General features: G+C 42.9%; 6 protein-coding genes across 10 annotated transcripts; 1 reads left to right on the forward strand and 5 right to left on the reverse strand.

Annotated features, from left to right (window-relative positions):
• Positions 1 to 8,525: 8,525 nt before the first annotated feature.
• Positions 8,526 to 9,238, reverse strand: LOC127346701 (putative B3 domain-containing protein Os03g0621600). Its single transcript, XM_051372978.1, has 2 exons — positions 9,224 to 9,238; positions 8,526 to 8,846 (listed from the first exon to the last, which is right to left on the reverse strand). Exons 1-2 carry the CDS (start codon positions 9,236 to 9,238, stop codon positions 8,526 to 8,528), a joined length of 336 nt encoding a protein of 111 aa, XP_051228938.1.
• A 1,301-nt stretch (positions 9,239 to 10,539) lies between these two features.
• Positions 10,540 to 12,814, reverse strand: LOC127292227 (WUSCHEL-related homeobox 8-like). Its single transcript, XM_071818565.1, has 2 exons — positions 11,072 to 12,814; positions 10,540 to 10,989 (listed from the first exon to the last, which is right to left on the reverse strand). The coding sequence occupies exons 1-2, from the start codon at positions 11,274 to 11,276 to the stop codon at positions 10,658 to 10,660; spliced, it is 537 nt and encodes a 178-aa protein (XP_071674666.1). The 5' UTR covers positions 11,277 to 12,814; the 3' UTR covers positions 10,540 to 10,657.
• An 81-nt stretch (positions 12,815 to 12,895) lies between these two features.
• Positions 12,896 to 17,692, reverse strand: LOC127292226 (uncharacterized). Its single transcript, XM_051321579.2, has 5 exons — positions 17,501 to 17,692; positions 17,289 to 17,414; positions 17,099 to 17,167; positions 16,904 to 17,010; positions 12,896 to 13,703 (listed from the first exon to the last, which is right to left on the reverse strand). Exons 2-5 carry the CDS (start codon positions 17,395 to 17,397, stop codon positions 13,152 to 13,154), a joined length of 837 nt encoding a protein of 278 aa, XP_051177539.1. The 5' UTR covers positions 17,398 to 17,414; positions 17,501 to 17,692; the 3' UTR covers positions 12,896 to 13,151.
• A 6,947-nt stretch (positions 17,693 to 24,639) lies between these two features.
• Positions 24,640 to 28,064, forward strand: LOC127292229 (DNA-binding protein EMBP-1). Of its 3 annotated transcripts, XM_051321585.2 has the most exons (9): positions 24,646 to 25,003; positions 25,134 to 25,247; positions 25,365 to 25,465; positions 25,555 to 25,612; positions 25,705 to 25,756; positions 25,837 to 26,078; positions 26,441 to 26,518; positions 27,388 to 27,513; positions 27,646 to 28,064. In XM_051321585.2, exons 1-9 carry the CDS (start codon positions 24,830 to 24,832, stop codon positions 27,799 to 27,801), a joined length of 1,101 nt encoding a protein of 366 aa, XP_051177545.1. In that variant the 5' UTR covers positions 24,646 to 24,829; the 3' UTR covers positions 27,802 to 28,064. The 3 variants fall into 3 exon arrangements, with proteins under 3 accessions (XP_071674667.1, XP_051177545.1, XP_051177546.1); XM_071818566.1 differs by lacking the exon at positions 27,388 to 27,513 and having other exon boundaries at positions 24,640 to 25,003; XM_051321586.2 differs by lacking the exon at positions 25,134 to 25,247 and having other exon boundaries at positions 24,647 to 25,003.
• Positions 28,065 to 29,084: 1,020 nt separating this feature from the next.
• Positions 29,085 to 32,792, reverse strand: LOC127292228 (probable protein phosphatase 2C 80). 3 transcript variants are annotated; one of them, XM_051321584.2, is made up of 5 exons: positions 32,589 to 32,792; positions 31,705 to 32,420; positions 30,437 to 30,761; positions 29,880 to 30,029; positions 29,085 to 29,620 (listed from the first exon to the last, which is right to left on the reverse strand). In XM_051321584.2, exons 2-5 carry the CDS (start codon positions 32,382 to 32,384, stop codon positions 29,324 to 29,326), a joined length of 1,452 nt encoding a protein of 483 aa, XP_051177544.1. In that variant the 5' UTR covers positions 32,385 to 32,420; positions 32,589 to 32,792; the 3' UTR covers positions 29,085 to 29,323. The 3 variants fall into 3 exon arrangements, with proteins under 3 accessions (XP_051177544.1, XP_051177541.1, XP_051177543.1); XM_051321581.2 differs by having other exon boundaries at positions 31,705 to 32,423; XM_051321583.2 differs by having other exon boundaries at positions 31,705 to 32,446.
• A 263-nt stretch (positions 32,793 to 33,055) lies between these two features.
• Positions 33,056 to 37,936, reverse strand: LOC127292230 (uncharacterized). Its single transcript, XM_051321587.2, has 12 exons — positions 37,054 to 37,936; positions 36,884 to 36,938; positions 36,689 to 36,791; positions 36,465 to 36,600; positions 36,329 to 36,388; positions 36,187 to 36,243; positions 35,605 to 35,732; positions 34,540 to 35,149; positions 34,256 to 34,370; positions 34,118 to 34,167; positions 33,630 to 33,770; positions 33,056 to 33,513 (listed from the first exon to the last, which is right to left on the reverse strand). Exons 1-12 carry the CDS (start codon positions 37,831 to 37,833, stop codon positions 33,250 to 33,252), a joined length of 2,499 nt encoding a protein of 832 aa, XP_051177547.1. The 5' UTR covers positions 37,834 to 37,936; the 3' UTR covers positions 33,056 to 33,249.
• Between the last annotated feature and the right edge of the window lie 32,607 nt (positions 37,937 to 70,543).

The following is a 70,543-nucleotide window of genomic DNA, read 5'->3' on the forward strand; positions in this document are numbered from 1 at the left end:
ATCTTTTATCGTTTACCTACTCGAGGACGAGTAGAAACTAAGCTTGGGGATGCTGATACGTCTCCAACGTATCTATAATTTCTGATGTTCCATGCTTGTTTTATGACAATACCGACATGTTTTGTTCACACTTTATGTCATTATTATGCGTTTTCTGGAACTAACCTATTGACGAGATGCCGAAAGGCCAGTTGCTGTTTTCTGCTGTTTTTGGTTTCAGAAATCCTAGTAAGGAAATATTTTCGGAATCGGACGAAATCAACACCGAAAGTCTTAGAATTCCCGGAAGCTTCCAGAGCACCGGAGAAAGGCCAGTGCCAGGGGGGCCACCCCACAGGGCGGCGCGGCCCAAGGGGGGCGCGCCCCCTATCATCTGGGCACCCCGTGGCCCCTCCGACTCCAACTCTCCGCCTATATATTCGTCCCTGACCTAAAAACATCGACCAGTTCGACGAAACCAGAGAAAACCATCCAGAGCCGCCGCCATCGTGAAACTCCAATTCGGGGGACAGAACTCTCTGTTCCGGCACCCTGCCGGGACGGGGAATTGCCCCCGGAGCCATCTCCACCGCCGTCTCAACCGCCATCTTCACCGCCATCGCTGCCTCCATGATGAGGAGGGAGTAATTCACCCCCGGGGCTGAGGGCTCCGCTGTAGCTATGTGGTTCATCTCTCTCTCTTTGTGATCAAGTTGGATATCATCTATGTGCTACTCTAGTGATGTTATTAAAGTAGTCTATTCCTCCTCCGCGGTGTAATGGTGACAGTGTGTGCACCGCGTAGTACTTGGTTTATGCTATGATTGTGATCTCTTGTAGATTATGAAGTTAACTATTGCTATGATAGTATTGATGTGATCTATGCCTCCTTCATAGTGTGATGGTGACAGTGTGCATGTTATGTTAGTTCTCGGTGTAATTGTGTTGATCTATCTTACACTCTAAGGTTATTTAAATATGAACATTGAATATTGTGGAGCTTGTTAACTCCGGCTTTGAGGGTTCGTGTAATCACACAGTTAGTGGTGTTCATCATCCAACAAGAGGGTGTAGAGTAGTCCTATTATGTGATCTTTGTTGAGAGTGTCCACTAGTGAAAGCAGGATCCCTGGACCTTGCTTCCAAGCATCGAATCTCCGTTTGTTTACTGTTTTGTTGAATGTTTACTCGCTGCCATATTTTACTCGGATTGCTATTATCACTCATACTCATCCATATTATTTGTATCTCACTATCTCTTCGCCGAACTAGTGCACCTATTGTATTAGGTGTGTTGGGGACACAAGAGACTTCTTGCTTTGTGGCTGCAGGGTTGCTTGAGAGGGATATCTTTGACCTCTTCCTCCCTGAGATCGATAAACCTTGGGTGATCCACTTAAGGGAAACTTGCTGCTGTTCTACGAACCTCTGCTCTTGGAGGCCCAACACTGTCTACAAGAATAGAAGCTCCCGTTGACATCAACGCCGAGCCCTCCGACGGGTACACCGTCACGTATCCTAGTGCGTCTTCCAGCATGTACCAAGGACATGATCCTTCTTCATCTTACTACGGAGGTGCCACCTTATGGGCACCGTGGGATTGATCTCCACTTAGGCCAAAAGCCTAAGCTTGGGGGGAGGTATGCCGGCATCACTCATTCATTGCATATTACAATTGCCGGATATTTGTACATACTTGTTTCGCTTCTTATGGTTGCCTCTAATATGAGGAAGATGATATTTGGGGAAGTGCTGTCTAAAAACAGATTTTGGACTGATACTAAAAAAAATCCTAAAAATATCCAGAACATTATTTTGAGAAGCCAATTTTTGTGCGTGTCCCCCAGGTTATTATCTAACTTTCATTAGTTGAGCACTTTTCGAGTTGAAGAGCGGATGATTTTCGAAAAAAAATGATTATTGTACTGCTGTCAAGTTTGACGGATTTCTGCTACTTTGTGTTTATGTGACTCTTTTAGTTTTCATTCTCTTGTTTTTGCTTTGTTTCTTTCCTAAAACACAAAAATACCAAAAATATTTCTGTTGTTTCTCTTTACCATTTGTTTATTTGGTTTCTTGTTCCTATTTTGCTTTATTTACTATTGCTAGTTTGCTATGAGAAAATCCAAAAAGATTTTGCTTTGTTTGCCTGTTTCTTTTCGTTTTTGTTTCCAATTCAAAAACACCAAAAATATTTGTTGTTCTTCTTCGGTTTTGTAAAATTCACTATGGAGTTCAGCGACCTTCGGTGGTTGGAGCTTGGTTTTCATTTCATATTATTCAAGCTACACAAATGAACGGCAATAATGACAATCTACGACAACTCGACTGTGGTGAGAGGCTGGTATGAACTCTATTTGTTTTCAATTTTGTACATATACTCATCCATGTGAGCATGCTTAGTTGGTTCATGTGAGGTATATGTCATTTAATGAAAGTCTAGTAGTTCATGATCTCTCATGTTTAGCTTCAATTTATTAATATGAGTAGCATGTCATAAATATTTGATTGTATTGTTTTATTCATAGATAGGTATGATATTGTGGTGTCCTCCTCTGAATAATTCATTTGAATCGACTTGGCACATGCTCACGCATGCATATGACTAACAGAAGTCAATTAAGCCTCGATGATTTACTTTGCCTCAGAGTTCTTGTATCACTTTTATGCCTTAGTTAATTTATTTTGTCGCAAGCATGATTATGACAGTTATTGCTCTCTTGATTGTCGCTTCCCAGTCTATTGCTAGCCTTCACTTGTACTGAGCGGGAATGCTGCTCGTGCTTCCAAACCCCTGAAAACCAAGTTATTCCAAAGTGTCCACCATAAATACCTATGCATGGCATCTCAAACCATTCCAAGTAAATTTTCATGTGCTACCTTTAAAACCTTCAAAGTACTTCTCAATTTGTGTCAATGTTTTATAGCTCATGAGGAAGTATGTGGTGTTTTATCTTTCAACCTTGTCATTTACTCCTGACAGACTTTTACCAATGGACTAGTGGCACATCCGCTTATCCAATAATTTTGCAAAAAGAGCTGGCAACGGGGTTCCCAGCCCCAATTAATTAACTTTCATTAATAATTCTCTTCACATGTTTTTCCCTGATTTATCAGTAAGCAACTTAATTTGCAAATAGACACTCCTCAATGGTATGTGAATGTTGGAAGGCACCCGAGGATTCGGTTACCATGGCTTGTGTAAGCAAAGGTTGGGGGGAGTGTCATCCATAATGAGACTAAAATACATGTGTAAACAAAAGAGAAGAGGGATGATTTACCTATCTGGTAGAGATAACGTCCTTCATGGGAGCCGCTCTTAAAAGTCTGGTTGACAAGGTAGTTAGAGTGCCCACTACCATTCGTTGACAACAACAAACACCTCTCAAAACAATTTTACTTCTGTTTTAAAAATGAAAAGCTCTAGCACATGTTAATCCCTGCTTCCCTCTGCGAAGGGCCAATCTTTTACTTTTACGTTGAGTCACCATCCTTTCTTTGAGCACCTTCTTGAGAGCATAATTGTCATTCTTAGTATAATATGCTTGTCCCAGAATATAATTAACTGTGGTATAACTTTGATGCTTTTATCTTTGATAATCTTTACTTCTAGTCTTTCCATGAAATTCAGAGGTGCCTGGGCATTTATGTTTTGTTGTACAAATACGGGCAAGCGAGATACCACTTTATCATATATTTTATGAACATTGCAATCCTGCTGATAGATATGATTCATGATGCTTACTATTAGTTTGTTGGTATCTTTTTCATGATTGACATAACTTTTAGATGACTTTATTTGCATGTATCTTATTATGAATTGCCTAAGTACTCGTCCATATCATGAGAATATTTACATCATATGAACAAATGTGTTCGTGAAAGTTCTTTTATCGCACTCAGTTGTTAACTGAATTGCTTGAGGACAAGCGATAAACTAAGCTTGGGGGGAGTTGATACGTCCAAAACGTATCTACTTTCCCGAACACTTTTGCTATTGTTTTGCCCCTAATTTGTGTATTTTGGATACAACTAACACGGACTAACGCTGTTTTCAGCAGAATTGCCCTGGTGTCTTATTTTTGTGTAGAAAATCAACTTTCGGGAAAATCCCCGGAAATAATTGCAATGGGCCTATTTTCACAGAAGATTGACGGAGCCAGAAGACGAGACGGAGGGGGGCCATGAGGCGCCCACACCACCAGGCGGCGCGGTGGGCCCTAGGCCGCGCCGCCCTATGGTGGCGTCGCCTCGGCCAGCCCCCGGCGCTCCCCTCTGGACTGCTTAAGGCCCTTGACCTAAAAACGTACGGGGGTTCGACCAATTTACCAGAAGACATCCAGAACTCCGCCGCCATCGCGAAACTCCGTCTCAGGATCAGAAACTCCGTTCTGGCACCCTGCCGGGACGGGGAATTGGAGGAGATCATCGCCATCATCACCACCGATGCCTCTCCATCAACCATTCATGCTTCCCCCATCCATGTGTGAGTAATTCCCCCGCTATAGGCTGAAGGGGGTGGTAGGGATTGGATGAGATTGTTCATGTAATAGCCATAAGATTGTTAGGGCATAGTGCCTAGTATCCGTAGTTGGTACTTTTATGATATTGTTGCAACTTGTTATGCTTAATGCTTGTCACTAGGGCCCGAGTGGCATGATTTCAGATATGAACATGTTATTGATTCATGATGATATTCATTGTTTTATGATCTTACCTGCAAGTTGTATACACATATTGCTGTCCGGAACCCGGGGCTCCAATGTGACAGAAATTGGGACAACCGGAGGGGAAGGTTGTGATATGAGGATCACATGTGTTCACGGAGTGTTAATGCTTTGCTCTAGTGCTCTATTAAAAGGAGTACCTTAATTACCAGTAGATTACCTAGAGGCCCGGCTGCCACCGGCTGGTAGGACAATAAATGTTGTGCAAGTTTCTCATTGCGAGCACGTACGACTATATACGGAACACATGCCTATGGTTGTTTAGTACTTGGATAATGTTTTATTACTATCTGCAAATGCCCTGCCTTGATTATTACATGAGTTCTCTTATCCATGCAGCGCCCGTTCATTCATCCCTGTGCATACAGTATTTTAATCCTGCTGTTTACTATAATCACCACTGCTGTCTTTATTATACTGCTGCTTATATTTCACTATTGCTACTGCTATAAACTGTTGCTACTGATAAGCTATTGCGAGCAAGTCTATTTCCAGGTGCAGCTGAATTGACAACTCCGTTGTTAAGGCTTACAAATATTCTTTGGCTCCCCTTGTGTCTAACCAATCAATTGGGTTTTACTTCCCTCGAAGATTGTTGCGATCCCCTATACTTGTGGGTCATCATCCCCCGCCACGAGCGAACGGGAATGGATAAGAGGCTTGTGGGATTGACGTGATAGGGTAGGGTTGGCTATATTGCTGGTGGCGAACACCAGGCTAATAATCTAAAGCGGAGAGTCTCCGCCCTTCTTCCACTCCGTCCCGAAGACTAACTAAGACCAATTGAGTCACGTTTTCATGTTCTAATTGAATACTTTCCATTTATGATATGATTAAAGAAGAAGATTGTTCTTTTACCAAACATATGCGGATCAAATAATGTCTTATAATAAGAAGAAATATTTCTTGGTATCAATCCCCTTGCCCCTCATTCTTTGAGAATCAGAAGGATCCTTTTTGAGTTTCCATTTTTCATTTGGAATCTGGGCTCTTCTATCTTCGACTTATTTTTTTTGCTCTATTCTTTATTTATTTCATTTCGATTTTTCCCTCTTCCTCTATCCTCTAGGTACAACGTTTGCATCAATAGAGAACCTTTTCCTCTGTATGAATCTATATTATTCCATTCCAATTTCCTCCCGACACTTCCCAAGAAAAATCCCGAATTGGATCCAAAATTGACGGGTTAATGTGAGCTTATCCATGCGGTTAGGCGCTCTTCAAATAGGAATCCATTTTCTAACTGGCTTTCGTGCTTTGGTGAGTCATCCGAGATCTTTTCGATGACCTATGTTGTGTTGAAGGGATATCTATATGATCTGATCGATTGCATAAGACCCGCGGTAGCAATAGAACGGGGAAAGTATACACAAAAGACAGTTCTTTTCAATTTTGATTATCTATATATTAGTATTAGTTAGTAGTATTAGTTAGTAGTACTATTCTATTAGTTACCGAGGAGAAAGGGGGCTCAACAGGAAGAGGAACATCGTAAGATCCCAAGATGCACATGTGTGTACAATATGGTCACATTATCACAAACTATGCCGCGATTCTATCCATAACATTGGTCATTTGACCTAAATGTCATGAAACCTCGAACATGATAGCTCATTTTGTGAAGGATTTTTTATGATGTTTGCAATTTTCCAAATTTAATATTTTTTCCTTGCAACTATGACACATAATATGACACCACGCGAAGGTTTCACATTGTTTGGATCGTTTTTGAAATTTTTATGCCCGTTTCAAACTATATTCAAAACGGCGGGCAAGAAGATCCTTTGCCCGGGGCTGAGGCTCGGCAAACTTGCACTAGATCTCTGATGAAATGGCATGTTGTGAACCTAAAAATGATTTTTACAAAAAAATTGAGCATTATATCATGTACCTGTAGTTCAAATCTGGTCGGCCTCCTACCGATTCGGTAGGAATTTCTCTTTTTCATGAGGGGTGGACGGAAAGGTTCCAGATACACCGGTTAAGAAATTGTCCATCTTATGTGGTCTAGTATTTTTGAAAAATGTGTTGGTACCAATGTGAAACTTTAATTTGGTGGTTGCTTCACAAAACACCCCGTTTTCGACACCTCAAAAATGGAAAATGGTTTTTTCGTGCGATGAAATGGAAAACTTCCTCCTGCAACATCGTAAGACATCCCAAGATGGACATGTGTGCATATTATCACAAACTATGCCACGATTCTATCCATAACATTGGTTGTTATGTGTGAAAGCCATAAAACATTGGACATGATAGCTCATTTTTTTGAAGGTTTTTTTGAGATATTTGCAATATTCCGTGTTCGATATTTTTCCAAGATAGATCTTATTTTTCTGAAAAAATTGATATATTCTTTGTATTTTTCTGCATTATAATAATTTAGTTATGATTTTTCGAAGATTAAAGTGGTAAAATGAAAAATAGCTGAAATATGTGCCGTCGGCACAGGCCTGACACTGTTAGCTCGCCGTCACGGTGGAGACGCTGTGCCGACGGCCGAAACTGTGCCGATGGTTGCCGTCGGCACAGACCTTCATGTGCTGACGATTTACCTGTGTCGACGGCTGACCTACTGGCCTGGCCGGAACAGGTCATGTGCCGACGGCCCCGATATTTTGCCGTCAGCACAGGATCTAGCCATCGGGACCTCGGCGCGTCCCCGTAGTGTAGATTTCATGTGGTTCCGTCTAATTAGATTTTTCGTGGCCATTGATTAAATCAACCGATAATTCTGTTTAGCTATTACAAAGCTTCAACTGTACTTGCCAACGGTCAACAAAAAGATTCCATTGGTTTTGGAAGGAAATAACATGTGATTCCTTAGATTGTGTGTGGTTATGTGTATCTTAGTTATGCAGAGGCCATGTGTAATGCTTAAACCTTTTAATAATAAAATGCCCTTTATTAAAAAAATGATATCCTCTCTTACCCACGTCTATGAGACCAAACCCACATCTCCTCACATCCTCTCTCCTCCTAGGACTCCTCCACAGGCTCCTCTCCGATGAGCGACGCCACTGCCCCCGGCACCGCCCCTCCTGGTACCACCCCTCCCGGCGCCGCCGCCACCGCCGAGGAAACCCACGTCTCCTCTCGGACGAAATCCTCCCTAAAGTTTAAATCAGTATGTGTTTGCTGCCTAAAGTTGATAAATATGAACATGTACTTAATAAAATTTTAACTTATAAGTAGAAAGGGTGGGGATTAGTTGAAAAGCGAGCTGAATCGCAGAGTAAAACACTAAAACTACGGGCGCGTTTGGTAGCCTGCATCACTTTCCTGCACCACTGGCGCAGCGGGAAGGAGTCCCCTGTGCGTCGCAGATGGGCCATGGCCATAAAAGCCACGTTGTTTGGTGGCCTGCATAGAGTTTTTTCGGCCCCGTGTAGATTTGGGCTCTGCCCGTTTGGTAGGTCGGTTTTGAGGCCTCCTAGCAGCCCAGAACGGCGCCTATGTTATTTGGTTGCAACCCAGAAATTGTTTCTGCTTACCTCTTACCTTCGGTGGTGAGGTTACCAGCGATCAACAGCACAAGGAAGAACACAGTTCACAGTTCAGACAAACTTAGCAGTGATAATAGTTCAAACACGTTCATAGTTCAGGATACAGGACGATCATAGTTCAGGACACAAGACGAGCATAGTTCAGGACACACCATAGACGATCATAGTTCAACAAGACGACTGGAACAGCAAGTACACACAACCAGGAGCTTCAGTCATGACTTTGGAAGACGATACACCTGGTCGCGTCGTCATGGTAACGACACATGGTCATCACCTCTGTGCAGGTGTAGTCGAAGATGGCCACATTGTACTAGAAGGTGGACACCTTCTTGAAGACGAGGAACTGACCTATCTGCAACTGATGAGCGACGGCGAAGGCCGCCCACCCCTGGTCGATGTATGCGTCATTGCCTTCTCTCACTGTAGTCATCCTCCAGTAGCAGCCTGTGTTGGTGGTGACGTTGATGTTCGAAGGGATTTCTCCGAACCACCTGAGGAAATCATGAGGGATCCGTAGCCGGTTGAAGGTTGGCTTGAAGACGATACGCAGGAACTGGTCCGGCCCCACGTCCGACTGGAAGTGGCCGACGTTAGCCACCCTTCGCTTCTTGGACGGTCCCTCGTCGGGGGTCTAAGGTGACCCAAGCTTGAGCTTCTTAGTCTGCCACAAGAACACATGCCATTAGAGGTGTGCCTGCTCACAAGTATATAGATGAAAACGAACATTGGAAACATGTGATGCCTCAAACATTGGATCACACGGCAGCTCAATGGACTTCCCTCAAACTAAGTCTAGTGTGCAAGATATCACACACCAACGACTAAGTTTGAGGGCAGCACCTTGCCTTCCAGTGTGCCAGTGTTAAATCATTGGCCAATGCACTAGACAAACCAAAACGAGGCCTCATACATGTATGATCACACGGCAGGCAAAGGGACTGCCCGCAAACTAAGTCTAGTGTGCAAGTCATATGGCACACACGACTAAGTTTGAGGGTAGCACCTTGCCTTCCAGTGTGCCATTGTTGAATCATTGACCAATGCACTAGACAAACCAAAATGAGGTCTCATATATTGGATCACAAGGCAGGCAAAGGGACTGTCCGCAAACTAAGTCTAGTGTGCAAGTCATATGGCACACACGACTAAGTTTGACGGCAGCACCCTGCCTTCCGTTGTACCATAGTTAAATCATTGGCAATTGAACAACTGAAAAAGTACAAACATGGAAAGCAAGGTAGCATAGGCCTCATAGAATGAGCACATATGGAAGAGATGTTTGATCTGAACCAATGGCATGGTGATGTTCAGTCATGCCATAGGTTCAGATCAATCATCTCCTCACACAATGATTACCGGTTACAATCTTCAGCCTAGTTCAATCGGAAACTACAAATCTACAGCAAACTACCGCGACTCATTCCGCACAGCAATCTCAACATGCTAAACCCCAGCACAAAAAACCCTTCCCCTCTTCGCATGCACAGTAAGATATGCCAGTTTCAGCAATCCAAAGCACGATCTAGGAAGGATCTACCGCAATCTGACACTATAGTAACAGATCTAAGCAAATCGAAACCGTGAAATGCAAGAACTGGACAAGAACTGCAAGAAATGGGGACGAACACCTTGCAAAACGTCAATCCTACCGTTATCCTAACGAAAACCCTAGCAGATCTAATGTGCATGTCGTCGGAAATCCCCGAGAATGGCATGTTTGAACAGAACGAGTATGAAGGTGAGAAGGAGAGGTCGTTACCGCCATTCTTCCGACCGAGGACGAGCTCGAGGTCGCGGGAGAAGACGAGATGCCGATGAGTACTGCGGAGCAGATTGCGACCGATGTCGAGGTCCTGGTCACCGACGTCTCCTCCTCCGGTAGCGGTGCTCCTCCCTGCGTCGGTGCGGTGGATTGGTCGGCGGGAGGGGAACCGCCGGGTGATGTGACAGTTTGGGGGAGGTGAGAGTGCGGTCGTGACTGAGAGGAATGAGAGGGGAGCGGTGAGGCTAATTATGGCGCGTGTTCCCGAGGGAACGCGGTTCTCCGCCTGCCTTCTCCACGCGTGCAGGCTTCTGGCCGCAACGGCCCTGGTCCCGGAGAAACTGTCATTTCGGGCGTTCCTCTAGGGCCTGTCCCGGTTCATGCAACAACGCAGTGGGCTGCAGGCATCCAAACGGACCGAAAATTGCTGGCCCGATGCGAGCCAAGGGGGATGCAAGCTGCCAAAAGCGCCCTACATGAATGTGGTCAGAAGTTCAGAACCAACACCAAAAAAGTTGAAGCGGCACCATAAAAACATCAGACCTAAATATGCATGGCTAAATCCTTGATATTTCTCGGAACCTCTATCTTATATGACTAAATCCTGCGGTGAAGAACAAATAATCGGTTTATCCAAGTCTAAAATAGATGTCCCAGCAACATCCGTGCGCCATCATGGTCTAGTTAGAGGAGCTGCGTGCCTGAGCTTCAGATTCACCGTTATTTAGCGGCGATGCTGCCTGCTTGCGCTTCAGATTGCGCTTGGCACGCGCACGTCGGTTCTGAAACCAGTTGTAGACATTGGTCTCCGCGACCTGGCCGTGCTGCGAGAGCTCCGCCGTGATGTCTTGTATCTTCTGCCTGCCTGGTAGCGCCCCATTTCCTTGGCCGAAAATGCTCTCGAGGATATGCAGCTGCATCTGGGTCGGCTGCCATCGCTGCCTCGCGGTGAACTTCTTATCTCCATGAATCACCGGAGGATCACGGTACAGATTACCACCGGACCTCACGCCTGAAGAAAACGAAATCTCAATCAGCTGATCACGAGAGGAGGTACGTGTAGCGGTTGCTACACGTACGTGTAGTGCATGTACCTGCAATGGAGCCCTGGTGCGCGGTGAGCGCGTGGTGCATCTCGAGGAGCTGCTCGCAGATGGTTGCGTAGATTGAGATCTGCTTCCGGAGCACCTCCACCTGCTCGTCCGTCATCACCACGACGTACCCCGGCACCTCCCATGCGCCGCCGCTCACCTCCGCCGGCGTGGTGGAGGCGCAGGCCTTGCCCTTGTCCCGATTCATGGCTCCCTGCCGGTCGCTACAGGAGGCACACAGATTCTTCTCGTGAAAGGAGACAAAGAGGATGGACTTTGGAAGAAGAAAGTTTTGTCCCTGGTGCAATGAAAAACGGAAGGAAATCCGCCCGACAGATGCCAGAAGGCCATGCTAGGTAATTAATACAACAATCGTACCGTATTTGTTCCATTGCACCGACGCAAACAAGTACATTACAGTACAGGGGGTCGGGATGAGTTTTTTCTCATCAATCAATTGTCTCCGAGGATTCTCGGGGTGACCTCCTTTTTCTAGTTGTTGTAGTTTGTTGGTGTGTGTGTGTGTGTTTTCTCTTTTATCTCCTCCTGTACCCCCTGTAAACTCCGGTTCATTTGGACCCCTATCTTGTAGAGGCTGCAAAGCCTCATAGGCAACTATGAATGAAAAAATTCAGGTGGGGATTCGCTCCCCCCCGGTGACCATTCAAAAAAAAACATTACAGTACAAATAGTAATTCTAAAGCTGACAAAATCTAACATATTGTCATCCAGTGATAAATAATTTAAGATCAACCATGAAATTCTAACTGACAACAAACAACATATCATGATCTTTGAACATCCGAAGTGTAGAGCGGCAGCTAATAATATAGGACGGCAGCAATGGGTATTTGGCAATTGCAGCAGCAAGTTGACAGCAGCGGCGCAACAGATATAGCAAGTAGCAACAGAAGCAGCGGCTATCAACGGCGGCAGGAGGAAGAGAGGGGGAAGAAGGAGGCGATGTACCTGCTTGAGGTATGACAGAGTATGAGAAATGATGCAACGCGGTACGTGTCCATATTGAGCCTGTCGGTCAGTTTATAAAGTAGGAGACTTGGATGGTAAGAAGCCTGTCCTAGAAATAAGGCAGGAGATCATTACAGATCCAATACTGCCAAATATACATATGTCAAATATTCTCGATTTTTTTTACTCCGTATTAAATTTTTTTCGGAATTTCGCAAATATGATCGCAGGGAGGAAACCCACTTCTCGTTGGCTTGTGCAATGTAACCCTCTTCCCGTTGGCTCTTGTAAAAAGCGTATGAGTGTGCTACTTTTGAAATACCAGCTTATATTGTTACGTCAGTTAACCCTTATCTCACAATGACGAGGAAAACATTGGTATGGAAACCCAGAAAAGAACCCCCCCTTCAACTGAAGGACACAGCTGGTTGTAGTGTGGAAATAACTCTTTTAGGGAATTTCTGCAATGGTCAGCTGGTGTACTCGATTTGCGTTTCGGGATTTGATCCTGTACTTGCTCTGAAAGGTGGTAGTGTCAATGAATTCAACGGCAAAACTGTGGACACAATCAGCTAAGCTTGTTAAAAGTAAATCCAGACTTGCCTGACGCAGAAAAGCTGGTGCAGTTGTACATAACTGAAGGAGAATTTGTTGTTTGAATCTCCAGCATGCAAAGAACAATCGCCCTGGTCGCTCGCTCACACCACAGCATGCCATCTCTTCCAAACACCGAGCGAGCGCATGCTGGAATGACGGTCCAAATCGCTGCAAAGCAACCTTTAGAAACTCTCAAGGTGCAAGTGCACCTCAACTACTATCCATGAGCTATATATACCATGAAGTAAATCAAGCTGCTACTGAGAAAGCAAATTCCATGAATTCAATACAACTACGAGTCCAGGGTTCAACTTTGCATCATATTACGAGTCCAACACACACACATAACACAAGGCACGCATACAGAGAACGTAGCTAACAAGACAGAATCCAACTCATTCGCAAGCAGTATATTATTACTATCTTCATCCTGGGAAACTACCAAAATAAGGTGCTGGTCATGGAGAACAAATCCATGAAAATATTATTCAGATAGAGCTTCTTGCTGGACTCACATTCAGCTTCTCTTGTTCGCGTAGTCATCCTCAGCCACATCTTCAGCCTTGAAATCGTCATCAAGCAAGTCATCCTGGCCGTCACTGGTCTTCGCATCCACAGCAACATCCTCCTTGCCAGAAACATCGAATTTGAGATCACTTAGCAGGTCATCAAGCTTCCCAGCAGAGGCATCATTGTCTGCGCCGTAGTTTCCATCTCCAAATGCAGCAGCAGGTGCTCCACCCCCTTGATTCAGGCCATCACCGCCATAGTTGCCAGGAGCAGCATTGTATCCACCACCACCACCTGTGTAACCAGCATCGCCATAGCCACCTTGCCCACCTTGAGGGGGGCCATAGTTCCCACCATTGTATCCGCCGCCACCACCACTTGCATAGCCTCCTCCACCGTATCCACCACCTCCACTGTAGCCTCCTCCACCGTAACCACCACCGCCGCTGCCGCCATATCCACCACCGCCGCCGCCAAAGCCACCACCACCACCAAAGCCACCAGCACGACTACCACGGTCATGAGCATAGCTCACCCTCACTATCCGACCCTGCAGATCCTGGTGCAGCAGAAGAAACCATATTAGAAAACGAACTGACAATGAATGATTATAGAAGACAGATTGAGCTGCCAACAAGAAACAAGCAAATGTGATCACATAAGCTTCTGAATAGAAATGCAATTTTTGGTTTATAATTTTAAATAGTAGTGAAAAGGGAATAAATAGTGGACAAAGACTGATCCAGCTTGTACCATACCATAAATTAATCGGAATAGGATCACATATCAGCCTCAATGAGGAAAAAAGATAAATAACATAAATTGTCGATCACACGCAACACAGGTACAGAATAACAAATCAAACGAAACACCAATACACAATTGCACAACTATCACAAAAGCTGAAAAGTTCTAAACACGCAACCTCTATTGGACCAAAAAAAGTCACATGGGAACATTACCTAAAATGATATGTAAAATCCAAGCTTAAACTGATTTCAAGCAATAGCATATAATATAACAGAAGACAAGGAAGAAAACTACAATTCTGTTACAAAAATAGCATAGGATGACTGGCCATGCCCTAGACATTTTCATTACGTGTCCATTCTTTTGGATGAATAACAAGTTAGAACATTTGAAAACAAAAAATCCATTTAAGTTAGACAAAACAAGAGCAAAATGTTAGAAAAATCAATGTGGTCTCTTAAGATAGTCAATGGTTTCCTTCCCACCACTCTATGGAACAAAAATGGCTGACTCACAACCCTTTCCCATGCTCCATCCTCAACACTATCTGCTCCATGTGCAATCTACCTTAACAACATTCAGGACATAAGCCTATTAAGAATATGCAGTTTTGAGTTCATCGGATAAAAGTTTACCTGAATCTACCTTTGCTTATCTCAACATTACTAGCCAATGCCTCTCACCAACTTTAACACTTTCCTAATTGAAACCGCCTTGGTAATTATAAATACAGACAAAACCATGTTAACTTGAAATGTTAATGCTATATTAACACAGCTTGAGCTTCAAGGAAATACGATTGCAAAACTTTCTGCCAAGATCTCAATTGCAAGTGCTAGTTGCCAAGAGGACAAGACTGTCAGGCTGGCATAGTTCGGAAAGGGGAACATTGTTTGCTCCTCGGGGAGACAGAAGATTTTGCTCCATGAGTTAACAGCTACTAGCTACCTAACGGTTGAGATGACAGGATTATATATATCCCCAGATTGTGTTAGTCCTAGAGTATTTGTTGCTTTGCCTCCCTGTAACTGAAATCATCACTGCACAAGCTGAGATATTATGAAGCACTAAAAGGGATGCTGCCAATTAAAGAAATGTCGTTTACATACACCTTTTAGTCTCTAACTCATCGAAATATATTTGGCCCGGGGAGGAATGCCGTTCTGGTGAATGTGGAGTTGTGGACAAAAAGCAATACATTGAGTAATTAGGTTCCACAGCAATCAACCATGTAAATTTTCTCAAATAGCATAGTAGGTTACTGTACAGTTCAAAAAGATAAAAGCGTTCAGCTTCATTTTTTGGTACATGATACCTGAGATTTAGCAGGCCTACCATGTATAATTTCTAAAATCTCATAGTAGGTTACTGTACACTTGAAAAAGATAAAAGCGTTCAGCTTCATTTTTTGGTACATTATACCTGAGTTTTAGCAGGCCTATTTGGATGTCATCTGTCAACATTTTTTCAGAAAGTATTGGCACATGCTAAAATGATTAGAGCATCTTTGATACAAAGGACTTCCATAGTTTCGTATGAGTCTTGGAGGATTGTAATCCTTCAGAACATTTCCAAAGATTGTAATCCATACAAATTTTTTAATAAAAATTCCTGAGCACTACATTTTACACACACAAAAAAAAATCAATTTAATCTAAATGGATTCAAGAAAACATAACATTGCAGTTCTAAATTTGCCCATTGCCGTTTTTGTATCTGGATGCCGTTAGTAACATATGGTCCCTCATTTCATCCTTTTTTTTGGCACCAGCAGGCTAGACCGTTGGACCAAAACTTTCATTTAGCATCAATTTCCTGTATTTTTGCGACAAAGGACAATCTAGTCTTACATATCGGATAGCAGGATGTCATAGATGGAAAATGTAATGGTAGTGTTACTGTTATTCGGCAGCAAAGTGCTAGAAAACAAATTTCCCATTGAACCAATCATGTTTGATAATGGTACTGTCATTGTGGAATTCAAATTTATCATGAAATGACATTTGCTTGTTTTTTAGTTGACGCACCAAAATGCGGTCTTGTGTTTATCTTACACATAACAAGCTGCTGAATAATATTATGATACCAATTACTCATACCGACAGAGATGGAATTCCAATTTAGCATGACATATCTCACTTATAACATGAAACACAAAAAATAGATACTATTACAGAATGAAATGCACCTTCAGCATTCTGCAGTATATATAATAAATAATAATAACATCCAACAACACAAAGCATGTCCCTAAATTCACATGAGCCCTTCATTAGATTGTGCTGAATTGGATTCGCTTTCAATATTTAAAATGACAATGCAGGCCTGATTCCAGAGCATCGCTGACTATTTAGGTTAATGATGGTATCCACAACAAAACGAAACAACATAATACGTGTTCAATAAAAAAAAAACAAGGACATTGTGTTACCACTATGGGTTCCATCAATTATGCTGTTGTGGATACAAATCAGCAGTCACAAGGTTAGGGAACTCATCGTCGTCTAGCGTGACAGGGCTCCCTTCTCTAACAAGGTAGGGAGATCCTGACGCTTGGTTTAGCTTTGGGCTTTGACTATTTTATTGGCTTGAAGTGGTTCTTATGAAAGTAATCTCTAGGATAAAGGAAACTAACTTTATCATCTCAATCCTGCTAAATAAGATCATTTCATCTTTATTTGGTTGGATGAGATTAGAGCCAGCTGTGGTACATTGCCACAGCTATGTAACTCCGCAAATAACAATCTACATAGCACACGAAATCATTGTAATTGTAACATATAAAATGTTGTTGGTTCACCGAAACAATTTTTCAAAATAACCTAATAAACAACAAGCCCTTGTTAGCAATTACCAATTAGCGCAGCTTCTAAGCAATAACACCGCATACAACATACAAACACTTTTAATGAATATTAAACCATGAGAAGAATTATAGATAAGAAAAAACAACGCATAAGGTTCACAAGCATCTGACATTCGAAGTGCAAACAGTTTAACGTGACACACCTTCCCATCCATTCCAGTAATGGCAGCCCCGGCCTCCTCTGCCGAAGTGTAGGTCACAAAACCGAACCCCCTTGACCTTCCAGTTTCGCGGTCCATGATTACCTTGGCTGAACAAACGAGACAGGGTTATTGTCGACATATACAGGGGCACATGTTCTAATCCACGTGAAACTGAGAAACAAGAGAGAAACATGCCTTCAATGACTTGGCCGTAGCTAGAGAACGCCTCCCCGAGGCTCTGCTCATCCGTGCCGTACGAGATGCCTGCAGAGGCGGAACAGGTTGTTAGAACGACGATGAGGGGCGCTTCACTGAACAACAAAAATCTTCTCTCGGGGCACATGGAAACAGGTGAGCAGTACGGGGGAGAGAGATGTCTCCGAACCTCCGATGAAGACCTTGGAGGAGGACATGCAGCGGACGGCCTGGAGCAGCGACGAGCCGGAACCCGCGGATCGCTTGGCGATACTCCCGAGCTTCTGGAGGAACGCCATCTCTCGGGGGGGAATCCCTGCCAGACAGGGGCGAATTCAAGATGGTTTGCGGGTCAGCGGGGTTTAAGAAATCGCTAGATCTGGATGAAGGCAAGGGTCGTACCTCGAAATCCAATGGGCGGAGGTTGAGGGCGCGGCGGAGACGGCGGGAGCGCGGCGGAGCGGCGAGGGAGGACGGGAATGATGACGGCGGCGACGAGAGGCGGCGGGATTAGGGTTTGGAGGGAGCGGACGGCGGCGCCTGGTTAGCCTGTAGGGCTTCAGGGGCTGGGGTCTGGCGGCCGTGAATGGGGAGCAGATTGTTTTAAAATGTATTTTTCTTTTCTTTTTTGTGGAGAGAAAATTGATATTCTCCTTTTCTTTTTGCGCACGGCTGGGAACGGTGAATGGAGAGCAGATTGATTTGTATCCATAAATGCATAATTGATGGTGAAGGGACGGTCTACATCCTAAATTTGGAAGAAGGTTTTTTTTTGCACTATCCTCGTTTCAGTGGTGCGTCTAACGTTGGGTGAGGTTGTGTGGAATCATGTGTCCGGTGGATCTCTTAGGATCCGGTCGGTTTTCGTGTTCGTTAGTGTGGTTTTAGGTCAACGGCTATCATCATTAGAGATGGTTGATTGTCTGGTGTACCGGTCCTTTGAAGTTTTAGCACGACGACTTTCTCTCTATCTACTACAACAAACTCTACTACAACAAGTTTTGCCTGGCTCCGATGGTGGGGGGGGGGGGGGGGACGAGAAAGATGGCGCGCCTTCGACTCGTGCTAGTCTCTATAATCGTCTCTATGTGATCCAATAACCTATTTGTACTTTTATTCTTTTAGATTTTTTGTACTGTTGTTGATGATTATTAATAGATCAATGAAATTTTCGTCAAAAAAAGAACTACAAAGCATGTGTTCAGCAACTTAGCCGAAACAAAATTGACCTATAAATGATGCGCAAACGCAAAACAAAACTATGTTGCAAGAATTTTATGCATATTCTTTAGTACACCCTCCAGTATGTTTTAACTTTTTCTATATTTGAATGTATCTACATGTTAAATAAGGTTTATGTACATCTAAATTTAGATAAAGTTATAAGACATGTTTCATGTAACGAATGAAATATGGAATTCACACGCAACAAGCATTGATGGTCAAAATATTTTGCTAGAGTAATGTCAATCTTTAAAAATGCCATCGTCTTTTGTAGGCATTCATTTTTTATGAACAATACGGAGTAGTTCCACCATCTCACTTAGGGCTCCTTTGAATCATAGGATAGGAAAAAAACATAGAAATAGAAAAATCATAGGATTGGTATGTCATGTCCATTTAAATTCTATTGGAAGATGAAGTGTGTTTAATCGTTGCAAAGGAATTTTTCTATGAGGTATGACCTAATGTTTTTTTATAGGATTTACACTACAAGATTTCTACAGGATTAATTTCTATAGGATGTATTCATATGAATCAAACAACTTGTATAGGAAAATTTCTCATAGAATCTAAATCCTACACAATTCCTTGATAAATTGTAAAACCCCAGATATTTACTAAGCTAAGTAATCGAGACTTACATTTTTTAATCAACAATACGGGTTAGAAAATTTCGTATATATTTTACTAATGTTATATCTGCCTAGGTTTAACCATAATACTGGTGAGATCACGCTTGGCCGGGAAACATTGTAGATTGAACCATGTATGTTTGAACTATTGATTGACATGCATTACATACTTGCAATATAAATTTGAGATCAAGTAATTCCAAAACAATTGCAATAAGAAACTAATAAATAGGATACAATAGTAATAAGAAAATGCCAATAGTAAATTGAATTTGTCTGGTATGTGTGTCTCAATGTTTGAGTTATTTGAGGGGAGAAAACATGAGTTGACCATGATTGCGGAGTGTGCGATCGAGACCATGAGGCGCCGGAAATGTTATTTTTCATAGACTAATATTTCGAGAAAATATGTTTCCGATGTAAGTGATCCTGCCGGTAAAATTCTACCTAACTAGCAAAACTCGCTGCGAGGGAAAATATGTACTGAATGCGGAACCGAACTAATTGTTCTGAAGTATATATTTAAACTATTTTTATAAGAAATTGGCGGAACCCTCTAATAAAAATATTTTTTGTTACTCATGTACATTTAATTGTGAGATCAATATTAACACCATTGTTGGGTAAAGCTAGGAACTTAATTGTTGAGAACTAGTACACACTACTTTATACATAGAAATGTTCTTCCATTTGTTATCACACACTAGTAGCAGCAGTCAAATAGGTCATTCTTCCTTTGACCCAAACACCCGACGTATCTTGGACATAGCTAGTAGGAGCTGGCAAACAGGGGAGCAGCCAGCGATGATATATGGGCACGTCATGCTCTTGGTAGTAGTACAGGGGTGGGGAAAATAGGGTGAGACACTTCGTGGCATCCTTCCAAACCTCTTCCTCTCCTCTCTGTAGCATTTTCCCCACAAAGCACCAAAACCTAGAAGCCATGGACGGTGCTGAGATGGCCGACCAAGCACCAGGTAGCAGGATTAAGGAGAGATGGAGACCACTGCAGCCTAAGCAGAGGAAGCAGAGCGATTCTCTGGAGGGGAACCACTGCTCTCGGGTTCGCTGGTGGCCGATTCTGTGGACATCTGTCAGTGGCGGCAAGCGGAAAACACCGTGGTGGACAACCTGATAACCAAGAAACGCGTCCCTGGCGCTGCATCATCGCCATCGCCTCGCTGAGCCTGTCAGCACCCACTGTCCATACCAACGCTGGCGATGAGAAATTGCGTAGGAGACCAAGTCCATCCCCAACTAATTCGAGATGTTCTAAATCCCCGATCAGTCAGGTAATAACTTTACACTTTAGGGCACCAAGATTCTAAATAAAATTGATTTCCGGTTTGCTTGTGTGTTGATCTGCCTCATAGTTGCGAGAGTATAAAATATGGATATAGATATAAAAGGGGATCTTCAGTCTGGATTAATCATAGTGGTATAGGAGCTTTTTGTATGAATACGTTCATACTTAAAGTCTGACATCCTATAAATAAACATACATGTAAAGGCAAACACACTTCAGAGTTTTAGTACGACCAAATGACCATAAACAGGGGTTCTGTATATGTTTATGTAAATTATACGCTTATATATGATGAAACCTTAGATAAGATCCTTCGTTTCTATATTAAGAAAAGAACTAGAAGCTGATAAGAAGATCGTTATTAGAGGTGAAAAGGTAATACATAAATGAATGTCTAGCCATGTGAATTGGAGAATATTTTGATTGGAGAAAGGGATTGTACAACTTCTATTTTCGTTTGGTATTCATAAGACATTGTTAGAGATCTTCCCAGATTATATTTGGGCCTAGGAACGAACACACACACACACACATGCACTTCTGTTCTAGTCATGGCCAATAGTAGTAAATATGTATGCATCAGCTTGTTATGCCAATGAAAATAGGCTCAACACCTTGCTTATGTCACCTAGTACACATTCATTTTAGTGAGGAGATAACCAAGCTAGATCTGCATGTTAGATATGAAAGATCTGCAGGTTAGATATGAAAAAGTAAGTATACAGTGGCATGTTCTGAAACTAAACGAAATTGCTATTGTTCATCTCTGAAAATACATGAAATAATTTCTTCTATGAGTTTAGAACTGTTATGTTGATGTCTAGTAAACCAATGTTTGATTTAATGTTCAATTTAAAATTGTGAGTAGAACTAATGCTGAATCATATGGTCCGGTTTAGGTCATTCTATCCAGTAGACCATAACAGTACATTATGCAAATATTCCAGAAGAAATAAATTCACTTCCAAGTAGTACTACCTGCTAGCACCTACATTTGATTGTAGATTGTACAAGTTCACCTGCATAGCTCCGAATATTAAAGACCTTATTTCTGGAGCATAGAACTTATGTGGTGTTATTCTGTTTGTAAGTGCTTTGTTTGACTCAACCTGAGCATTACCATTTACCGTGACATATCTTTCAGATTTCCAGTAGAAGTAAACCCCATGCAACCATCAGGTTACACCTAAGAGAGATATTAAACAAGCTTGGCTGATGTTTGAGATTTGGTTATTATGATTCTATTGTGCGCTAGTAGTAGTTCTTCAAGAATCAAACTACTTTTGCCATATTGAATTTCGATGAGATCATTTTAGGTACCCAAAATGACCCAAATTAATTAGGGATCTCATTGTGCTACCTATAGTACCATGTATAAGGACCAAATTGTGGTAGGTGTCGCAGACCTTCAGTTAAGCGCTTCTGAACCAAGATAAACCTAATGTCTAGGCTGTAAGGCTTCCGATTATTTTTCTTTCATCACCAATAGGCATCGAGCTTACCTTTATCAAACATATGGCATCATGCCAACAGTATACCTTCACGTTCAATTAAGCAGAATTAGTTTCTATTATACAACTGCATGCTATACATCTGTAGCAATTCTCCTTGGACCAGGACCTTTGGGATTCAGTTGAGCATTTATCTACCAGGTTAATAATATAGCTCCAGCCTATCATTTAACATATATCCACGGGGTCAAATAAATATTGTTGCAGCACCAACTTCATAGGTTTTAACTAACCAACAATAAGATTAGTAGCTCTAGTTTACCAAGTCACATCATTGCGGAACTGGAACAGCAACTTAGTACCACATCATCATCACCACGACATATATATTGGCTTTGGAAACTAGAGTTAACTATCTGGTATAATTCCTTTTGGCCATAATTAGCATCTCCCGTGACCAAACAAATCCACTGCCATCTCAATTGAGTTTAGTTAGCTGGACCGGTAGAATAACCCTGTTATCTGTTATCCAATTATTTCAAATGAACCTAAGTCAAAACCTGAAACTCAACTTAGTATTACCTTTCTATCATGTGAATTAAAATCCGTTGGTGAACTGAATGTGTCTCATTTTGTTAGCATGTTTTACATGGATGTGTTCATTGCTTGGTATAATACACTATGCAAGATAATGAACAACCAAGACTAATATGTTAATCCTCAACGCTTCAGTATGGATAAGTGTACTTGTAACATACATCTGCATCACCTTTGTTGTGTGCACTTTGGTGTCATCTTGATTGGAACTAGTTGATACCCCGCACGTTGCCGCGGAACTTAAGATGATTTTTCTAGATGCAACAAATTATCATGAATTGGGTTGCATGCACTTTGCGAGAAAAACTAACTCTTGTATGCATGGTTCGTTATACGGATAATAGTGAATGTTTATGATGTGGTACACTTCACACAATAAAGTTGGACGCCCTTTGTTGCTAGAAGGAAAGTTTCTTGTATGTTTCCATACATTAAAAATACATGCATCTTTTTTATAGAAAAAACCCAGTTCATGCATGGTCATTCCGGGCAGTCCGTGAATGCTCTGCATATTAAGCTTAATCTGTAAATAATATAGATGATGCTGATACAAAGAACACCATGCAATAATCAAAAGGCAAACCACACCATACATAGTGATCAGTAAATGCATAATTTTGAAGTAATGATCTAAGGTTATATAACTACATTCTACAAACCTTGAAAGATATATTTTCCGGCGATGATACAAAATTGGACAAAAATAGCGGAAGCTAAAGCTTGGAAAGAAATGAAATCAAGGACAAATAGAAAATATCCACAATTGTGAAGCTGTAAAATAAAACTCTACAGTTCAATACCGATACTACAGATGACTTTCTCTTCTTGACCATGGTACACACTTCTCCCACGCGTGGAGAGAGGAGAGCACTTGATGAAAGAAAACTTTGAGAAATTTCCAGAGCTGGAATGGATGTGTATGAAATTTCTATCATTATCTAAACAAACTAAAGGCCTCTACTGAAGGCATTAAACTGATTGGACGGGTAGCTGGTTTTGCCAGCTACGATGTGAGATATGTCAAAGAAGATGGGTGAAAAAGCTTCGTGTCCACGGGTGTGTGAATGAGGCTAGCTACCTCGGAAACACAACGATGGATGTCTGTGGGTAAAGTAACGCACCTCTGCAGAGTGTATAAAATTGTGGCATTGTCACTCCCTGTTCCGGGAAGGAGCTGCGAACGTGGCGAGAAAGGAATCCACAGGGGATTCTAACAGCTCGTGAGGCAAGAAGATCATAGATTTCAGAATAAAATTTGAACTCTTTCGTCAGGAATGTTTTCGAAAATTTGTGAGTTGATGGACCATTGGTCCTAGTAGTAGATAGTGCATGAAAACTGTTTTGTTATATATCCTGGACTTGTTGAGTACTTCGTGTACTCATCCCCTCCTACAAAATCTCCCTTCTTAGATTGTGAACCAGTAGATCGGGAGTGGATTACCCAGATGTCCATGAGGAGTTCGAGAAGAAGGAAACCATCGAAGGAGAAGGAGTCAACTACTACATGTACTTCAATGAGCAGCCTAGTATTGATCCATAGAGTTAGTAGCGTAGATTGCAGGAAGGGAGTACTTGAGAGTCTATCGTTGTATTACAACCTCAGTTTAAGTTTTCCTTGTTCTTTTGGATTTTTGTTGTACTTGGTAGTGGAACCTTGTAATATGTTTCAGTTTGGATCTTCTACAAAACTTGTAATATAATTTCGTACAGTGGACGCTCCAATGCTTATGTTGTGCTACTCTGATCGGCATATTGTTTGAGATACTTCACTTCCCTTGCAATATATCGAAGACTTGCATGTTACTATTTTGTAATATGTCGGGTCGTTTCATAAATCCTATGAATCAAGGAAACCCTTAAGAGCCTCTTAGACCACCCACTATGTGGGTTCGGTTCAAGAAAAAATATGTTAGGGTTAGAAATCGATTTGGTTCATTTGCTATGTATTGAACCACAGGACAGAGGTTGTACATGGTAAGTAACTGTACATTTTTCGATTATTAAATATAAATTACACATAAAATTGACCGACCGAAGAAATCATTTTAAATTAAATCAGTTTTAAGTCGATCGAGAACTAGCCACGGTAGAATAATAGTCTTGCTCCGTAACTGTTTTAGGTTAGTTTTTGTAGCCCTTCGATCATGTGCTAGAATCTTCTAGCTGGCACCTTTTTTGGATAAAAATTCTGAATCAAATGTATCCACGGACCACGGCCACCGCCAACCGCGTCCGACCTTCACGGACACGTGGACACGCTGCGCGCGGCCGCGCACGTGTCGTCCCTCTGGCCCGGCCTGAAGCGGGGCCCACGCCAAGCGACGCGGTGCCACCCCACGCTTCCCCCGAAGCGACCAGAACGAACTAGAACCCGAGCCCAGCGGCGAGCCGGCGAGCCACCGCTTCCGCTTCCCCTCGCTCTCCCGGCGCGCGCGGCAGCCTCCCGTCCCCTCCCGCCCTCTCCGCCCGGGCTGCAGCTCTCTCTCTGCAGATCGATCCAATCGCGAGCGCGACGCGCGCCATGGCGTCGTCCTCCTCCGCGACGTCCGGCGGCGACCGGCCGCCGGCGCCGAGCGGTGGGAGCGCGACCCTTCCGCCGCCGGCACAGGCGCACGCGGAGTGGGCCGCCTCGATGCAGGCGTACTACGCCGCCGCCGCCGGCCACCCGTACGCGGCGTGGCCGTCTACGCAGCAGGTACGCGCTGGATTGATTCTCCTCTCTCTCTCTTTCTTTGAGCCGCTCTCGGCGACGGACGGACCGACGGTGCTGTTGATGGCGGGGCTCTGAGTTCTGATCATTTTTTTGCCCTCTTTCTCCGCGGCAGCACGGCCTGGTGGCGGCGGGGCCGGGAGCGGCGTACGGCGCGCCGGTGCCGTTCCCCGTGTACCACCACCCGGCGGCGGCGGCGGCGTACTACGCGCACGCGTCCATGGCCGCGGTGAATGCCGAGCACCCCCTCTCGTTCATACTTATTACTCTCAGTACTCCGGTTGGCTGTCGATTGCGTTGCTGCTGTATACTAATCAGCTGTATGAAACTGTTTGCTGCGTTCCAGGGAGTGCCTTACATGGCCGGTGAGGCGGCCTCGGCGGCGGCGAAAGGGAAGAGGAAGGCCCGACGTGTCCCTTCCGGCGAGGGCGCCTCCAGCTCTGCGAGGTAAGGTTTTGGTTCTGTGCTGCTTGTTGGTCAGTTAATTTCTGGGTAGATTGAGCTGGAATTAAATGTTATGCCCTGCCCCTGCACAGTGGTGATGCCGGGAGCCAGGGGTCATCGGAGAAGGGGAATGCTGCTGCTCATCAGAATGTGCGTCGTTGCTCATTACTGCCTGAATTATACCTCCTTTAAGCAGAACTTGGTGGTTTCACTTGATTCATATGTGCTTATGCATTGTCCAGGGCTCATCATCCACAAAGAGGATTAAGTCAGCAGGCGCTGGAGATAGAGAAGGTCTGTTGTAACAAATCATAATTTTTTTTCCATACGTATGAGCTTCAGTAACGTGCGTTTTCATAAATCATAATTTTCAGGAGAGCCACCACAGTCCGCCACGATGCAGAACCCGGTAACCGAGCCGCCTTCAATGGACAAGGGAAGGTCTGCGTCAAAGCTTTCGGTTTCGGCACCTGGGAGGGCGACACTCCAAAATGCAGCACCAACCTTGAATATTGGGATGGATCACTGGAGCCCTTCTCCATCTGTGGTGACGCCCTCGGGGCAGGGGGAGGTGAATGCGGCTTCTTCCCAGAGTAACGGCTCTTTGTCTCTGATGGTATGGTTTACCTATGCAGAATCAGTTAGTGGTAGTTGCTATTAATTTTTTTGAGGCCCTGATAGTTGTCATGAATGACCATCAGTCTACACCTCTCTTTAGGGAAAATGTGCATAGTTTATGTGCTCATGATTCAGTTTTGCTTGTTAAACTTACTGCTGACTAGGAATGGTAGTATCTTATTTTATTACGTCAGCTGTACCCTCGGTGAGCAATCAATCTAATACAGAGTATTAACAAAGTAACACCTGGGTCAGAAATATGCTTGTGCATATCATAATTGGTTATTACATGTTAATCTGTAGTTACATCTTTTGTCACCCATGACCGGCTGGATGCCTGAACTATCCTTGTTTTTATAGGACGAACGCGAATTGAAGAGGGAGAGAAGGAAACAATCCAATAGAGACTCTGCCAGGAGATCAAGATTACGCAAACAGGTACTGGTAATAAATTTCATGTGCGTATGTGGAGGGAATGACTTCACACAATGTGTTCTACTCTTATTTATTTCCTGGTGAGCTCATGAATGCTTATACAAGTGAACTTAGTAAAATGCTAAAATTAAATTATGAGTATTAAATGGACAATCTCTTCCACATCAAAATAAAAAATGTACGTTCAACTTTGGTATTTGATATGTAAGTTTCCCTATTAATTTAGGCCTGCATCAGGTTTCTCCACATGAGAATACTCCAGATGAGATTATGATGATCATAATATCTCAAACCGTCACTATCGGCCTAATGGACTGGGGGAAGACCTATTCTCTCAGTTTTCCCCCTAGTTCCCAATTATTTTCTGTTGTTTCATAGAAACATATACTATCTCCGAATATTGGCCAACAGAGATCATGTCAGGCATTGAAAATTGTAATTAGTCAAAAGTTTTACTGCTGCTTGAGCAATGCTGCCTGATATACTGGACTCCTTTGAACGAAATAATTTACCTGACAATCCTAGATTTTGAGGCTACCTGGCTCGTTTTCAGTACATGGCGTAGTGTTCATAGGTGCTTCATTATACGTAAATTCTGCATTCATGTCAAAATACATAACTTTATAAGTTATGGATGTAACGTGGTATAACTAGCAATCTAGCATAATAATCATGTAAATGTAATCATTGATACGAAGCTGAAACATATCCAGTTTGTGCAAGTTAAGACAAGAATGTACGCGATCCTCTAGGTAAGTGATATAAATTTCACCGTCGTACTTATCAGTGATCGGAAAAGTTAGTGCCCACAATGTGCTGATTTCTTCTGCAGCATACTGATTAATCTCTATATTATTTTTTGTACTAACCAGCAAGAATGTGAAGAGCTGGCCCAGAAGGTAAGTGACTTGACTGCGTGCAATGGCACACTCAGATCAGAACTTGACCAGCTTAAGAAGGACTGCAAATCCATGGAGGCAGAAAACAGACGACTAATGGTGAATACCGCACACCGCCTCTACTCACCTTTTTGCCCTCGGTGGACGCCTCAACAGAGGTTTAGTGTATCATATTTATCTTTATTATTCAATCTCAATTCTGACTGTACCAATGGTTTCCAACTGATGCAGGACGAAATGCTGAGGCGTGATGATAAACTGCTGCAGTCAGAGGGCCATAGTGTTGTAACTACTTTGAGCATCCAGGTTGAAGCGTCAAAGGCACATCATGGTGGGAATGTTGAACTTCAGAAGAACAACACTTCTAATAGTGACAGCAAGGGGTAGTGGTTGGAATTTCGATCAGAAGCTCAGAAATTGCTCATTTTGGAGCTCCATCAGCGTACCTGGTTCTAGTCTTAGTTATGGATAGTAGGTTTGTAAAACAAGGTGTAGATAAATATTACCTCCGTTCCAAAATATAAAACTTTTTAGAGGCTTATATTTCAGAACGGAGGTAGATGTATAAGAACTTTTTTTTAACAGTGTAAGAACTATTTAGATGACAGATTATCCTATTTACATGTATAAGAGAACTTATCAGAACCGTTTTGGTGGTCTGTTAAGAAAATCATATTTTCAAGTTCAAAAAATCTGAAAAAAAAATCTTGGATGTAGCCAACGATGAAATCTACAAAAGTGCAAAATCTCAACTGATTTAGGTTACACAAAAATTACAAGTGCGTGGATGTGTGAATAGTGAACATTTTAAGACTATAAATTTGTCAGATTTTCTCATATTTTGCAGTCTAGAATACAAAAATTTACATTCAGATTTTGCACATTTGTAGCGCACATCATTGGCAACATTTAGGATTTCTTGTTCAGATTATTTTGAAACTTCAAAATATGAACTTGGATTTTTTTCAAAATAAAGAGCTACATGTAGGGCAATACCACCCTCTATTATCGTGCTAGTGGAATTTGCTCCCTATGTTACCGTCTCCTTTCTTAAGGCAATTCAGTCTAGCTCTCTTCTTCTATTTTCCTTTCCAGCCTCCTCTCATGGCGATCTAAGTCAATGGTGACAAAGTTGAGGAAACGGATGCATAAACCCTTCATGCTTGGGGCGCAGCCGTTTTCTTGGTGGAAGAAGAGCAGCTTCTTTTTTGCGAAGGTGTTACATTTGGGGCATTTACCTGCAGATCTGGTGAGAGATTCTGCTGTGGGAAGCTCCCTCCTGTGTTGAGTAAAGACCACTGCCAAGCCAAGAGAAGTGTTTTGTGGTATTATTCTGAGCACTGATTGTACAAAAAGAATACTAGTTCAACACCAGCACTGGCAGAAATCCCCAAGCCAAAAAAGGAATAGTTCAACGCAACCACTGGCAGAAATTCCCCATGTAAACATTGAAATTACACTTCAACACACTATCTATAACAAGTTGAATCTAATAAAAGTGTAACACTTCAACACACTATCTATAACAAGTTGAATCTAATAAAAGTGTAACACTTCAACACACTATCTATAACAAGTTGAATCTAATAAAAGTGTAGACATTCAACGCTGCCTACAGTAGAAGTGTTTCCAGCACTCGATGAGATTCTACATCCACAAGGAAGAGACGGTTGTTTCAAAGAAGTATCTCTTATAGCGCTAAATGAATACAATATGCATGGTTTTTCGCCATGATCCTCTGCTAAAATGCAACCTCAAAACTCCAAAACAGGAAGCAATCTGGTGTCAGGAGACCCCTAACATTCGAATAACCCGGTCTCATTCCGAGCATCTACTCCCCCCGGTGCATAAGAGCTCCATCTGTTTGGGGCAGCCTATTTACATTACAACAATAAATGGAAGAATCACATCATGCAGCCGTGGCACCTGTCACGTACGATACCACAACAGTGATATCGTCGAGCTTTCCACCATAGAACCTGTACCCAGCCTCTTGAGCAGCAGCTGCAAATGGTGATTTCCTGTGCTTATCCAGCGCTCGTACGCGAGCAAGGGCAGCAATTTTTTGTGCTGTCGCTTGAGCCCCAAGCCCGCCCCTGACAGCCTCCACAACGACGGCAATAATATCATTGGTGTACAGATTGTCGAAAAGCCCATCAGTGCCAGCAACAATAACATCACCATGAGCAACCGGATAATGAAATACCTGCAAAATTGAGCATGGGGCGTATTTCAACATTATAAACTTATTATTGTACAGCCTATACAACAAAGTACTCCTTCCGATTCAAAATAATTGCTCGAAAATGGATGTATCTACATACTAAAACATGTCTAGATACATTCATTTTTGGGAAATTATTTTGAATTGGACGGAGTAAAAGACTTGAAAAATAATTTTACAGAGTTCTCACTACAATTATCTAAAGATCTAGGAGAATCACTGAAAGTCGAGATGTACTTACGTCAGCAGAACTAGGAAGATCACTGCCACCCCCACTCTCGAGCTGATAGGTAAAATTAAAATCATGCTGCTGCGAAGGTGATTTGAGAACAGTGTGGCCATCTCTGACTACTATGAAGCCACTGTCCCCGAGATTTACAGCATGAAGACCCTGCGAGTTTGAATAGTATGATAACTATCAGTAAACTAGCAAAAATAAGGACTGCAAAATAATTGTAACCAGGATTTTCTACTTTGAATGGAAGTACTCATACATAACCAAACAGATGGATACAAGATATATGAATAAAGTAACTATGACACCACTGGATAAGAATACCCCGCCCATCATAGCATAAGGAGCACCAAAATGAGCTAATTCAGCTTTCCTCGTTCTACCACAATAATCTCATTTTTTCCCAGAACCATGTGGAAGGTTCTTTAGTGTGCTACACATGATATAGAAAGAAACTACATAGTTACAATTTTTTTGTTTATTCTACTTAGAAAGATAATAAATTGGCGATGGAAGGACTACACTGAGAAAATGGACTAGGAAAGTCAGAAAATATGGCTAACCTGCTCTTTAAGAGTGATGATGCAAGCGGTTGATGATCCCCTTGCTTTGGTGCTTGCAAAAGCCTTTTCTAAAACTCTTGACGGGTCAATTGCACCTTTCGGTTCATCCTTGATAGCACCCATTGACTTACTCATTAGCTCCTTTGCATATAGTCCAGCATCAACACCGTGATCTGCCCAGCCACCAACACCATCTGCCACGCCAATTGCCTGTTCATCAACGCAAATAAAATGACCATCCTCGCCACCAGTCGCCTCCTTAGCAGGGTGTGGCAGGTAACAAGAACCTGATAGCAACTTCAGTTTCTGAGGAGCAGGTGACTTCCTACAGAGGAAAATGCCAGTCAACCAACAGCAAATCGCAAGAAAAACAATAAAACACTTGCTACCAGATGAAAACAACAGAACCGTGAATGCTTCTAGCAAGACACTAGAAAGAAGAAACGACATAAAAGGATAAGAAAAGCAATTTAGTAAATAAGCGATGAGCTCGTGTGTAACGATTGACCGATTCTAGTTGGTCCCTGTCCAATTTTTACATTTTGTTCTTTCTTGTTGCCATCTGCAGTTACCTAATTCACGACATATAAATTTACTTTTACTGGACCTTTATTTGAATTAATTGACACATACCATAATGAATACATGATTGACAAATGACAACGACGACAATTGCAGAATTCAAATGACCTTATCACGGGATAACCACATTAGTTCTTTTTTCAACTTAATTTCCCCAAACTGAGCAAATGGTTATCTGTATGTTTGCACTTGCATATAGACATCAGTAAGCACGCAACACAGCACTACAGGTGACTAATGGTATTATTCATGTATTGCATGGACAAACAGTTGCCAACCAATCAACAGTTCCCAAAAAAGCCTACATATCGAACTCTGGGGCATTCCTCATGGTTTACATACACACATAACAGCACTTGTAGGCTTTTAGCACATTATTATGGACCAACAAACATAAAACTGCATGAAGTTCAACAACCCATCAAATATGACGCCCTATGGAACATTTTGTGGAAGTTATACATGTGTGTACATATTGGTTCTAAACCAATTTAATAATTATTCCGGGGGAAAGAATCATTTGGAATTCATAACGGCACATGCAACAGCAATCAGGATACATTTTATGGAAGTTAAACCTGTATTTCCTAATCTGTTTTGAATCGATTTAATAACCCATCCAGGGGAAAGAGTCGTTTCGAATTTTAGAATAGCACATGATGCAACAGGAGTCACAGGATACGTACTCATCAGACGCAGCAGTGGAGTTATCCATCTTCTTATCCTGTACCGCCTCATCCAGCGTCAGCTGACGCTCCGTAAACCCGGCAGAGTACGGCGCTGCGCACGACGTGCTGAAGTCCCGAGCCCACGGCTCAACGGAGAAGCTCAGCTTCCTCCCCGGCCCAACCGCATTGGTCCAGAACGCCCTCCCTGGCCCCCACTGCTCGCGGCATTTCAAGCTCACGCCGACCTTCTTACAGTACTCGACGCCTCTGTACCTGAAGGAGACGTCCGGCCTGGCGGCGGCGCTCCCCGCAGAGCCCATGGCGACGACGCGGGAGGCGTGGTTGCCCACGGAGGACGAGTCCTTGTCCAGCTGGCGCTTGGCGGCGCCGAGCTCGGCTCGCCCGAACGCGTAGCCGCAGGCGGCCATGATGATGCCCCGCTGCAGCAGGCTCTGGCCCGTGCCGCCGTGGGCGCGGGGCGTGCGGTGGATGGCGGCGGCGAACGCGGCGGCGGGCGCGCGGCGGTCGGCGGTGTGCAGGAGGCGGGCCGGGTACGCGGAGAGCATGAACCAGGTGTTCCCGAAGAGGAAGCTCCGGGCCCCGCGGCCGCCGCCGAGGAGGTCCCTGTGCGGGGAGGAGGAGGAGGGGGAGAGATGGGAGCTGCTGCCGCCGCCGCCTCTGCCGCCGCCGGCTAGCATGTTAGGACCGCGGCCGAAGATCTCATCACCTCCTGCCTGCTGCGGCCAGGGGAGCGGAAATCCTGGGGTTAGAACGCAGTATTTCTGAAATCTTAATCGAAATTAACAGCAGGAGGGTTGGGGAAAGCATTTGAAGAACAGGAGGTTCCAGCTCCCAGCTCCCAGCATCAATTCGGCTGCGAATTGGACGGATAATCTGCTTACCGGGACAGCGACGGCGATGGCGATAGGGAAATTTTGAGCTACGGAGGATTGGATTGAATCTGAGCAAGCGCAGCTCCCGCTTCGATTTTATCGGCGCGGAGGAGCTGGCTACAGCTCCGTGGCAATGGATAATTAGGGTTTGCTTGTTGGGGAGGCGAGAGGATAGGACGAGCCGACGAGGACGAGGAGGACAAGGTCGATTTGATTTGAACCCTAGAATTTTCTACGCGTGCTGAGGCGGATGGTAAGACTGGGCCGTGGTTGACCAACCTGACAACGATGGCAATGAATGCCACTTTGGCCCAAATAGGTGGCATCGGCCCAAAGTTGCCGACTTAATACACATGTACTCAGTTTTAAAAAATATACATGTACTCCGGAAAAAAGGGCAAGTGAGCAGGAGAAGTGGAGAACCATATTGCATTCAGAATTCCTTAAAAAAGTTGTATTCAGAAACGACCAGCTGATGCACAGTAAACAGACATAGACTTATATGGAACACAAGGTGATACAGAACTCAGTGTACATATGCCCAGGGCAGAGGCAGGGTACAAGAGGAAGCGCACTACAGAGAAATACAGTCAAAAAAATGTACTACTTCGCTTTGTGATAAACAGGTGTACATGGCAGCAAAGGTAAGTTGGGCAAAGGGAGAGCTATCTCAGTTTCTTGCTCCTATCTTGGAAAACTTCCTTGACAGTTTGAATGCCGAGAACTGGTGCACCGCTTGACTCTCAGTGATGATGCCGAAGTTCTCGGGCCGGCTGGGCTCTTGCTTGTTGGTGGCAACAGATGATCTGCGCAGGAGCTCGAACAGCGAAGCGCCTGAACTCGAGCCACTCTCGGAGCCTGTGCCTGATGCCGCTGGTTTTGGCTGTGAACTGCTGAACTTTGCTTTCTTGGGTTGGCTGGGATTCGTCTGATCCTGTGAAGTGGGTGGCAGAGGAGGCATGAGAATATTTCTGAATATGGGGAATGAAAGACTCTGCTCAAAGCACATTGGAATTTATGACAAGGGAGTCAAGTGTATGCTCAGCTTACCATGTCTGAAGTACTCTCAGAGGCTGCTAGGCAGCTCTTGCTGTTGCTATTGCTGTCGTCACGACCAAAAACATAGGTTTTGTACACTGATCTGTGAGAAGATGACACTGGACCACTTGTTGTTCGACCAAGAAAAGACGACTGCAAAGAAGATACACAATACTGTCATGTAACAGTCAAAGATGAGGAAACGGTCTCAAAAAACTCAGCTATGGCTTCCAACGGAAGATTACTATGAAAGGGTCCATAACAGAACAGTGGGCAAGGAAAAGAACATGGAAGTACCTGTACTACACATATTAACAAACAATGACAGAAATAGCTACCAAAAGGAATGCAAGATTTTGATTAAGTCAAGATTTTACTAGGTATGGCATGGAGGATAATGTTTTTGCCATATTAGTAATTTTGTGTTAGAACTTTCAGCTGATCAACATAAATCTGTGAAGTACAACAGCAAATACATATATGTGTCAGTCATAATTTACCTTTGAAGATGAGTTGCTGTTACTTCCGAACATAAGCATTTCAAGATTTGCTGAAAACATTAGAAAAATAAGAAGTCAGTAGGTCAATAATGTTTCCAATCAAAGGCAGGCATGGAATAAAAATTAGGAAATCCTTACATGTGGCTTGCTTTCCCTTCTTGGGTTGAGGAGCAATATTGAGCTTCTTTATCAGACTAAACATTTCCCTTGAACTGTCATCTTCCAACGGAGATATGAATGAACTATTATGAACCTAAATATAGAGAATATACAGCACTCATCATTTTTCTGAAGCACGTATGGTGAATAGAAGTATTGTTCTAGCACAGCAAGGGAGGAACTATCACTTTAAAAATAAAAAATTTCAATCATTTATCAAGCATATCTGAAGAAACTCAGTATTCATAAGTGTCAGCACTTACTTCTCGCTTTGAAATACGTTGACGGGCCAAATTCTCCTCTATTTCCTCATCATCAGAGTGCTCATAAGTGTCATTCTCATCTGTGTACAATTTGGCAACCATTTGTTTTGCTTTTTCAGAATTCTGTCGCACAACATTTGGAGTCAAGTCATATGGCATTTCATTTTCTGATTCATCCTCACAGTCTTCAGCATCATCTTCATCATCATCTTCATCTGGCAAGTTTTTCTTCTCCTGATGACCATATTTTAATCTCTGAATGACATTGTTTGTTTCAGCAGCATCTTGTTGCTGAAGCCACTTTTGATGGAGAGCGTTGCGTTTCTCGTGATCTACTTCTTCTTCTTCAAACCCAGCAGCTATTAGGGCAGTAAGTACCTCATTTTCATCATCACCATCCTCTTCTTCATTGTCCTTAAACCTCATCATGTCATCGTCACTATCATCCTCTTCCTCGGCTTCAACATCTAGAAAGTCTTTCAGGATAGCAGCATCTGCAGATGAATCACCTGCACGACCTCGTCGAGGTTGTTGATGGGTGTTCACATCATTTTGCTGAGTGTCTGGATAAATGTTCTCCTTGTCGTTGTCTTCTTCATCTTCCGATGAACTGATCCAGATAGATAACACAAGTCAATGTTTAGTAAGCAAATTTGCAGCACATCAATATACACAAGGCAAAGTAGGCACAAATTTCATGCAAATGCACAGGGCCCTTGCAGTAAGTAAAATAGTCAGGAGAAAGAATCACACGCTCCATGGACTCATGGGTACAAAAAGGATGTGAAACTTGTTAACAGTGGACAAACATAATTAATAAAGTTTACCAGATGCTGTTATTTAGCAACTCACCAGTAATGTAAGGCTACTGGAAGAAACAATATGCCATGCTTCAGCCAAAACAAGTTTCTTACTATTTATGCACAGTACATACTAATAATTAATTATCATGTGGATAATTATTATAGAGCCAAAAAAGGGTAATTATTTTGTAGAGAAGATAATACGTTAGTGATGCTAAAAGGTGAAAAGTAGCATGGACTGAGGAGGGTGCAACATGCTTACCTATCATCTGTACTCTTGGTAGGGCTTGAAGAAGGGGGCAATTGAGCTTCATCTACCGCACCAGTGTTGGAGTCATCACTTGGTTGGGCATTGTCTTCATGGTCATCTTGAGACTTATCGACAAGTTCCTGGCAGAACCAACAGTCCAACAAGCAAATCATTAAACAAAATTATAACTGAGATCTTACACTTTATAATCAGAGATGCATTATCTGTCTGGTGATCATTTATCTATTTACACTACCAATGAGTTTACATAATCTTCCGTTCTTGCTTTACAGTGAGATAACTTTGAATCGTGGATAACCAATAACCAAAGTACCAAACACTGGAGAATCCAGCAGCCGTTGAATAGAAATAATAGCATTCAACAGAATGTGAATCCTCAACAGCAGTAAACCACAAAGCATATTTATTGCCGGTATGGATCGTCAAACCACCGCAAGGCTTAAGTTGAATGGAAATTTTAACACAACTAAAACAAAATACAAGCATACCGCTTATGGTAAAGGAGCTAAATATCATATTATGGTGCAAAACTGCGGCTGCATATGACTTCACAGTTGGAGAAGGGGCACTGACCTTGTCTGGAGATTTGCTACCAGAGTTATTAAGATCCTTCTCACAAGTCAATGAATCCTGCAAACCAGCCAGCCACAACATCAGTACAGTACAACCATCAAACAGCATACAATTCAAGTGAAAGCAATGATCAGTTGATCACCTCGTCCTCACAGGGGCTGACATGGTCATTCGGGCCACCGACAGTTGCTCCAACCTCATCCTACAATGATACACAGCCTTTTAGTTCCACGGAGACTACACTGAGCTCAGTTTGAACTGCCTGGATTAGGACTCACATTCTGTAGATCCTTGTCAGCTGAGCCCACTTCCTTGGCCTCAGGAACACATGGCTGTTCAGCAGGATCATTCTCAGGCTCTGAAGAGGCGTCATCAGCTTCTTCTTCCTCCTCTTCTTCAGTACGAGTGTTTGACCTGCAAACCATAGTGAAGAAAAAATTAGCATAAGCTGAGAATTATGGTGTTCTTTGCATAACCTCAGGACAATAACCACACAACTGACATTTTTAGAATCTCCATCTTCCGAAGGCGGATCTTCTCCAGGACTGAAGAGATGGGCTTGTACACCGGCTCCGCGATAGGCTTGAACGACGCCTTCCTTGTCTCTACAAATGACAAGATAAAGGAGAAACTGTTAGGTAACACACGAAATCTCACACATTCTGATTCCAGCTATGCAGAAGGTGAACATATATACCTCGCAGCAGCCTCTGTGACTCGGCGTGGATGGAATCAAGCTGCACCCTCCTCTCCTGCGCACATCAATCCACACAGCACCCATCAGCAATAGCTAACAGCCATTCGAACTGAACAAATGCAACCATATGAAAGAAGCAGGGGAAACAGAACTGTCGAAATACTGCGTACCTTCTCAGCCCGTTTCTTGGATCCGGCTGTCTCCTTGGGCTCCTTCTTCCTCCTCTTCTTCCCCTCCACATCCGCCTCCTTCTTCCTCCTCTTCCCCTCCACACCCTCATCCTTCTTCCTCCTCTTGCTCCTCTTCCCCGTCACAGCCGCCTCCGGCTCCGCGCCCATTTCGCCGCCGTCGCCGCCCTCTTCCCCCTCGTCCATGTCGAGGCGCTTCTTGGCGGACCTCTCCCTCCGCAGCTCCTCGATGAGCCCTCCGCCGAGCACCTCCTCCTCGTCGTCGTCGTCCTCTCCCGCCGGGAAGCACGACGGGTCCCACCCCGCGAGGCCGGCGGTGTCCGAGAAGAGCGGGTCCAGCCCGTCATCCTCCTCGGCGGTGTCGGGCGGCGGGAGCGGCGATGAGATCGGGGCGGGGGGCGAGGACTGTGCCGGCGCAACGGCGTCCGCATCTGGCGCCGCCGCCGGCGGGGGCGGAGAGGGGTTCTTGGGAGGAGGAGGAGGAGACCCTGGGTGCGGGGCCACCGTTTCCTCCTCTGCCGCCGGCGGAGGCGAGGAGGAGGAGTTAGGGGGAGGCGCGGGAGACCCTGGGGCCGGCGCTAGGGTCTCCTGCGCCGGCGCCGGCGGCGAGGACGGTGGAGGCGGGGAGGCGGCGGGAGGGGCTTTTGCGGAGGCTGTGGTTTGGGATGATTTCTTGAGGCGCTTGAGGCGGCGTGGAGGGGAGACGGCGGCCGGGGAGGTGGGGAGGGCGAGGTCCACCTCGTCGAAGGGCTCCGTGTCCATGGCGCCGCCTGCCCGCCTGCCTAGGGATCTCCGCCTCGGCAACTGGGAGAGGAGGGGAGCTTGGATGGGATGGGGACGGCGGATGGATGGATCTGGGAGATGGAGTGAAGGGAAGAAACCGTAAGAAGAAGGCGCGCGGCGGGAGAATTTCGAGTTTTTTTCGCTCGGTTTCGCGCTAACTTTTTTTCCGTTTCCGTTTCGGCGCCCGCCCCGTCCACGTCCAGTGCGAGCGAGGTGGTGGGTGGAGGAGAGAGTGTGCTGCGGAGTGTTAGGATTTAATTAATAGGTTAATTAAAGGGATAATCCTCCCTTCTGTAATTCTCTATGTTGATTGGTTTGTTAACAGACACAACTCTTCCTCGCACCTCTTCGAACGGACGTGACCCATATTCGTGTCCATTCCCCTTGTATATAAGATGTGAATCATCAATGGAACAAAACAGTTGAATCATTTATTGTCTCTCTCGTTTGCTTCTCGATATTACTTTCAACACGTTATCAGCACTTTACTCTCCATTAGAGCATCCAGGCCGGCCACTACAACAAGAAAAACATGACGAATGTCTCGGCGCTCAACGGAAGAACTGCAGCGGAGTGCCGGAGACCATGCCCGCAGCCGTTCAGAAAAGATAATCACCGGATCAATACATGCTAGACTCCTTTTGCTTTGTTCCTGTTTTGATTAAGTAAATATCCTAATCAACTTTTGGTGGATTCCGCATGAATCAATCTGGAGCAAGATCTCTGGAACAGGACCAACGCACGGACATCGATCCGGCACTAGACAACTTCAGCACATGGACGATGTTGTCCATGAGGAACTCCTGGCGCGGAGGCCTTGCGTGGCGGTCGACGCGCTCCAGCCCGAACCAAAGGCGGCAGGCGCGCGGCAGCGGCGTCCTCTAGCGGATGACCCCACGACTGCCTGCTCGGCGCTGAAGCGGACGACCAACCGGCGCTCGAGCCCGAGGCGACGAAAAGGCCGACGCAGGCGCTCACGGTCTCCTAGCGACGGCGGCAGCCCCCAGCGGGAGCCCTCTGGCCCAACGCGGCGACCTCGGTCACGCCCCTCCCGCGGTAGAGGTTGTTTCCTCGTGGTAGCGCCGGCGACCGCGGCCCAGCACGGACGCATCTCCCAGCGCGGAACAGCCGACGAAGGCGGCTTCAAGTGGCCCTGTCGCTGTTAACGGCGGGGCCTAACAGCCTACGCGGCGTTGCTCTAACCTCGGGGCAGCAGCGGTCAAGAGCAGAAGCTCGGGCGAGGCATGGCCGACGGCGACGGCTGTGCACGGCCGCGCTGGAAAACGACGAAGGCAGTTATTTTCCAGGGGAATTGGTAACCGCATGAGGAGATAAGGATGAATCCTATCACTTTGCCGATTTTGCAAATCGCCCGTGTTGTGTTACAATTCCATTCAAGCCCATAAATTATGGTTTCACTCAAGATCTTGCGGTTTAGCCACCAGACTTGCGGAAAATAATAATGCCTCGTTGTTTAGCAATCTTGTTCTCAAGCTTGCAGTTTTTCAGCAGTTCGATCATTAGGTTATTGTTATTTGCAAAGCTTGAAAGCAAATATACATGATAAACTATTAGATCCTGCTGAATTGCATCATTTTACACATGTAAAATGGTGTTTGTACTACGTGAGTAATACTGTTGCAAAGCAATGTGTTGACTCCATCATTCTTATAGAATATGGAATTTGCTTGCAAATTTGGAAAACATCACGTAGCAAAGTGTATGACACTTGCATAACTATCTCAAGTTTATACTTGTGAATTAGAAGGTAATTGATAAGTGGCATCTACTACTTAACTGTAGATTATGCACCGTTACCTTGAGGTTTATATTATGTCATTCAGACATAATGACCCCTTCAATTTTGCACACAACTTATGGATTGCATGATGGCAACGAATTTATTTCGTTCACAACTGTGAGGTCTACACCGCCGTGTGGTGATTACCTTCAATGTGTTTTAGTTAACACAAGGTTGGAAAAGCTCCATAAGAGTGAGGTCTACATTACATAGTAGTGATTACCTTCATGTGTTTCAAGCAAAAATGAAGGCACAATAGTTATGTCATGGTATCATAGCAACGAAATAATTTTCGTTTAAAACTATGATGTCTACACATCTCGTGACTACCTTGATGAAGTTTTTCCAAATGCTTCGCAACTTCATAGCATTTGTCATTGGTTGTGACTTTAGTGTCACGTACTCCGTCAAATGTGGAACCAAGACATTGGCGACGATAACATCGCCATGTTATGCTATGAATAGAATTGTGCAAAATACTTGCATAATTTGGTGATTACCTTCCATGCAAACACAACTTATGAGACGTCATCATAGCTACGAATTAATTTCCAGGCACAACTGAGAGTTTTAACACCATTTTGTGGTGATTACCTTTAACACCATTTTGTGGTGATTACCTTCATGTGTTATAAATAGCATAAGGTTGTGGAGGCTATGATCGATGAGAATGTCCATAAGAGTGAGGCACCACTAGGTGATTGACTACCTCCATGTGTTTTAAGGAAATTAAAGGTTCGTCCCTTTTGAGGTGACTAAACAGAGATAATGTTGCATTACAACCGAATATTTTTGGGAATTTGCATATTGTCATGGTAACAATACTATTTACTAGTATTCCATCAGTTTTAGACCCAGTATTTTTACAATACTATTTCTGTTGAGTACTAAATATTCCAGAATATATATGATGTAATATATCTCCATGACCCAACATGTTGAGATTTATTATGTCCATTATTTGCAATAGAGAATTTTAATTTCTTGTAAATATAAATAAGAATCAATTCATCGTCTTGATTGAGCCATCGGCTTAATACGAGCACGAATTGACAAATGCAAAATTCTAAGTGACTTCTTCAAATTGATGTTTTGGGATCATAGGTAGTGTGCGAACCTACTGCATTGCAGACTATCTTCACTACCATGATTGCTTTATCAAGTAATCACCCATACATTTTTATTAAGTCATGACATAAGGCGCTAGAACTGCGAGTATCTACTGATTTTATCAGATTATATTGTCTAGTGCTACAAGATGGACTCCAAAATTACTTTTGGAGATTATCTACAAAGTGTCATACTTAACAATTTGAGGTTCACTCTAATGTTTTCAAGCCAATGCCTTGAAATTATAATTAATTTTACAAAATTCATTACAACATAACCATGATGGTTTTTGATTTACCAATTATAAATTAATAATCTCTGGTTCACCCATGTAAGTAAACGATGGCCGAAAAAGAATTTGAGGCATTCGCCCTCAATAGCCACAACTACCTTACATGGGCCATGGACATAACGATCAGCCATGCATCTCGTGAAATAGCGCGTGCAATCCAGGCCCCGAAGGATCCACCTCCGGCTGGAGTCACACCGCTAACAGAAGAGAAAAGATATGTTGTCTTGTACATGATAAGACATCATACATCCAAATCATAAGGGTCGTGAAAGGCATGGCAGAGCACAAGTTTGATGAAACTAAGCTTTGCGACAAGTGTGAATGCTATACGCATATGACAGAGGAATGCCACACACACAACATCTGGTTATTCTGTATTAGCAATCCCTAGCATGCAAAGGACCCGAGGGGAAAAGGTTTGAAGCTCACTTCAACCTTCATCCAGACTGCACTAATAGAGTTGGTTGTTCGCCACACGTTCCTCTTGGACATGGCAACACCATGCCGCTCTAGCGGTCGCATGGCTCTATGGGCACGGAGAACATGATCATTGAGTATGCCTCAGCCGACATGTTTGGAGACTTTAACAGTTCCACTATCTCCTTGGTGATTGATATATTAATCTCCATTTTTGTTGTTGTAATAGATCATATATATTGCATTTCACAATATATTGTATCAGCACTCTGATATAAATAAGATTGAATATCTTCTATACATATGAGAAAGATTTCCATGGAGGAAACTTTTCAGTTCAATATATAGATTTCTACGGGAGTCAATCCGATGGATGAGGAATAAGTATTTGAAAAGGTACCCTCTCTATTGTTTGCATTGTACTACACGTACATCCATCCCGTAGCACATGTTGCATATAAATCAATTTCATTGGTCATGATTTGCATGAAGCTAAGTTTCATCAATCATCGGATATTATGTAGCTCATTTTGAGGTTCTCATATGCCTCAAGATTAAAGCTAGATCACTCAAGTCCCTCGATCAAATGCATTCGAGGTGATATTTGTGGTCTCATCCAACCATTGTATGGACTAAGAAATGAATTATAATCAATTTAAATAGATAATGATGCAGAATTCTCTTCATGTGCCTACACATGGCTTTCGAAGATTGAAGTTCAACACTTTGTCATATATGTTCATACACAAAGGTTGGTTGAATATCTGAGCAAGAGTATCAGGCTCCTTGCACGACCTTTGTTAATGAGTTGAAATTTACAAACTCCACGTTTGAGTCATGCGGTTTACACGCCGCTGACTAACTAACTGCATATCGCAGAACTTCCCCTCTGTAATTGATACGTGGAAATCCTCCGAGCATTTCCCATCTGCGTAAGTTCGGAATCGCTTCACGCGTACCGATCTCACCACCGCAGCGTACATCGTAGGCCCACAAATTAAGGATCTATGTGGGGTACAGATCTCCGTCGATCACTAAGTACCTTGAACTCCTCATGAGGGATCTGTTCATAGCCTCGTACGTTGATTGCAAATATTGAAGGATGGATATTTCCAGGCATTAGGGGGAGATTTCAAGTACCAAATAGAATGCCAGGAAATCATTTGGAACAACACGTTCCTCCTCATGTCCACGTACTCAAAAATATGGACTATACGTCTAGGATTTACAAATTTGCAACAATTCGCAAATAACCTGCCAGATTCATTTACTGATCTCAAATGTGTTATATAATCCTTTAATCCGGCTAGAAATGCGCCCGAAAGAGTGGAGGTACCAATAAAAACCACTCTCAACTCCCTATTTCTTAAAAGAGGGGGAGTAGTACGGCCTCTAACCAGGATCTAGCTTCCTACAAGCAACAAGGAAAGACGAGGAGAAATCCTCTGAATCAGTAAATACATATCAACCTAGTGTTGATAAACACCTGATGGGTAGTATACACCCAGTGGACGGGAAACCTCCACAACCTAGCTTCAGTTTGCACACACTGGCTAGGACATCGGAACACCTGGACTAACACGTATTGGGAAATCACGAAGAGTCATCATGGGTGCTTGAGATTTCCTCCAACCATATCGATTCTGGAGAATCATATAACCAAAGCCTACAAATGTCGACAATATTTCTGTTGTATGATTGCAAACATCCTTCACAATGATTCAGATCCGAAGACCATGGCCATGGCAGAGTGTAAACCACTTGCTTGGATTGAAACAATCAAAGGATGCAATCCAAGCAGAATTAGCCTCGCTCCTCCAAATGAATTCCCTATGCGGTTTAATATGTTCTCTTCCAGCAACGGAACGAGATAAGAAGGTGGTAAGAAAGCAAGGCTTGTAGCACAAGGTCGGATTTACGCAGAGATCCGAGACCTAATCTCCAGACGCGAGTGAAATCCTATTTCCGGTACATTATATCATTGGCAGTACAAAATCATCTATCTATGCAGTTGATAGATGTAGTGACTACATATCCAAGTGGATCACTAGATTTGGTCATTTATGGTTCTCGATGGAATCATAATCCGAATCGAAATGAAATTCAACATGTTTATGTAAATTTAATAAGTCACAACATGGCTTATTGTTGTCGGTATATTCTGGTACAACCGATGTAGTGAGTTTGTTATACAAAAGAATTACTCCTACAATGATGATTACTCATGCGTTTTTGTCATACACAAGTATTTCTCTTGCAATGATGAAGCACGTGATCATCCTAAAGACGGAATTTGAGATGAAGAATTTGGTTTAACCCAAACAATGCTTGATACTACAAGTCAAGCTACTTCACTCAAGTATTATGGTACACCAAGTTGCCTATATTATAAATATTGGAGAAACTGAAATGGACAAGTCATATCCATCTCCCATGCCGGTTGTTCGATCTCTAGACGTAGAGAAAGATTCACTCAAACCACGGGATGATGTAGAAGGGATGTTGGAACTTGAAGTTCCATATCTCAGTGCCATTGGACTCACCAATGCAATTGGTTGGGAATCAAGAATATCTTTCGATATCTCCAAGGCACCACATATTACTTGACATATTCTTGTAATTTCAGAGAAATCTGAACTCCAATATCATCAGGATACACTGATGTTGGCTACTTGAATGATCCCCGCAATGTGTATCAACATGGTAGAATTGTCGCTCCATTGATGTCTTCGAGACAGACTCTGGTGACTACACCTACCAATCATTCTAAAATACAAAGCAGCGTTAACACGTGTAGCTTTATGGAATGATAAACCACATATATGAGTCATGTGGTATTGGTTCTCTTGAACCATCAATCATTATCTACACAGATAATGTTGCTTGTGTTGCATGGATGCAAACATGATACATCAAGAGCAATATCACTAAGCATATTGCCTCTAGATTGTTTTATCTCCATGAACTTCAGAAGAGTTGGGGAATAAACATCTTGCAAGTCAACCACACAATAATGTTGTTGGTTTGTTCATGAAGTCTCTACCAATTTCAACGTTTCAGAAATATTTTATGGAATTGGTATGCGACGGCTTCCAAAATTGCAAAAATCAGGGGGAGTATCTTCCTGAATCAATCATGTTCAAAGAATCATATTACACTCTTTTTCCCTTTATGAGTTTACTACATAGGTTCTCATCAAGGTTTTTAATAAGGTAATATCAACACAAGATGATATGTCATATTTTTTGTTTTCCCCAACGGGGTTTTTATGAAAGTATATACGACATATATTGTTCTCTAAACTCTATGGGTTTTTTTCCCTTTTACAAGGTTTTTCTCATATTGAGTTAACAAAGAGACAATATCAATTATATGATGTATCATTTTCTCCTTATTTTCCCACTGGGTTTTGAAGGAGTTTTAACAGCATATCTAATCATTATATGTTGCATCATTTTCTCCTTATTTTTCCCACTGGGTTTTAAGGAGTTTTAGCAATTAATTAATAGGTTAATTAATAGGTTAATTAGCGGAGATGATTCCAAAGATGATTCCAACAATGATTCTAGAGATGCCCAAGCACAAGGACAAGGAAGGATTAGGGGGAGTGTTAGGATTTAATTAATAGGTTATTTAAAGGGATAATCCTCCCTTCTGTAATTCTCTATGTTGATTGGTTTGTCAACAGACACAACTCTTCCTCGCACCTCTTCGAACGGACGTGACCCATATTCGTGTCCCTTCCCCTTGTATATAAGATGTGAATCATCAATGGAATAGAACAGTTGAATCATTTATTGTCTCTCTTGTTTGCTTCTCGATATTACTTTCAACACGGAGGAGAGCGACGTTAACATTTCAGTAGACGGGCAGGCCCAGGCCCAGCCCAGCCCAATCGCCATCTCACCCTCTCTTCTCTTTGCTCTTGCAATGGGTTATGACAATTTTGCAGCAAGAATTCGAAGAAAAAAAATTCTGCCGAAATGCAGATAGTCGAGGAAGAACTCGGATAGGAACAGAGCATGCTCTTCAAACTTGCCTACAACTTGTTGTCACTCATCGAGGTTGATACGAACGGGACGAGAGGAAACTTTTTTTTTTTGGACTGTAACTACGGCGGGTGTGAGCCAGCCTGAACAAATATTCAGTCAAGTTGCCTTGAAGCATTTCAGCCTCTACAACATGGGTTCAAATGAACCAGAGTACACGGGGGTTACGAGGGAGAAGAAGAAAGGAAAAAAAATGCACACCACGAACATAAGACTAAGGAGAGAAAAAAACAAAGTGGCCACCCCTCAATCTGGGGACAATTGGCCGATGAGAATTCTCATCGCGACCCAGGCACATCAATCACGAGGAAGAGCCCCAAGGACAATAAGGAGGGACAACCCAGCTCGAGGACTCGTCGGAGTAGTCGAACGGCCTTGGTCCGCCGAGCCCCAGCACCGACACTGCACCATCGACGTAATCGAAGGGCAGCGCGCATCCGAGACCACACTACGCACCGACACCACCTGTGTCGAGGGTGTGGCCGAAAGGTCACGCACGGCCGAGACGACGCCACGACGCCTGTGTGCCACCGGCTGGAGTCGAAGGGCATCAAAGGCAGAGACACACTCTCGCATGGAGCACCCACCGCGCGCCGAAGAACCCCACCAAGAACCCGACACCGGAGCCTAACAACCGGCAAGAAGACGCCACCACCACCACTGCCACGACTCGCCTCGCAACGGAGAGGAGACCGCATCCATGGCCGCCATCTGCATCACCATGGGGCACACCAGCACAGACGGAAGCAGCGTCCTCCGTAACTGATGGCAAGATAGAGGGGCTCCAAACCCAGCCACGACGGCCCCCACGTGGGAAGCGCGTCACCACCATGGCCGCCACTGCGAAACCATGGCACTTGTCAGCCCAGCGGCGAACAGCTGAAGGCTGATGGCTGAGAAAGAGGCGACGACCCTCGCAGCCACACCACCGACCAGAAGTCGGCACACCGCAAGCAGGCACACGCCACCCGACACCACGCCGGTCAGCAGGGCCTAGGGGTTGGTGCCACCCTGCCACCGAGGCAGGCAACGACAACCACCACCTCAGAAAAGCAGAACCAGAAGACCGAGACGCCACCCACCACGGGCCCGCCTTGCCCGCGGCAGGCCTAGCTCTGGCCCGAAACGGAGCGCTGATGACCCACAAGTATAGGGGGTGTATCGTAGTATCTTCGATAAGTAAGAATGTCGATCCCAACGAGGAGCAGAAGGTGTTGACAAGCAGTTTCGATGAAGGATTCACTGTAAATGCTCACAGAAAAGTATTCAGGGGGTTTTGATGTAACAAATGAATAAAGTACGAGTAAGTAAAGTGCGAGAGTAACAATTGCAGCGAGTGGCCCAATCCTTTTTAGCACAAAGGACAAGCCGGTTTGTTTACTTATAATGACCAAACGTTCTTGAGGACACACGGGATTTTAGTCTAGTGCTTTCGCTACATACGGCTAATTAATCTTCATTGTTTTGATAAGTGTTGTGTGGGTGAACCTATGCTAATGTACTGCCCTTCCTAGGACTAATACATACTTGTGATTATACCCCTTGCAAGCATCTGCAACTACAAGAAAGTAATTAAGATAAATCTAACCACAGCCTTAAACTCTGAGATCCTGCGATCCCTCCTGCATCGATATACCAACGGGGGCTCAGGTTTCTGTCACTCCGGCAACCCCGCAATTGGCAAACGAGTACAAGATGCATTCCCCTAGGCCCATAAAGGTGAAGTGTCGTGTAGTCGACGTTCACACGACACCACTAGAAAAATAACACCACAACTTAAATATCATAACATTGAATACTACTCAACCATAATTCACTACTAACATTTAGACTTCACCCATGTCCTCAAGAACTAAACGAACTACTCACGAGACATCATATGGAACATGATCAGAGGTGATATGATAATGAATAACAATCTGAACATAAACCTTGGTTCAACGGTTTCACTCAATAGCATCAATAACAAGTAGAAATCAACACCGGGAGAGTTTCCCCTATCAAACAATCAAGATCAAACCCAAATTGCTACAGCGGTGACGAGGTGCAGCGGTGGAGACGGCGGTGATGATGATGAAGATGATGGTGATGGTGATGGAGATGATGTCCAGCTTGATGACGGTGACGATGGCGTCGATTTCCCCCTCCGGGAGGGAATTTCCCCGGCGGATTCCTGCCCGCCGGAGAGCTCTTTTCTCTCTGGTGTTCTCCGCCCCGCAGAGGCGGCTGTGGCTCTGTTCGACGTACCCCCCTGGCTTAGGTTTTCGGGGCGAAGGCGTGTGCGAAGAAAAGGAGGCGAGAGGGGGCTGTGGGCCCCCTCCTCATAGGGCGGCGCGGCTAGGGCAGGGCCCGCGCCGGCCTGTGAGGGGGGCCCATGGCGGCCCTCCTCAGCTCCCCCTTCTGGCTCCCTTTGTCATCTGGAAAAATAGGAATTTTCGTATAATTTCCTTCAACTATTGATCTTCCGAAATATTGCGTTCTGACGGTGCTTTTTCCAGCAGAATCCTGGCTCCGGTGCGCGATCCCCAAATAATCATGAAACATGCAAAATAGATGAAATAACATAAGCATTATGTACAAATATGAAATATATCAATGAATAACAGCAAATTATGATATAAAATAGTGATGCAAATTGGACGTATCAACTCCCCCCAAGCTTAGACTTCGCTTGTCCCCAAGCGAAACTGAACTCGGTAAACAGGACCACATGTTTATGGAGTGAAGAGTCGATAAATAAAATACGGACGAGAAGCATCATATTCATTCACACAAGACATTCTAGTAAACAACTTCCTCATATAATTCAACTTGAAACAAGTATAAGGTAATCACAAATAAAGGTGCATAAGAAATCATAGTTGGTGATGGCAAACTTCGTTCTTGGTCAGAGAACAGTTAACAGATTATACTCATCTATTGAGCAGCGCTCTTATGTTAAAGCTTATGGTAAACTTGCATACTCAATCATAATGATCATTGATAACTTGCAAAGCTATATTCATTCAGATAAAACTTGTACTAAACAAGGAAGAGTAAAAACATGATGAAGCAAATCACAATATAATGGTTCGATCACAACAACTCAAATGCTTGCTTGAGATGGAGGGAAATAGGTGTACTGACTCAACATAAAGTAAAAGATAGGCCCTTCGCAGAGGGAAGCAGGGATTAAATCATGTGCTAGAGCTTTTCAAGTTTTGAAATCATATAGAGAGCATAAAAGTAAAGTTTTGAGGGGTGTTTGTTGTTGTCAACGACCAGTAGCGGTACTCTAACCCCCTTGCCAGACAAACTCTCAAAGAGCGGCTCCCATAAAGTTTTATTTTTGGTTGACACTCCTTCCAACCTTTGCTTTCACAAACCATGGCTAACCGAATCCTCGGGTGCCTGCCAACAATCTCATACCATGAAGGAGTGTCTTTTTATTTTAGTTTTATTTTAGATGACACTCCTCCCAACCTTTGCTTTCTCAAGCCATGGCTAACCGAATCCTTCGGGTGCCGTCCAACAATCACATACCATGGAGGAGTGTCTATTTTGGTTAATTAGTTTGGGACTGGGAATCCCATTGCCAGCTCTTTTTGCAAAGTTATTGGATAAGTGGATGAAGCCACTAGTCCATTGGTGAAAGATGCCCAACAAAATTGAAAGATAAACACCACATACTTCCTCATGAGCTATAAAACATTGACACAAATAAGGAGTAATAAAGTTTTGAATTGTTTAAAGGTAGCACATGAAGTATTTACTTGGAGTGGCAGGAAATACCACATAATAGGTAGTTATAGTGGACACACATGGCATGGGTTTTGGTTTAAAGGTTTGGATGCACGAGAAGCATTCCCTCTCAATACAGGTCTTTGGCTAGCAAGGTTGATTAGCAAGCATAAGAGTTGAGGGAAACAAACAAATATACATGTGATAGACATAATCATGCATCTTTCTTGCAAGCACAAACAATTTTAACTTCAGAATAATAAGCTATGAGCTAACAGGAAAGGAAGACAATGAAACAACTATATGTATTTCTCTTTTCTACTTAAACCTCAAGGTGTTGTTGCTATTGACCAATGCTAAGTTTGCCAAAACCAAATAGATTTACTCAATGCTCCCAAAGTGGTACCAATACTAAAATCAAGATCAATCATATACTAGAAATTGCAAACTAAAATAAGATGTGCAATATGTAAATGATAAGACTTCTCATTAATATTTCATAACGATAACTCACACCAAGGGATACATAGACAACCAACTAAAGGAGAGATACTTCCACACTGCAACCCATCTTATATAATAACTTCCCTACTCATGATATGACACTACTTGATAATAAAAAGTAAAAGATAGTGATGATGTGATACCGCGGCACTCCCCCAAGCTTGGAACAAACCAAGGGGATGCCAATACCGATGATGAATTACTCCTTCGGTGATGATGGTGATGCCTCGTTCCTGCGATCCTTAAGGATATCCTTCAGCTTCCGCCTCTCAGTTTGGTAATTCTGCACTAAAACTCGAAGAGATTCATTGTTATCTGAAAGTGGCGGTGGCGGTCTTGTGATGGTAGTTGAGTAATACTCCAGCATTCTGTGAAGTCGGTTGTTCTCCTCAAGAAGTATCTCCACTTCCCTTCTCAGCGCACGGTATTGATCACAAAACTCATCTGTAACCCGTAACGCTTCCTCCGCACAAGGGAAAGAATTGAGGCTAAGAGCAGGCGGTAGAGGTCCCTGCAAGTTATGAGAAAAAGAACGTCCAGTGTTAACCGATCCCACCAAGATTGGCTTACTCCCCATAGTTTGCCACTTCCTTTTCATTGATGACGTCTCCTCCACTTCCTCCTTGAATTCTTCCTTCAAAGGTCCCTTGTCCTTGTTGTTGGAGCCCATGGTGCTTCTAGATCAAAAACAGATCCTGGCAGAAAACAGCTCGAACCAAAACACGTCGAGAAAACGATATACGGACCTCCAGGGGTCCGGGGGATTATATAGCAGTAATTTTTACGACAGAAGGAAAGTAACAGATCGAACAAGAGTCGGAGAGGGACAACGAGGCGGTGTCCTCATAGGGCAGCGCGGCCAGGCTGGGGCCCGCGCCGGCCTATGGGGGCACGCCCTCGTGCGTCTCCTCCACTCCGTTTCGATCTCGTAATTTTTCATATTTTCCAAAAACAGCAAAAACATTGTTCGGAAAGTAAATCGCGAACTTTTTATTACCTGTACTGTTACCTATTCAAAGTCGAGTTCTGGCGGACTGTCAATTTGACCTTTGATGAAAGCCTCCGGTGTTTCCACTCGAATAACATCAACATCTACATTATAAGAATCACCTGAGATATAATGCTTGAGTCTTTGTCCATTCACCACTTGCGTGGCATTGCCTTGGAGAGAACTAATTTTAATTGCTCCTGACCGATAAACCTCATCAATGACATATGGTCCTTCCCATTTTGAGAGTAATTTCCCTGCAAAGAATCTGAGACGAGACCGATATAATAGGACTTTATCCCCAATATTAAACTCTCTTTTGATAATCCTTCTATCATGCCATTTCTTAACTTTCTCTTTAAAGAGTTTAGCATTTTCATAAGCTTCACTTCTCCATTCATCTAGAGAACTTAATTGCAACAACCTCTTATCACCGGCTAGTTTAGGATCTTTGTTTAGTTCTCTAACAGCCCAATAAGCTTTGTGCTCTAATTCTAAAGGTAAATGACAAGCTTTTCCATAAACCATTTTATAAGGCGACATACCCATGGGATTTTTATAAGCAGTTCTATAAGCCCATAGTGCATCCTTCAATTTAATAGCCCAGTTCTTTCTAGTTTTATTAACAGTCTTTTGCAAGATAGACTTAATTTCTCTATTTGATAGTTCTACTTGCCCACTAGTTTGAGGATGATAAGCGGAAGCAATTCTATGATTAATACCATATTTAGCAAGAGTTTTTCTAAAACCTCCATGAATAAAATGAGAACCTCCGTCAGTCATAATATATCTAGGTACTCCAAATCTAGGAAAAATAATATCTAAAAGCATTTTTAAAGAAGTCTCACCATCGGCACTTTTTGTGGGTATAGCTTCTACCCATTTAGTAACATAATCAACAAATGACAAGTATATGAGTGTTACCTTCTGAAGAAGGGAAAGGACCCATGAAGTCAAATCCCCAACAATCGAATGGTTCAATAACAAGAGTATAATTCATAGGCATTTCATTGCGCCTGGAGATATTACCAACCCTTTGACATTCATCACAAGATAAAATAAACTTCCTTGCATCTTTGAAGAGAGTTGGCCAATAAAATCCTGATTGTAGAACCTTTTGTGCGGTTCTATCTCCGGCGTGATGTCCTCCATAAGCACTACCATGACATTTACTCAATATCTCTTGTTGTTCATATTCAGGAACACATCTTCGCATAATACCATCCACTCCTTCTTTATATAAGTGTGGGTCATCCCAAAAATAATGCCTCAAGTCATAAAAGAATTTCCTCATTTGCTGAGCTGAAAAGGTTGGAGGCAAGTACTTGGAAACAATAAAGTTAGCATAATCAGCATACCAAGGACTGTCTCGCGAACTCACCTTTATTACAGCCAATTTTTCATTTGGAAAACTATCATTAACAGGAACAGGATTATAAGCAATATTTTCCAATCTAGACAAATTATCAGCAACAGGATTATCAGCACCTTTCCTATCTACAATATGTAAATCAAATTCTTACAAAAGAAGTACCCATCTAATAAGCCTCGGCTTAGCATCTTTCTTTGTCATAAGGTATCTAATTGCAGCATGATCAGTATGAATAGTAACTTTTGAATCAACGATATAAGATCTAAACTTATCACAAGCAAAGACTACGGCTAACAATTCTTTTTCAGTAGTAGCATAATTTCTTTGAGCAGCATCAAGAGTTTTACTAGCATAATGAATAACATTCAGTTTTTTATCTACTCGTTGTCCAAGAACAGCGCCTACAGCAAAATCACTAGCATCACACATAATTTCAAATGGTAAGTTCCAATCAGGAGGTTCAACTATAGGGGCAGTTGTTAAGGCTTTCTTTAGAGTTTCAAAAGCTTCCTTACAATCATCATCAAAAACAAAAGGTACATCTTTTTGAAGAAGATTAGTAAGAGGCTTTGAGATCTTAGAGAAGTCTTTAATAAATCTCCTATAAAACCCAACATGACCAAGAACACTACGAATACCTTTAACATCCCTCGGATAGGGCATCTTCTCAATTGCTTTAACTTTAGCTCTATCAACTTCAATACCTCTCTCGGAAATTTTATGTCCCAATACAATTCCTTCATTAACCATAAAGTGGCATTTCTCCCAATTAAGAACAAGGTTAGTTTCTTCGCATCTCTGCAAAACTTTATCAAGGTTCCGCAAGCAATTATCAAAAGAATTTCCGTAGACGGAAAAATCGTCCATGAATACCTCTACAATGCTCTCACAAAAGCCATGAAAAATAGCAGACATGCATCTTTGAAAAGTAGCAGGAGCATTACATAAACCAAAAGGCATACGTCTATAAGCATAAGTTCCATAGGGACAAGTGAAAGTGGTTTTCTCTTGATCTTTAGTTTTAACAGCAATTTGTGAAAACCCAGAATAACCATCAAGAAAGCAAAAATGAGTATTTTTAGACAACCTTTCTAACATTTGATCAATAAAGGGTAAAGGGTAATGATCTTTCTTAGTAACTTTATTAACTTTTTGAAAATCAATGCACATTCTATACCCTACAACTACTCTTTGAGGGATGAGCTCATCATTATCATTAGGCACAACAGTCATTCCTCCTTTCTTAGGAACACAATGCACAGGACTAACCCATCTACTATCAGCAATAGGATATATAATACCAGCTTCAAGGAGTCTTAATACCTCATTTCTTACCACATCCTTCATCTTAGGAATTAGACGACGCTGAGGTTCAACAACAGGCTTCGCATCATCTTCCATGTTAATGCCGTGTTGGCAAATAGAGGGAGAAATCCCCTTCAAGTCATCAAGAGTGTAGCCAATAGCACCTCGGTGTTTCTTCAGTATTTCCAATAACCTTTCTTCTTCAAACTCTGAAAGCTTAGAACTAATAATAACAGGATATATTTTCTTATCATCAATATGAGCATATTTAAGATTATCAGGCAATGGTTTTAAATCAAAGACAGGATCTTCCTTTGGTGGTGGTGTTGTACCTAGATCTTCAACCGGCAAGTCATGTTTAAGAATAGGTTGACGAAGGAAAATTTCATCAAGCTCATTTCTTTCTTCCCTAAAGACTTCACTCTCACTATTCTCCAAATGTTGCTGCAAAGGATTACTAGGAGCAAGAGCAATAGATGCACATTGTTCAACTTTAAAATCACTATTAGGCAAATCAGCTTTATAAGGAGTTTTGGTAAATTTAGAGAAGTTAAACTCATAAGATTCACCAGCAAATTTAGTCAAAATTTTCTCTTTCTTACAATCTATAATAGCTCCACAAGTATTTAGAAAAGGTCTACCAAAAATGATAGGACAATATTTACTAGCAGCAGAACCAAGTACCAAAAAGTCAGCAGGATATTTAATCTTACCACATAGCACTTCCACATCTCGAACAATACCAATTGGAGAGATAGTTTCTCTATTAGCCAGCCGAATAACCACATCAATATCTTCAAGCTCACAAGAACCAATTTCATGCATGATCTCCGTGTAAAGCTCATAAGGAATAGCACTAATACTTGCACCAATATCACATAAACCATAATAACAATGATCACCAATTCTAACAGATAGCATAGGAACACTAGCTTTCCTAGACTTATTAGGATGCGAAACAATATTAGAGGCATCTTCACAGAAAATAATATGACCATCCTCCACATTTTCAGTCACAAGATCTTTAACAATTGCAACAGCAGGTTCAACTTTTATTTGTTCTTCAGGTTCTATAGGTTTCTTTTCACTTTTATGAACCGCACTATTTATAACAGAGTACTCCTTCATTTTAGCAGGGAAAGGAGCTTTTTCAATATAAGCTTCAAGAATAACATGATCAACAGTTTCTATTACAACACATTTGTTTATAGATGAATCAATTTTATCTTTATACGGTTCATGATACTTATCAAAATTCTTCTTAGGCAATTCATAATGAGAGGCAAAAGCTTTATAAAGATTTGCAACGACTTGAGAATTGATACGTCCAATTTGCATCACTATTTTATATCATAATTTGCTGTTATTCATTGATATATTTCATATTGAGACACAATACTTATGTTATTTCATCTATTTTGCATGTTTCATCATTATTGGAGGATCAAGCACCGGAGCCAGGATTCTGCTGGAAAAAGCACCGTCAGAACGCAATATTTCGGAAGATCAACTGTGGAAGGAAATTATACCAAAAATCCTATTTTTCAAGATGACGAAGGAAGCCAGAAGGAGGAGCCAGGAGGACCCAGGGTGGGCCCACACCCTAGGGCGGCGCGGCCCATGGCCTGGCCGCGCCGCCATGTGGTGTGGAGGGCCCACAGCCCCTTTCGCCTCCTTTTCTTCGCGAAATCCTTCGTCCCAAAAACCTAAGCCACAGAGGGTACCTCGCGAAGAGTTACAGCCGCCTCTGCGGGGCGGAGAACACCAGAGAGAAAAGAGCTCTCCGGCGGGCAGGAATCCACCGGGGAAATTCCCTCCGGGAGGGGGAAATCGACGCCATCGTCACCGTCATCGAGCTGGACATCATCTCCATCACCATCATCATCATCTCCACCATCATCACCGCCGTCTCCACCGCTGGACACCGTCACCGCCGTAGCAATTTGGGTTTGATCTTGATTGTTTGATAGGGGAAACTCTCCCGGTATCGATCTCTACTTGTTGTTGATGCTATTGAGTGAAACCATTGAACCAAGTTTATGTTCAGATTGTTATTCATCATCATATCACCTCTGATCATGTTCCATATGATGTCTCGTGAGTAGTTCGTTTAGTTCTTGAGGACATGGGTGAAGTCTAAATGTTAGTAGTGAACTATGGTTGAGTAATATTCAATGGTATGATATTTAAGTTGTGGTGTTATTCTTCTAGTGGTGTCATGTAAACGTCGACTACATGACACTTCACCATTTATGGGCCTAGGGGAATGCATCTTGTATTCGTTTGCCAATTGCGGGGTTGCCGGAGTGACAGAAACCTAAACCCCCGTTGGTATATCGATGCAGGAGGGATCGCAGGATCTCAGAGTTTAAGGCTGTGGTTAGATTTATTCTTAATTACTTTCTTGTAGTTGCGGATGCTTGCAAGGGGTATAATCACAAGTATGTATTAGTCCTAGGAAGGGCGGTACATTAGCATAGGTTCACCCACACAACACTTATCATAACAATGAAGATTATTTAGCCGTATGTAGCGAAAGCACTAGACTAAAATCCCGTGTGTCCTCGAGAACGTTTGGTCATTATAAGTAAACAAACCGGCTTGTCCTTTGTGCTAAAAAGGATTGGGCCACTCGCTGCAATTATTACTCTCGCACTTTACTTACTCGTACTTTATTCAACTGTTACATCAAAACCCCCTGAATACTTGTCTGTGAGCATTTACAGTGAATCCTTCATCGAAACTGCTTGTCAACACCTTCTGCTCCTCGTTGGGATCGACATTCTTACTTATCGAAAATACTACGATACACCCCCTATACTTGTGGGTCATCAAGAATCAAGACCATAAGTAGCACTAATATTACGAAATTTATCAGTATCCATAAAAGCTTCAATACATTTATAATCAAAGTTTATACCTGACTCTCTATCTTTGTCGTTCTCCCATCCTTCAGTATTCTCCTGGATCCGATCAAGAAGGTCCCTTTTAAACTCTTCTTTATTGCGTGTAAATGATGCAGAATAAGAAGTATCCAGCAAGGTCTTGTCTTGAAAAGAAAGTCTTGCATATAAATTATCAATAATAACATTACCAGGAAGCTCATGAATGGGGCATTTGAGCATTAAAGACTTCAATCTTCCCCATGCTTGGGCAATGCTTTCTCTATCATGAGGCCAGAAATTATATATGCGGTTCCGATCTTTGTGAATTTCACTTGGAGGATAGAATTTGGAATAAAATAAAGGCACAATGTCCTCCCAATTAAGAGAATCCCTATTCTTCAGCAATTTATACCAGTGCGCTGCTTTACCAGACAGCGATATAGAGAATAGTTTCTTTCTAACTTCATCCATAGCAATACCTGCACATTTGAATAACCCGCATAATTCATGTAAAAACAGTAAATGATCACCAGGATGGACAGTTCTATCCCCTTCATAGCGGTTATCCATAACACGTTCAATAATTTTCATAGGTATTTTATATGGTATTACTTCCTCACCTGGCGCCTCATCCACTACCGTTGCAGTAGTAGTAGATTTCCCAAATAAAAATTTAAGAGAAGATCTCTCCATAATGACTTATAGCAGCAGGCAGAAATAAAATCAGCACAAGCAGTAAAGGTTTTCCTTACCAATTCCACTTACCAATAGCGCTTCACTCCCCGGCAACGGCGCCAGAAAATAGTCTTGATGACCCACAAGTATAGGGGGTGTATCGTAGTATCTTCGATAAGTAAGAATATCGATCCCAACGAGGAGCAGAAGGTGTTGACAAGCAGCTTCGATTAAGGATTCACTGTAAATGCTCACAGAAAAGTATTCAGGGGGTTTTGATGTAACAGATGAATAAAGTACGAGTAAGTAAAGTGCGAGAGTAACAATTGCAGCGAGTGGCCCAATCCTTTTTAGCACAAAGGACAAGCCGGTTTGTTTACTTATAATGACCAAACGTTCTTGAGGACACATGGGATTTTAGTCTAGTGCTTTCGCTACATACGACTAATTAATCTTCATTGTTTTGATAAATGTTGTGTGGGTGAACCTATGCTAATGTACTGCCCTTCCTATGACTAATACATACTTGTGATTATACCCCTTGCAAGCATCCGCAACTACAAGAAAGTAATTAAGATAAATCTAACCACAGCCTTAAACTCTGAGATCCTGCGATCCCTCCTGCATCGATATACCAACGGGGGCTCAGGTTTCTGTCACTCCGGTAACCCCGCAATTGGCAAACGAGTACAAGATGCATTCTCCTAGGCCCATAAAGGTGAAGTGTCGTGTAGTCGACGTTCACACGACACCACTAGAAGAATAACACCACAACTTAAATATCATAACATTGAATACTACTCAACCATAATTCACTACTAACATTTAGACTTCACCCATGTCCTCAAGAACTAAACGAACTACTCACGAGACATCATATGGAACATGATCAGAGGTGATATGATAATGAATAACAATCTGAACATAAACCTTGGTTCAACGGTTTCACTCAATAGCATCAATAACAAGTAGAAATCAACACCGGGAGAGTTTTCCCTATCAAACAATCAAGATCAAACCCAAATTGCTACAGCGGTGACGAGGTGCAGCGGTGAAGACGGCGGTGATGATGATGAAGATGATGGTGATGGTGATGGAGATGATGTCCAGCTTGATGACGGTGAAGATGGCGTCGATTTCCCCCTCCGGGAGGGAATTTCCCCGGCGGATTCCTGCCCGCCGGAGAGCTCTTTTCTCTCTGGTGTTCTCCGCCCCGCAGAGGCGGCTGTGGCTCTGTTCGACGTACCCCCCTGGCTTAGGTTTTCGGGGCGAAGGCATGTGCGAAGAAAAGGAGGCGAGAGGGGGCTGTGGGCCCCCTCCTCATAGGGCGGCGCGGCCAGGGCAGGGCCCGCGCCGGCCTGTGAGGGGGGCCCATGGCGGCCCTCCTCAGCTCCCCCTTCTGGCTCCCTTCGTCATCTGGAAAAATAGGAATTTTCGTATAATTTCCTTCAACTGTTGATCTTCCGAAATATTGCGTTCTGACGGTGCTTTTTCCAGCAGAATCCTGGCTCGGGTGCGCGATCCCCAAATAATTATGAAACATGCAAAATAGATGAAATAACATAAGCATTATGTACAAATATGAAATATATCAATGAAAAATAGCAAATTATGATATAAAATAGTGATGCAAATTGGACGTATCAAGCGCTAGCCTGCAGCCGCTCCCTCCGCCGCCGCCCGCCGCCAAGAGCCGCCAAAGCGCCGTCCGGAGGCCACCTTGCCCGCCAGGAAGCAGAAGCTTCACTGCGCCGCCACGAGTCCGACCACAAGTGGCCAGCACCCCGCAAGCAGCCTCTCTGCCGCCCAACACCACGCCGGCCAGCGAGGAGGCCAACTCACGCCCACTGCCGCCGAGACGGACGAACGCCGGAGCCTGGGGAGCCGCCGCCCTGCCACCAACGCAGGAGACAGCAGCTACCCAGCAGATCTGGGCAGAGCCAGATCCCGGAAGCAGCCGGACGCCCCCGTCGCCAGCGCCCAGCAACAGCACCTCGAGGCCCTCCACGCCGGTACACAGCACCTGCAGCCCTGCCGCCGGTGGCCGCCACCGCGCCGCCGCTCGAGGTCGGCCGCCCGCGCCACCACCACCCGAGCGGGGAGAGAAAGGGGCCCCGCCGCCGCCGACGCTGACCAGGCTTTGCCCGCCAGCGCGCCCCGGCGGCGGCGAGGAGGGGGGGAGGAGGGAGGGGGAGCGTCTGGCGGCGGTAGGGTTTCCCCCCGGTCGCTCGCGGGAGCGATGCGGGAGGGGTCTCTCTCGGTTTCAAGATCGTCCTAAGATTTCGGCATCGGGACGAGAGGAAACTTGAACTCGCAATGCATCTAATCTAATATTAATATTTGCTCCGTTCACTAATATGAAACATTTTAGCAAAGTGGCTCGGTTTGCTAGAAACGTCTTATAGTACGGAACATATGCGCTATTAGTTTGGAGCAATGTGGCTGATTATTTGAACATCAAAGCTACGTGTTATCTTGACTAGTTGAATATATGCATGTGCTGATGTGCGTTGGTCTACTTCGCATGTATGTGTTGCTAAGAGCACCAACGACATTCAAATGCAGCCCCTCTTGCTAGTATTGTCTCCTTTTGCTCTATCCCCGCAAATATATAATGTGTCTCTTTCTCATACCTCTTCCACTAGTGCATCAGCGCATTAGAGAGTAAAGGGGAAACATGCAAAAATTCTCATGTGTAGTAACAAGATTTTTTTTTGCATCAAATTGTTCGGGTGAGAAGAGCATGCACTGCTCTGTACTGTTCAGAAAAAAAATTCAGTTATTCAATCTTCTATAAAAATCCGCCATATCTTTTTTTGTAAAACAAATCTACATGCATATTATGATGTTCACTTTAACTACAGAAGATCAACTGAAATTCTCAACTCATATTATAATTGAGATTTTGCGCTATCTAAGTACACTCCTACAGGATATCACAATAAAAAAAATATAAAGATATCTAGCTTAAATTAGTAAATTTGACTATATCGCATAAATAAAGTCCATGACCACGCTGCACCAAATACCCGACTACTCTCCCCGCTTTCACTACACAATACACACAACAAATCCTCTTGTGGATACCAGGAGGTTTGGTACACGTCATGTCCGCTCCCGCGAGCGGTAGAGCGAACCCTAGATAGGGTCGCCGCCAGCCCTGCCCACATCTCCCCCTCCCCCTCGCCGCCGCAAGAGGGTGTCTTCGGGCAAAGTACTCTGGGCGCTAGAGTCGGCGGCGGGGTTTCTTCTCCCCCTCACGCGGTTGTGGCGGCGCGGGCGCGGCGCTGGTCGTGGGGCATGGCTGCGTGGTCGCTTGGCGGCGGCGTGGCGGCTACGTGTGTTGGCCCTGCTCGCCTGTGTCAGAAGCTTAGCTGCCGAGATTCTGATCCAAAAGATCTTTTTCCGCCACCTTAGTTGGATCCGATGTCGGGAGTGCCGTTGAGCACCGTATGTGTGCGAAACTACGAGGTGTTGCACTTGCGGTACTCATGGTGGTACGGGAGGACTTCTACTCGACCCCGAGATCGGCAACGTAGTACGACTACATCAACCACCTTCTAGTGGAGCGTTAACCGCTTTCGATCTACAAGGGTACATCACTGAAAACTTCTTCGTTACTGCATTACTCCTGGATAGATTTGGGCATCTGGGCTGCATTAGTTAGAATATTTTTGTTTTCTGCTACGAATCCCAACACTCTTAAGGACATACTCGCATCCTTTTTCCGAGAATAACATGTTTATTCACATCATTGCTCCAATGACAAAAAAATGGCATTAGATAAAACACTTGTTAACACCGCATAAATTGTATAATTACTATTGGGTAAACTAAGCAACATAATCCTATTGTAGAAATTTCTCAGGATATTTTTTGGACTCGAACCTCTATATAACTTCTTATATATAGATACTGAAATTCACACAAGTACTATAGTATATATATGTAATAGATACAATCTACTTTGTAGATATACGTGATTTGTTGTTATAGTCTTTCCTTATGTTTATATGGAGCTCATTTCAGTAAAACCTCTCGTACTAAAATTTACAACAATATAAATTTTCACCATAAAATATAGCTATACATTAGCATTGATGTATTTGCAATTTTTTTAGTTATATAACAATAAACTGGAAGTTTTTGTATTACTAACACAATTATGTGGTTAATATTTATCCCAAGCTCTTCAACACTATCAAATATTTGGCTTCATTGTTTTTACTCGATACAAATTGATAACACAAAACAAGGTTGAAAGATAGTCTGATAGATTTTACCTTACAACATGTCTTATGAATTGTGATGAGATAAACCCATCTTTGTTGTGACTAGTATTTGTTACTTCCGAAGACTAAACAATGGTCGACATAGTTGTGCTTTTTTCTTATGTCTCTTTTTTTTCTCATTCGTTACTGGACATCATGCCTTCCAACTGCGCATGGAACTCAACAATTGACTACATGATGGCTAAATAAAATGTAGTTTAAAGAAAATATAAAGTGGAATATGTGGTAGCCAATCTTTCATGATTCTGAATGTTATCGACTCAAACTTTGGTCATGAATTTCTTCATTTTCATTTCTTCTCAGTATGTTATTTTTATTTTTAATTATCTTGTTGTTTTGTATTTTTTTTATGTGTTTACTCTTATTATTTATGTGTTCCATTAATATGTGTTAATTTGGTATTTAGGTTTATTTTCTCTTATACAAAGTATAATGAGAAAATATAAATGTAGAAATATAATAATGCGTGAGAATCAACGAATATATGTGGTACATCAGCGTAATAGGTTGGCACAACAAACTTTTGATTTGCCGATAGTTAACGCGAAAAATAATTGTATATATAAACTTTGAAGATTACAACCCGTAAGGTAGTATTCAGTGTGTCAGCTTTAGATTTAAAGAAGAACAAATATATCTGCAAGTCTTGTCAAATGGTAACATACCCAGCATGGAGGATAAGATCAAATTACATGCATTGGTGGCCTGCCATAAGACATCAAAGGTTTTGAATTTAATGAAGGATGTGTGGCTATGTTTGGTCAGCTACGATTTCATTAACACTCGATCAAAATGGCCTTTTTGTAACCGGAGAATGGTTCTTTTGATCATATGGAGGATTTGACAGCTTAAGAATAATTTGAGATACTCGAAGCCAAATCCACCGTACCGTTTAAGGTGTCTCGCACCTATGAGATGTTATGATTGGATACTTGTCATTGGTGTTGCTGTATCTGACAATGCGATAATTATGACCTCGGGAGAGACAATCAACTCGTATTGTCATCTCTAGAGGTAGTGCACATGTCGTTCACCCAGTGTTGCCCTCACCAGAACCAGCTACATATTGGGTTTTCTTATCGATCGAGGACTCCTTTATCGACAATGGTAACAACTAGTGCATGTATAATCCTACGAGATGGGCGGCGAGATAATCTTAACAGCTCATAGAAGCCTCTTTCATTGCTATGATTCCTTTGAATCAGGCGTACTTGCGACCATGCATGGAACGATTGTCGCTACCGTTGCAGGTGGACCCCGGTTGTGCTCTGAACAAAATTTCTAAACCTTATTAATTCCATTGAAAAGAATAATGAAAACATGTCATACATGGGCTATGTCATCAAAGAAATCTAAACATACATGGGTCCACATGATGTTGGGCTCATGAAAATTAGTCGAGATCAAAATAGGGCCACACATGTTTACCTACTTGTTTGTTACTTCATACCCCGAAGTGTGGGGAGCGACTAGTATTAACTGACCTCAATTTGCCTTGCAAATTTTTTTGAGCAAAAGTGACCAATCATGTCTACCTGACGACCTATTCGAATTTATATCATACACAAATCTTAGATCACACATTAATGGCGCAGAGTATTTCACCATATCTACATAATAATGTACATTTGTGCACTTTGTCGTAATGTCTACGCAATTATATCATCAACACCAAAAAACAACATCATCGATGATTTTTGACACAGACGACTGTCACGACATCACCGTCAGACAATCTCTCTGCTCAAATCGGCCTTGAAAGATCGAGATGTCGCCTAGAGGGGGGGTGAATAGGAAATTACAAAATCTTGCGGATTTGTCTTGTAGGAATGCGGAATTAAACTAACGTTTAGTTTACAAGCACAAACCCTAAATATGCTAAGCTCAACTAAGTGTAACAATGACAACTAGAGCTAAGCAAGATAGGCACAAGATATATGTAGCGCAAGTGATAGCAAGATATATGTACTTCAAGCACGATGACTATCACAAGGAAAGAGAGCTCGGGTATAGAAATAACCGAGGCACGCGGAGACGAGGATGTATTCCCGTGTTCCCTTCCTTTGCAAGAAGGTACGTCACGTTTGGAGGAGTGGAGGTCCCACGAAGGATTCCCCGCGCCACGAAGGCTCACCCTATTCTCCGAGCCACACCCACGAAGGATAATGGCCCTTTCCTTATGGTTAGCTTTTCCTCCACTCCGGAGATGGCAAGCTCCACAACCACTTCACAAGCTCCACAAAGGAGAAGCCCGGGCCCCTTCACAATCTTCCACGAAGAGATCACCGGGGCACCAACCAAGCCAACTAGGAGGTCTCCCTCCAAGAGTAACAAGCTCACGGTCTCTCACTCGAACTAATCGTGGTGGAGAGCTCAACACTATGCAATGATGCAAAGCAAGAACACTAGAGGTGTTCAAATCCTTCACTCTCAAATCCCACCCAAGCAACAAATGCTAAGATGAGATTGGAGAGGAAGAACAATGGGGAAAGTCAACAAAAGACTCCAAGATCTAGATCCCAAGAGTTCCCCTCACTTAGAGAAGAAATGGATTGGTGGAGGTTGTAGATCTAGATCTCCTCTCTTAGATCCCTCAAGAATGAGAAAGAATCATGGGAGGGAAGGGAGAGTGAAAGTGCATGGAGCCCCCATGTGTGGTTTTGGTAATTAATGACAATCCCTATGGACTAATGTTTGTATTGAGTTATATTTGTAGGAGTTGTCCATAGGCAATTCTTGAACCATATGTTGGCTTCAAGGTTGCAATAAGAAGAATTTGATGAAGGATATCAAGTGTCAAGTATGTCTTGAAGATGAAGATGAAGTGAGCCGTCAAGTTACTTCAAGACATCAACATGTTTGTATTAGGTTGCAATAAGAAGAAATTGATGTAGGATATCAAGTGTCAAGTATGTCTTGAAGATGAAGATGAAGTGAGCCCTCAAGTTACTTCAAGACATCAACATGATGAAGAATGAAGAAATGAAGTGCAAGTTCAAGATGAGCCATCTCGAAGGGGTCCTTTGCTTGAGTCTTGCCATCCATATGGTGATCATGGATATGTGAAGATGCGCCGAAGAAGAAGCTCTCCCATGGTGGATTATGGGGGAGCAATCCACATGGTGGTCATGGTTATGTGAAGATGCGCCGAAGAAGAAGCTCTCCCATGGTGGATTATGGGGGAGCAATCCACAAGACTTCGTCAAGAAAACACAAGCAAGAAAGGCGTTCCATCTTGTTGAGGTCAAGATCGTCATCATCGAGCTCAAGTGGAATGCGCAAGTATAAGGTTTGCTCTTGATAGGGTTTCTTTCTCACCGGTCTCATAGTGTAGTTGGAGACCGGTTTATAGTATAGTTGCCGTACTATCAAGAGGGCTCTCGAGTGAGTAACTCGATCGTATCGTTCGGAGAGAGCTCAAACCTTTGCATCCTTGCATCATCTTTCTTGGTTGTTATTTGGACCTTATCCATGTGATGTTTTAGAGCTTGTGCTTATTCTCATGACAAGCTCTAGTTCATCGAAAACGGATTTCGCATAGATCACTTGTTGCGTTTTCGAGTTTGGTTCATCATCTTTCTTGGTTGTTATTTGGATCTTATCCATGTGATGATTTAGAGCTTGTGCTTATTCTCATGACAAGCTCTAGTTCATCAAGAATGGTTTTTGCACGGGCAACTTGTTGCATTTTCGAGATTGGAGGTTTTACGGTATGTCTTTTTTAGATAGGTCAAACCTTTCATCATTTGTTTCTATCCTCCCTTGTTGGACTATGATGGTTTCCTGCATGATCTTGTAGAGCTTGTTCCTAGCTTCAAAACAAGCCCAAGATCATCAAAATCGGAGTCCGGATGCTAAAGTTATGCCCGTTTTAGTTTTGGTGTTTCTGCAGTTTGCTAGGCCGGATTATCCGGGCCGGATTATCCGGGCCGGATATTTCGGAAATATCTGGCCCCCTCGAAATCGGCTAAGGACCTGAGGATTTGCTGCTCAGTATAGGGGCCGGACATTTGCCCGGATATTGTCCTGGTTTTGTCCCAGGGCCGGATTATCCGGGCCGGACATTTCGGAAATATCCGGCCCCTCGAAAAATGGCTAAGGACCTGAAGAAAAGCAAGTCTGATGTGAGGCCGGACTTTTGGCCGGATTTTGACCAGGTTTTGTCCCTGAGGCCGGATTATCCGGGGGGGCGGATTATCCGGCCCTTACTTAGGCCGGATTATCCGGCCCTGGTTTTGCCCAACGGCTCGATTTTCTTGGGGGGTATAAATACCCCCCCTTCTTCCTCCTTGGGCTGTAGCTTCTCTCACTCTCTCTCTCCTCCATTGTTGAACTAGAGAAGCTTGCACTATCTCTCAATCCCTCCATGATTCTTGCCCCCATTTGAGGGAAAAGAGAGAGGAGATCTAGATCTACATTTCTACCAATCAAATCCATCTCTTTGTGAGTGGAACTCTCTAGATCTTGATCTTGGTGTTCTTTGTGAATTCCTTTGTTCTTCCTCTCTTATTCCCCCAATAGCTTTTGTAGCTTTGTTGGAATTTGAGAGAGAAGGACTTGAGCATCTTTGTGGTGTTCTTGCCATTGCATTTGGTGCATCGGTTTGAGTTCTCCACGGTGATTCGTGGAGGTGAAAGCAAGAAGGTTGTTACTCTTGGGTTCTTGGAACCCTAGACGGTTTCTAGGCCTTTGTGGCATCTTAGTGGTGTTCTTGGGGACTCCAATTAAGTTGTGGAGAATATTCAAGGGCAAGGCCTTTGTGGCATCTTAGTGGTGTTCTTGGGGACTCCAATTAAGTTGTGGAGAATCTTCAAGGGCAAGGCCTTTGTGGCATCTTAGTGGTGTTCTTGGGGACTCCAATTAAGTTGTGGAGAATCTTCAAGGGCAAGGCCTTTGTGGCAATTTATTGGGAGCCTCCAATTAATTTGTGGAGATAGCCCCAAGCTTTGTGCGGGTTCGGTGACCTTCCTAAGGTCCCATAGTGGATCGAGGACATCCCTTTTGGTGGGAATTCTCGAGGAGAATACGGTGGCCATCGTGCATTTGGAGTGACTTGTCCTCCACACCGCTCCAACGGAGAGTAGCACTCGCAAGAGTGTGAACTTCGGGCTACATCGTTGTCTCCGCGTCACTTCGGTTATTCCTATACCCGGGCTCTTTACTTATGCACTTTACTTTGTGATAGCCATCGTGCTTGAAGTTATATATATATCTTGCTATTACATAAGTTGCTTGTCTTGCTTAGCATAAGTTGTTGGTGCACATAGGTGAACCATTGGTAGAATAAGTTGTTGGTGCACATAGGTGAACCATAGTTTATAGGCTTTGGGCTTGACAAAGTAAACGCTAGTTTTATTCCGCATTTGTTAAGCCCATCTCGTAAAAGTTTTAAATCGCCTATTCACCCCCCCCCCTCTAGGCGACATCCGTGTCCTTTCAATTGGTATCAGAGCAAGGTCTCTCATTCTTAGGCTTCACCGCCTTGAGAGTAAAGATGTCGGTTAGGGGATTAGCGCACAATAACTTGTTTATATTTGATGGCACAAATTATGATCTATGGAAAATTTATGTGCTTAAAATCTTACGGGGTATGTCCCCGGACATGGAGCGATTTCTTGGCATGGGTTTTTCTTCTCCTAAGGATCCTCAAAATTTATCTCTTGAGGAGGAGAAAAACTCTTGCCTTGATGCTCTTGCTTCTCATGTGTTTTCCATTGTTGTGAGCAATGTAGTTACTTCGTCAATCATGCCTTTTGGGAGCTCTCATGAATTATGGACAAAGCTTCAAGACAAATATGATGTGTCCAATATTATTAAGGATGATTGTATTGCTTCCACTTCCTACGTGATGAGTTCTCATCTTCATCCACTTCACCAAAGTGTGTCAAGACACAAGGTAATGATATGGTGAGTGGTGATGAAAATTGCAATGTTGATATTGAGCTTACTATTGATGATTCTTCATCTCTATCTCATTGCAATGCTTCATCTACGGACTCAAACACATCTAGCACTAGAAATGATTTACATGCTTGTGTTGATAGTCCTTGCATATCATGTGTAAGTTGCTTGAATAAATCTAATGATGATATGCTTGCATTGTCTTGTGGCCATGATAAAAATGCTTCTATTTCCTCTAGTTGTTGTGTGTCTAACAATGTAGAGGAAACCAAAGATTCTATTGGTCAAGACAAGATCTTGAAAGGAGCCTCAAGTAACTCCTCATCTTTATCTCACGGTTCTCATATATGCCTTATGGCCAAGGGTTCCACGGTACCTCCTACCATGGAACCTAATATGTCTCGTGGTGATAAGGATGAGGATGAATATGAAGAAGAGGATTGGGTTGTCTCTCTACGCGATAAGGGTAAGAGCGTATTCAAGGTTATTTGCAAAGATAAAATTGCTAGCACTCACTTCTTTGAAATCTTGACTACCGCTATTGAGAGCCAAAAACTTATTTGGATGCATGAGAACACCATTGATAAAATGGGTGCTCTTGAACGAGAGTATGCCAATGATGTGGCATCTCTAAAGGATGAACTTGAAGAAGAACAAACCACCAAGGAAGCTCTTGAGGAAACCTTTGCTCTAGAATTGTCTAGAGAAAAGGAAAACCATGATAGAGCTCTTGAGGTGGCAAATGAACTAAAGCTAAAAAATGATAAGCTTGTGTTTGTTAATGCTAAACTCCTTGAGGATTTTGAGCAACTTAAAGCTTCTTATCTAAAAGAGCATGACAACTTGCCTTCTCCCATTTCTATTAATAATGATGCTTGTGCTACTAACTCTACTTCTTGTGAAGCATCTATATTGAAGGAGAATGATGAGCTAAGGGCTCAACTTAAATTGCTAACTAGCAATTATGGGAAATTGGAAGAAAATCATGGAAAGCTTTCTAGCTCCCATGAGGATCTTCTAGCCTCTCATGATAGGCTAAAGTTAACTCATGAGGCTATCATATCTAAGGCAACACCTTGTGAGCCTCATGTGGGTACTAGCACTACTACTCAAAATGTTATATTGCCATGTGCTAGTCCTAGTAATTCATCCACTCATAATATTGCTAAATCTTGTGATGAATTATCTTCCTTGCCTTGTTGCTCTAACAATGAAGGTTCTACTTCCTCTAGTACTTGTGTTGTTACTAACCATGTAGAGGAAATCAAAGAGCTCAAGGCCCAAGTCTCTTCTTTGAAGAACGACTTGGTAAAGGGTCATGAAGGGAAATGCAAACTTGATAAGATGTTAAGTGTGCAACAATCCCCCAATGACAAGAGTGGACTTGGATTCAACTCCAACAATAAGATCAAGTCCAAGAACAACAAGATTAAGAAGGGCCAATTACAAGTCAAAGACCCGGCCAAGATTGTTTGCTTCAAGTGCAAAATTGAAGGGCATCATGTTAGATCTTGCCCTTTGAAGAAGAAGCAAAAAGGGGAGCGGCCTCAAGCTCAAACTCATATTCAACCTCAAGTTGAAGAAATGTCACTTCCCAAGAAGAATCAAGCCAATGCTCCCATTGTGGAGAAATCTAGTGAGAAGAAGGAGAAGAAAAGAACTTGCTACATATGCCGCGAGAAGGGCCACATCTCCTCCTTTTGCACTATTGGTACCTCATCCAACTCTATCATCGTTGCTGATGTTTATTCTCTTCGTAAGGATGAGGGTGGCAATGTGTTTGCCAAATTTGTTGGTGCTCAAAGTGGTGTCAAGAAAAGAACCATTTGGGTTGCCAAGCCTATTGTGACTAACCTCTTAGGACCCAACTTAGTTGGGGACCAACAATCCAAAACTTGATCAATAGGTGCTTGTTTGAGGGCATTGGAGACTTGGCTACATCATGAAGAATTAAGGGATCTTCATCATTTATATTATCTCAAGCCAAGTCTTGGTTATCTTGCTTCTATCATATATCCAATGTTCCTCCTTGCGGTAACATGTGCTCAACTCATTTATATTGAAAGTTACTCGCCCCTTTGCATGTGTTAGTTTTGTTCCTAACATGTGTTTGTATATGTTGTGCATCCTACTTGTTTTTCTTGAGAAATCAAGTCTATGAATGTTAGGTTGCACACCATGTATTTGTGCTTGTGTTGGAGCCTCTTTGCATCTTGTTGTATCTTATATGGCTCTTATGAGAGATTAATGAACTATAACATTTTGGGGGAGTGATATGCCTTTAGGAATTTCATAATCCTAACAATGTGTGTACATGAGGAATATCACTTAGAATTGATATTGCAAGATTATCTAGTCTCTATGTGGTATGTCATCTTCATGAGAAATTCAAATTCTAATGTCCATTAATATCTCTAGTTGGATCTTATTTGCCTCTTGTGAAAATAAATTCCTTATCACATTATGGGGGAGTAATAAGCTTTGTGCATATTACAAGCCTAGGAAATGTGAACATTTGAGGTTGTGTCACATAGAATTGATATTGTAAATTATCTCTCATATATGACATATTTTCTCAAACAAGTTCCAATTTGCTTAAATGGCTTCATTGCTAATATATTTGTGGATCTTATTTGTGAAAGTTTTTTCTTGGCATGGTTTTTCACAATGTGTCCCTCAATACATTTTTGGAAAACCATATGCTTCAAGTCATACTATTAATTGCTTTGCATGTTGGTATGAATACTATTAATTGCCTTGCATGTTGGTATGAATACTATTAATTGCTTTGCATGTTGGTATGAATACTATTAATTGCTTTGCATGTTGGTATGAATACTATTAATTGCTTTGCATGTTGGCATGACTAATTGAAGCTATCAAGAAACTCTCTTTGCATGATGGTTAACTCTTATCTTTTACCATATGCTTTATTTGGTGTAAATATGATCTTACATATACTTACAAACTACCACCGGGAAATATTTCCTAATACCTTGTGTCCTAGGACAATTGGCAATCTATTATGAGGTAGAAATTTATTGATCATATTTACATTGGCTCGTGTGTTTAAATTATCTTATTTATTGCCATGAATGTGTTGTTCATTGACTCCCATGTGTCTTCCTTGCATCTTATGGATCTAAGTTGTCTATTCAAACTTTCTTAGCATTGTTAGAAGATATAGGTAGCGTGATGATCCTAGTTTTGTGCATTTTGTATTCATATAAAAAAATCCTAGATAATGCACCAAACTTGGGGGAGCTCTTCTATATTATTAGAATGCTTAACATCTCTTGATCTTTATGAAAAATTTGGTTTTGGGAGACATAAAATTTTCTTTTTGGTACTTTGTGCCATCATAAAAAGTTTCGAGGG

The sequence above is a fragment of the Lolium perenne genome, chromosome 4 (assembly GCF_019359855.2).
Source record: "Lolium perenne isolate Kyuss_39 chromosome 4, Kyuss_2.0, whole genome shotgun sequence".
In the NCBI taxonomy this organism is placed as follows: Eukaryota; Viridiplantae; Streptophyta; class Magnoliopsida; order Poales; family Poaceae; genus Lolium; species Lolium perenne.

Excerpts from the sequence above, each read along its gene's own strand:
- LOC127292230 (XM_051321587.2), bottom strand. The coding sequence starts at position 37,833 with ATGGACACGGAGCCCTTCGACGAGGTGGACCTCGCCCTCCCCACCTCC. Across the intron at positions 34,168-34,255 it reads GAAGGGAAAGCAAGCCACAT|CAAATCTTGAAATGCTTATG; the intron begins GTAAGGATTTCC and ends TAATGTTTTCAG. Across the intron at positions 33,514-33,629 it reads CTGAGAGTACTTCAGACATG|GATCAGACGAATCCCAGCCA; the intron begins GTAAGCTGAGCA and ends CCCACTTCACAG.
- LOC127292227 (XM_071818565.1), bottom strand. The coding sequence starts at position 11,276 with ATGAATCGGGACAAGGGCAAGGCCTGCGCCTCCACCACGCCGGCGGAG. Across the intron at positions 10,990-11,071 it reads GCACCAGGGCTCCATTGCAG|GCGTGAGGTCCGGTGGTAAT; the intron begins GTACATGCACTA and ends CGTTTTCTTCAG.
- LOC127292226 (XM_051321579.2), bottom strand. The coding sequence starts at position 17,397 with ATGGCGTTCCTCCAGAAGCTCGGGAGTATCGCCAAGCGATCCGCGGGT. Across the intron at positions 17,168-17,288 it reads CTCCAAGGTCTTCATCGGAG|GCATCTCGTACGGCACGGAT; the intron begins GTTCGGAGACAT and ends CCGCCTCTGCAG. Across the intron at positions 13,704-16,903 it reads TTACTGGAATGGATGGGAAG|GATCTGCAGGGTCGGATAGT; the intron begins GTGTGTCACGTT and ends CTGCTGCACCAG.
- LOC127292228 (XM_051321584.2), bottom strand. The coding sequence starts at position 32,384 with ATGCTAGCCGGCGGCGGCAGAGGCGGCGGCGGCAGCAGCTCCCATCTC. Across the intron at positions 30,030-30,436 it reads TCATCACTCTTAAAGAGCAG|GGTCTTCATGCTGTAAATCT; the intron begins GTTAGCCATATT and ends TCAAACTCGCAG. Across the intron at positions 29,621-29,879 it reads ATCTTCCTAGTTCTGCTGAC|GTATTTCATTATCCGGTTGC; the intron begins GTAAGTACATCT and ends TCAATTTTGCAG.
- LOC127292229 (XM_051321585.2), top strand. The coding sequence starts at position 24,830 with ATGGCGTCGTCCTCCTCCGCGACGTCCGGCGGCGACCGGCCGCCGGCG. Across the intron at positions 25,004-25,133 it reads CGTGGCCGTCTACGCAGCAG|CACGGCCTGGTGGCGGCGGG; the intron begins GTACGCGCTGGA and ends TCTCCGCGGCAG. Across the intron at positions 27,514-27,645 it reads CAGAAAACAGACGACTAATG|GACGAAATGCTGAGGCGTGA; the intron begins GTGAATACCGCA and ends CAACTGATGCAG.